Below are 72,089 nucleotides of genomic sequence, written 5' to 3' on the forward strand. Positions count from 1 at the left end.
CCATGTGCAGTGCACTTTGGAGCTGTAACACAAATCAAGGGAGAAGCCTACATTCGACTTCAGTTGGGAGCACAGAGCAGGCAGCCCTTTCTATGAAAAATAATTGTAGCTGGGCATCTTCTAGCAAAGTTGAATGCACACATAATTTCTCAAAAGGCAACCAACTCCACAAGGTGGTATGGCAGCAACTACATCACCAGAAACTTGACTAGGTGAGAGTTTAGTTGACACAGAAGCAGATGACTGGGAGCATAGGTCTGTTTCCTTGACAGGTAATTAGGGATAGATATCTGCCAGTGCGATGGAGAAGGAGGAGATGAAGTAGTCAAAGTACGATAAATAATAGTGGTAGATTACAAAGATGGTGATGATGACATTGACCAGGAATTACTTGAGAATGTGCCCAGGCTGACAGAAAGACATGTCTGTAAAGTAGGGGAAAAAGGGCAACTTGAGGCTTTCTCTGATTGCTGGTTATCTTGCTTTTCCAAAATAAGCATGTGATGTTGCTTTATGTGCTAATAGACAGTTGTAGTTCCAAGCTTATGTGAGTCTAGAAATTTTGTGGCTTATTTTCTTCCTGCAGAGCCTGTTGGAAATGTACAAAAAACCTTCCATACCACAGACATCCTCACATATTACTCACCTCCTATGTGATAAAAGCTTTCATGTGCTCTTTAGCCTCTTCCACCAACAGCATGCTGAAAATCACCTGCTCCATACCCAACTGCAAAATAAGCAGAGGATCTTTAAGCAGCACAATGCCTCTGCTATGTATTGCCAAGGCCAACACCATCCCCTGATGACATGAACTCGTCTGCACCCCTATCTGGTTCCCAGGTCTTGTGAAACACAGAATCATCATCGTCATCATGATCCATCATCTGACTGACCATTACTTCTGTGTGGAAAATATCCAGAACTCCTCTTTCCCCCTCCTTCCCCACCTGATTGCCACTGAAGAATGTTCCTGACTTAGAGTATCACTACCACTGTTAGTGCCCCTATCACCATGGCTCACAGAGGCAGCAACACAGCTAAATGATTGTCTCTTTTGGCCACATTTGAGTACACATGCTTACTGTTCTTTTCTTCCAATACATCAACTGGAAAAAGTTGTTCTGGCTAAGTATCTTCCTCAGCCCCCTGGGTACTGTGGATTAGGGTACTAGAGGTCAATACAGATACAGGTGTTATTGATGGAATTGAAATTAAAGCCATGGAGAAGGTAAACTGAGCAGAAGACTGACTTAAACTAAAGGTGTTGCTATCAGAGGTAACATCATCCTGCTTTAACTGAGCAGAGTGACACATATTCCATTACACCTTTTACTTCATCCCCATTAATATGTTTGCCAGAAGCCAATTGTGACTAGTGTTGAGCCACCCCCGTAGTGTTCGAGTTCGGTTCGGTTCGTCGAACACCCGTGTGTTCGCCGAACTGTTCGTCGAACTGTTCGTCGAACACCTTCGAACACCGTTAAAACCAATGGCAGGCAAACAAAAACACATAGAAACACATAGAAAACACCTTCAAAGGTGTCCAAAAGCTGACAAACTGCTCTGAAGACACAACTAACACATGGAAAAGTGACAAGTACATATAGTCATGCGAAAAGAAAAGAGGTGGAGGAGTAAAAGGAGGGGGAGACACAGATATAGGCATGTCATGCCCTTCTAAAATCCAAAAAGTTAGAAGCCGACACGTTCAGTCCGCTCCTGCCCGTGCCACCTCCGTGTCGCCGGGTTTGTGCCAGAGCCGCGGTGAACCCTGACGGCCAGCCCCCCTCTCCCAATACTGGTGCCTGTCCGCTGGTGGGTCGAGCGAGCCCCCCTGTGGTGGAGGCAGCTCTAAGCTTTTTAATTTAAATTGTCTCTCTAATTTGAATGAATACACTTTAAATCCATTTACAAGGATCTATTGGAGGGCAAGTCTCATGCCAGCAGCCGCGTAATTCCAGCTCCAGTAGCGTCCACTAAAGCTGCTGCAGTTAAAAAGCTTTTATAAGGATCGAGCTCGGCTGTCCACCGCAAGGCATCCTACTGCCAGTCCCAGCCCCTATGCCTTGGGGTGCCTCCTGATCCTCTTCACTGAGTATCCCGTGGTCCCGAAGCATTTCCTTTGAAAAAATTAAGTGTCAAAACTACAGGTGGTGTAGCTTGCTTAACAGCCGGGATAATCCGCTGACTAGCAGACACTGCTACTAGGCACAAAGTATTTCCTGGGCTAGATGCAGTTAAAAATTTGTAATTAGATACTCTCGTTGGATGCTGAGAAAGCATTCCATAGAGTCTCCTGGCACGCCATATATGATTCTCTTAAAAAGCTTGGGGTAGGGGTCTAGGGGACCCTTTTATAGCCAAAATCACGGCCCTGTATCGCAATACGTCACCTAGGCTGAAGATAAATGGAACTGTATTACCCTGAGGGCTCGGTTGCTACAGAGGTATTGCACCTCACCCAGAGGTGTGATATCTCACTCTCAGGTAAGGATGGAGTGTGGATCAGGACCCGACACCTGCATGCATTACACCACATTGCCGTGGGGCAGGGCGACCAATATGCCCCTGAGATGGGCACGACAGTCCCTGTCCCTGGCTGGAGTGGGGGGAGGGAACACTGAGGAAGGGGAACCCTGTAGTGCAGGAGCAGAGAGGAAGCAGTTCCTGGGTGCATTGAGAAGGGAGTATAAAAGGTGGGCACCATCTTAGTTCAGTGCAGAGAAGTCTGAGCAGAAGTGGCAGGGAGCAGGGGCTCTGCATGAGCTCTGCTCCGGAGGCGGGCCTAGTAACAGAGGCCCAGGCCTGGAAGAGGGAGAAGGAAGGAAGAGGAGCGGAGAAGGCTCCAGGAACGAGGAATGAAGGGATCCCAGGGGTGAGGACGGGCGAGTCGCCACCGCACGCCCGAATCCACCTGCGTGGAGGGGTCAGGCCAAAGGGGGAGACCGGTCCCCGAAACTAGTGGAGGCAGGAAACGACCCTCAGCTAGAAACCGGAGGCTGTGACATTTTATGTGGCGCAGCCCCTCGCTACACCCGCTAGGAAGGCACCACATAGGGTCAGGGAAACTGGCGCCAAGTTTACCAAGAGGAGGCCCGAGGCAGCCGGACAGAAGGGTTGGTAAGAAAGGCCAGACAAAGGACACACAAAGGGGGTCCTGTGAAGCGCTCCAAAGTTATCTGGGAGTTGTCTGAGCCCCTCACCTGGTGAGCACAGTACGACGTGGGCAGCCGTTACCTGCAGACGTGGTCTGGATAATAAGAACTGTGAGTAAAGGCCCTGGACTGCATCACTGACTCCGTGTCGTTACAGCTGCTGCCCTGCACCATCACCCCCATCCTCCGCATACACTGCCCTGAGGCTATACTCCTCCCGTGGGGAGTTATGCTACGCTCTGCTGCACCCACAACACCAGCCTCAGCGGTCTGCCCTGGAGCGGCGGTTCACTCTGACCTCAATCCACGGGTGGCGTAGTCGGACATTTAAACATCAAAATCACATAAATAGTTCCGCCACTGGTTTGACCGCCCTGAGCCACGGAACCGGGTCGCCGCCACGGAGACTACAACCACCAGCATCCACCAAAAATGGTCCGGCTCCGGGTGTCCCAAGGCCCAGGGGGCGCGTCAGAACATTTTCATCACCTTTCACAATCACCAATGGGACAAGGCAGGGATGTTCTCTGTCCCCTCTCTTATACATCCTAGTGATGGAGCACCTGCTCTCATCAATTCGCCATAACCCCAATATTAGGTGGATTGAGGTGGGAAGCACCGAGTACAAGTGCTCTCTATTTGCTGATGATGTCCTAGTATATATCACTCAATCACATATATCCATCCATGCTGTTATGGCTGAAATAGATCACTTTGTTACATGGTCAAATTTTAAAATCAATGCAGCGAAGTTTGAGGCCCTCGATGTCTCCCTCCCCAAATCCATATAGGATTCCATCCAGTCCAACTTTCCCTTTGCCTGGCCCTCACAGGGTATCAAATACTTAGGAATTCCTATTCATAGAGACCTCTCCCATCTATGTTATCTTAATTTTGGGCCCTTTATTGAACAACTCCATACAGACCACGGTTGGCAAGTTTGAACTGTAAGATTCACTACGTGAACCACTGGTGTTTTGTGGAAAAGCACATGTACACTGTGTTCCAAATTATTATGCAAAAAGTGTTTAGGAGTGATAAGGGAAGAATTTGTTTGTTTGTCAGTTAAACTCATTGATGGTGATGTGTGTCAGGGCTCTTTATATCACTGTAAGCAATTGCAGACACCTGTGCTAATTAGTTTGGCAGGTGTGTCCAATGAAAGGCAAGACTACTTAAGAAGGCTGTCTCACATTATTAAGCAGCCTACATTTTCTGCCAAAATGGGAAAGAAAAAGGATGTGTCGGATGCTGAGAAGCAACAAATTGTGGAGTGATTAGGTCAAGGCATGACTACAATCAACATTGTGCGATGATCAGGATGAAGTGTCTTGGCAATCAAGAAGTATGTAGCTGATTCACAGTACACACGTGTGCGTGCTGATAAGGACAAATTGAGGACTCTTTCCTACAAGCAATTACGTCAGGTTAAAAGAGCAGCGGCGAAAAGCCTTGTCATAGCAGCAGACAAGTTTTTGAAGCTGCTGGTGCCTCCAACGTCCCCCGAACAACAAGATGCAGGGTCCTTCAGAGGTTTGCAGCTGTGCATACGCCATCCTGTCGACCTCCTCTATCCACTTCACACAAGCAGAAACGGCTCCAGTGGGCCAAACATTACATGAAGACTGATTTCAAAACTGGATACTTTTTTGAATTAACAATTAACAACAATAACACTTCACATTACAAATAGTTTACAAAGTCTCAACAAGGCAAAAACAGCAGAATAACGAAAACCAAACTAGAATTGAGAGCAGTCATTGCGGCGCTTAGTCTTTACGCCACTATCCGGGGAATGTCTTTTTCCGGATACCTGAAGTTTGGTTGGTGGGAACTGCCTCAACTCACTTTGTGTATCGTCCCTGGGCGTGGCTTCAGGGCACTCTGTCAGTGGGCCTGGTTTTCGGCCATGCCTTCAGTCCTGTGGTCAACTTGTCCATAAATTTAATAACTATATATATCCAGGATTACTTAAAAGTTCTTACAAGAAGTCTCTGTAGGCTCTCATATTTAACGGTTGCAACTATATAACATACACCATTATATTATTTACACTTTAGTCCCTATAACGGGCAGGGAGCTGCCCTGTGGCACTACGGGTTGATCTACGCAGTACAGTTGTTGCCAATGATCTACCCTGGTCTCTAGTGTCTACCATTGGTGTGGTGGGTTCAGTGTGGACTACACTACAGTTAGTCTGATGTAACACAGGTACGCTTGGTAGTCTTCTACGAACTCTTTGACTCACCATGGGTATGACAGATTCGCCTCTAGCAGGGGGTAGATTCACTTGTTCCACTGCTGATGAAGCATCTGTTTCTGGTCTCTCTGTTGTTTTAGAGTCGCTGCAGCTTCCGGTGAGGCTACTTGGGGAATGGTCCGGACAGGTACCACGATTGCTTGGTTCACCTGCGTCCAAGACCGGGGAAATTCTCCAAGGATGGCTTGAACCATTTCTTCCACCTTTTCTGTGTGCTGGGGACTGTTTTGATCTTCCTCTTTGTGTCTTAATTGATCAGGGCATATCTTCATGTGGTCTCTTGAGACTGCCGTTGAAGTTTCTCCTCCATCTTTACTGATGAGACATACCTTGGTGTTGTTGAAATTTGAAGGTAAGATCGTGTATGGCTCAACCTCCCACTAATCTAATTTGTGAACTCATCTTTTCCTTTTGAGTACCTGTTCTACAGGTGACAAGGGAACTGCAGGTGCATGCTGGTTATAAGTTTTCTCCTGCCTCTGTCTTGCCTGGGACAAACTTCTCTCCACACATTCTTGCACCTTGCGGTATAGTTGCTGCCGTTCTGTATCTCAGTCTGCATCTGGTGATGTCATCTCAGGTGTTAATACTCCCATGTCTAGGTCAATGGGTAGCTTGCAAGTCTTGCTCTCATCAGGTAGGCGGGTGTACAGTTGGTGGAGTTCACCAGGATATGGTTATATAGGTGTACCAAATCCGGTAACTTCTCTGGCCACAGGCTATGTTCTTCAAGGGGCAACGTCTTCAACAGGTCTATTACCACCTGATTCATCTTCTCGCACAACTCGTTGGCCTGTGGATGATACGGCGTCGTCCTTATTTTCTTGCAGCCGTACAAGTTACAGAATTTCTGAAAAACTTCTGCTTCAAAGGCTGGGCCTTGGTCGGTAAGCACTCATTCAGGGTAACCATGCGGGCGACAAAAGTGTTGTTGAAATGCTTTGGCTGCCGTCGTAGCCGTCTGATCCTTCACTGGCACTACTACCAGGAACCAGGAGTAGTGGTCTACTATGGTGAGAGCGTAGACATAGCCTGACCGACTTGGGGCTAGCTTCACGTGGTCCAAGGCTACCAGTTCAAGTGGTTGTTTGGTGATTATGGGCTGCAGGGGAGCCCTCTGGCTATCACGGTCTTTCCGTCTCAGGTTGCATGGACCACATTCTCGACACCATCTCGCGATCACTTTCCTCATGCCAGCCCAGTAGAATTGCTCACATAGCAGGGCTTCCAACTTCTTCCACCCGACGTGTCCTGCTCCATCGTGGTACGCTTCTAAGACCATTGGCACATCCCGCCTCGGGACTACCACCTGCCAGACCAGTTTGTGTGTCCGGGAGTTGATGCTTCTTCGACACAGCTTTCCCTCGTAAATGAACAGCTTACCCTTCTCCTTCCACAACTATTGGGTCTCCTGTGGAGCATCGGGACCAGGGTGCGAGTCAGCTTGTGTCAACAACTCCTTTACTAGGTGGACACCTGGGTCGCTATCCTGCATCTCTGCCCATCCATGGTGGGGCAATGGGTTAAACGTGGCCTCCCTGTTGGCGGAGCGCGTGTTCCTCACACAGTGGGAGCACTGGGTCAGCCCGTGACGATGGAAAGCGGGTATCTCTATCTCCTCGAACTCTTCTGGGTCTTCTCCCCCATCTGGCAAGTTGGGCATCCTGGACAGCGCATCAGCATTAGTGTTTTTATGCCCCGCCCGATACTTGATGGTAAGAGAGTTAAGCCATCCATCGTTGTTCTAGGGCACCAAGCTTTGCAGTCTCCAGGTGCGTCAACTGGTTGTTATCCGTGAAAACTGTAAATTTGAAGGAGGTGAGGTAGTGTTTGAAGCAGTCTGTTACAGCCCAGACTATGGCTAAAAACTCCAACTTAAAGGAACTATAGTTGTCGGGGTTCCTTTTTGTAGGACGGAGCTTCCTGCTGGCGTAGGCAATCACTCTCTCTCTCTGCCCTGCTGTACCTGGGACAGCACCACTCCCAATCCCACGTTGCTGGCATCCGTATAGAGTACAAAGGGTTGGCCATAGTCGGGGTAGGCCAGGACTTCGTCTCCCGTAAGAGCCACTTTCAGTCGAGTGAAGGATTCTTCTTCTGTTTTACTCCACTTGAACGGAGGATTCGGGTTCTTGGCCTACTTGGACTGGCCCACTAGGAGGTCCTGCATGGGTGCCGCTATCTTGGTGAAACCCTTGATGAATCTCCTGTAGTAACCTACCAACCCGAGGAACTGCAGCACTTCCTTGATAGTGGAGGGTCTTGGCCAGTCCTTGATCACGGTGACTTTGTCAGGGTCTGGTGCTACACCTTCGGCGCTTACCACATGACCTAGCTACTGCACTTTGGGCTTCAACAGGTGGCACTTGGACGGCTTTAATTTCATGCCATAACCAGATAGGGCTTCGAACACCTCAGCCAGTTGCTCCAGATGGTCTTCATATGTCTTTGAGTAGACGATTACGTCATCTAGGTACAGCAGGACGGTTTCGAAGTTTTTGTGCCCCAGGCAACACTCCATTAACCGCTGGAAGGTTCCTGGGGTGTTGCAGAGCCCGAATGGAATGCAGTTGAACTCACAGAGGCTCATTGGTGCTGTAAACGCGGTCTTTTCTCTGCCTGCCTCTGCCACGGGAACCTGCCAATACCCACTGGTGAGATCCAAAGTGGAGAAATAGTTAGCGGATCTTAGTGCAGCTAATGATTCCTCAATTCTGGGTAAAGCGTAGGCGTCCTTATGTGTAATGCGGTTAATCTGCCTGTAATCAACACACATCCTCATTGTACCATCTTTCTTTCTAACGAGGACTAATAGAGCTGCCCAGGGGCTATAACTATCTCTGATCACCCCTGCCACCTTCATCTCCCGTAACATTCCCTTGGCACATTGGTAGTGAGCTGGGGGTACACGCCGGTACCTCTCTTTAATGGGCGGATGATCTCCTGTGGGGATATGATGTTGGACCCCTTTTACCTGCCCAAAGTCTAGTGGGTGTTTGCTAAGGAATTGCTCATATTCTTGGACCACCCAGTACACTCCTTGCTTTTTGTGCAAAGGGTGGAGTCAGTGACCAACTGTAACTTCTGACACCAATACTCCATCTGCCCCTTGGAGCCATTATCCTCCACATGTTTGGACAGAGGAAGGGTTCCACTGCCTTTATTGTGTTGTTACTGACAGTGAACAGCTTAGCAAGGGTAGCATACCGGGGTAAATGGACCTCTTTCTCCCCACAATTCAGGATGCGTATCGGTACTATCCCCTTGCGGACATCGACTACATCCCTGGCTGTCAAGATGGTGGGCTTACTATCAGAGTACACGGGTTCTGCCAGGGCCTGATAATCTTGACCCCTGAGACCTATTGCTGCCCGACACCATATTAACATTTCACTCCTAGGGGGCATTGCAATGGGCAATGGATCACTCATTCTGACACTGCCAATTTCTCCTCCAGACAGCTCTACCTGTTGTCTTTGCATCAGGGCTCTGATCTCCTTCTGCAGAACTCGCTGCTGACTGGAACTGGCAGTCTCTGCGACTTTTTGCAACAAATCAATAATTTCCCCAAGACAATTCTCTATCACATTGGAGCCTATAGTTATCATAGGATGACTTTCTCGGAGATCAATATCAACAATAATCATTCTTTGCAATAGCAATTCTACTTGGCCAACCTTTATGGTCACCTCTTTATACCCCACCTGAGGCAAGGGCTGACCATTGCTGGCAAAGATGTTAATATGTTCATCTGGACTGCGGGTAATGTCGAATCAGTCCAGTATCGTTTGAAAAGGATATATGGCATCGTTGTCACCTGGGAACCAGTGTCCAGCAATGTGTTCATTGGGATGCCATCAAGCACGACAGGAAGGACTGGTCGTCCTCCCATGTACTTGTCTCGCCAACTTTGTGGGAGTGGTTATCTTACTCCTGGGGGTTGGCCCTCTGCCCCACGGGTTGCTCTTTTAAATTGCAGAATCTTGCAAGGTGCTCCGCCTTTTGACAGATGGGTTGTCCATCCTGGTGGAAGCGATTGCTGTTCCTCCCGCTGGTTGGTGGAATTCTTTTCTGCCGTCGCCACGGGACGTCATCTGGACTGGAAGCCATCTGGATTCTTTCTTTTGGGGACACTTGCATGGCCTGCACAGTTTTGGTTAGTGTAGCCACACTTTTGGTCAGCTCCTGGACCTGAAGGCGTAGGTCTGCAGAGGGGTCATTATCTAGGGTCTGCACGTCAGCCTTCACAGGTGCTGGGGAAAAGGACGCCACCTCCTTGTGGTATGTGATAGCTGGGCGCCGGAGAGGTGCAGTGCCACTTGGGGTTGATTCTCGCAGCAACCGGACGGCCCGGTCTTTAAATTGCCAGATCAGGGTTTTGCAGAGCCATAATGCGCAGCTGTGTCCGGTGAGCGCTAGATAGGAGCCCCTCAATAAACTGTTCAGTTAGCAATCTGTCTTCGTCTCGCACACTGTCAGGGTCTACCTGTTTAATGGCCCACAGTGCCTCCTGCAGGTTTAGAGCATAGTCCCGTACACTGTCCTGCACCCTTTGTTTGCACCCATAGAACTTCATTTTAATCTCTGCTGCTGTGCGGGTGTCAAAGGTATCCTTTAACCGGGCCAGTATTTCCTTATCAGTGCTTTTGTCCCTGCCCGGCCAGGACTTCACCTCTCTTTGGGCTGCACCGATTAGCTGGCCTATGAGGATGCTGACTTTTTGCTCCTCACACAGGGGGTACACTTGAAACAAACTGCGCAGTCTCTCCCCAAATTCACTCAGGGTGTGCGACTCCCCTGAGTGCTGGGGCAATTACACCGCCCCTGGTATATATGGCATTGATAACGGCATTACAGTGGCGGCGGCCGCGCCCGTGACTGAATCCTCTCCCAGGTTGGGCATCTTCCTCCCCCCTAGTGAACCTCAGCCAGGTCCTTGGTTTCTGCTGACGTACCAGTATGCTGCACTGCAGGCAAGAGGGATCTCTTACCCGGCAGTTCCGGTTGGGGGCCTCCTGTTTCCCCTCGGCTGATGGCAAATGACGTGATGATACAGTTCAGAAAAGTCTATGGCACACAGTACCCGGTTATGTTTATGCTGTTCGTGACGCCAAGTTGACGTGCCCCCTGGGCCGTGGGGTACTTGGTAGCCGGGCCGGTCGATGCTGGGGGATGTCACGGTGGCAGTGATCCGGTCCGTGACCCAGGGTGGTCAATAAAAGGGGAAAAGTAAAAGGGGAATAAAGTTTTTATAGAGATAATGTTCGTGACGCCACCTGTGGTATGCGGCTATATGGGACCGCTGCTGCGGTGCAGTTCCTCTGGAGCTGATGGTGATGCAGCAGAGTTGGTTCATCTCTCCACAGGCAGAGCTTAGCACTGGGGCAGGATATAGTGATACTATGAGGTAGATGTTGCTGGTGCGGTGTAGTGCAGGTGATGGCGCAGATAATGACCAGTCCACAACTTAATGGAGGTTTCCTCTTGTCTTTACTTGCAGTTTGTTAAGCAGACCGGGGAATGGGCACTAGGTGGTAGTAGAGGTCCGGGCGGCCTGGGAGCAAGTTGGGGATCCACCTCGCCAGGTGAAGTTGTAGGCCTTCCCTCTGCGCTAATCTCTTTGGCCCTGCTGCTTGTAGCTATGCTGCGGCCCTCATCCCTGAGTAAAACGTCTGTTCCTCACCCATATGGCAGGCAGCTCGGGCCTTCCTTATGTGTCCTTCCCACGTGGCAGTGCTGGGCCCTATGGTGCTGCTGTGTCGCCGGGCGTCTGATGGGGCCAGGAGACCTGCAGTCTCCTGCCCTCTGGTTTCTGATGCTGGGCCTTCAGTGCCCAACAACCTCGGACTCCGGTGTCCGGTTCTTCTGTGCTTCTCTCCTCTGGGGTGAGCTTGCACACAGCTCCCTTCCTCAGGTCCTTCCTCGTCGCTGTCCTGTATTCAGCTCCTCTCAACTACTCTTACCTACTCTTACTAACCCCGCCTCCAGATTGCAGTTGCTAAGGGGAGGAGCTCCCCTTTCTGGTCTGGAGCCAGGAAAGTGTTGTTTGCTGGTAAACCTGATTAGGGGACCCCTCCTTGCTTCCAGGCATGGAATCACCCCTTGTGAGGGAGGCAATGCCACTGTGGCAACTGGACCCCTGGGGTGCCACAAGTCCTGTATAGTACTATAAATCAATGGGCAAGCAGGAGATGTGTGGCTGGCATAGCTATCTAAGCTGCATGGTATAAAAATATGAGGGGGCAGGCAAGAACATCTCTGCTAGTGTAGGGTCAGCACTGTCAGTTCCAGCGCAACCCTGCAATGTAAATGACATAATAAGAAAAGAGTAGATGCAATTTATGGGCCATTAGCACTGGCAACAACAAAACAGTGCATGAAGCAATGGACAGTTAGACAGGCTGACATTAGGGTTGATCTGGGTGAATGAAATAGGGTGCTGATCCATGCTTGATTCATTTTAACAAATGTTAAGTTTTCCATGCTTGCTTGGATAACCTGGTCTACTTACGTGTGACCAAGCCACCACCTTGCTGAGTCGCTTCTCTGATAGTACACTAGAGGCTGGACAGACTCTATGACCATAGCAAACTGGCCAAGTTCTTTCCACAGTTCCAATCTACTGAGACAGAAGTCCAAGGGATTAGGTATCTGTCAAACAAAATTCAGAGTTGGGTTATGACTGAAAGTGGTTATTTTGCCAGTGCATCTCTGATTGCTGACATATTTTTGTTTGGTGCAGAAGCAGATTAAGTATGTGGGTTATCATGTCAAATATACAGTAGTTGTTGCAACTGCCTTGGCTACTTGTTCTAGCTCTAGCATTGTTACAGATGACGGGAGGCTTGGCTCTGAGTGGAGCAAAGAAGGGTCACCTGGTCAGTTGTGTGGTAGGCAGGCATCTGCTATGTCAAAAGTTGCTGAGCAAAGAAATCAGCTTATATTGGTGATTTGACAATGTATAGTCCCTTTCAGAAACTGTACAAAGTTTCCCCATTTGGCTTTTATAGCAAAGCTCTAAATGTAGGGCTACCAAGAGTCATCCCCTTGCTTAAATCTTTGTTATGCCTGTCATGCCACAAGCATTCCAGCATACAGATTGTCATACTTGCCAGCATGACTGAAGGCCCAATTGGTTCACTTTCAGCACACCTTTGGTCGTTATTTTTTACTGATTGTTTGCCTTGTCGTCTGTTTGTGGCTGTGTTAACTCAATGTCCCTTTCCATATCCACCTGCTGCTGCTCCTCCTCTTTTTCTTCTTCTTCCTTTTCTTCCTCCTGTTCCACATCTTTCTGCATGTAAAAAGGACCTTGAGGGTACTCAACAACCACAGATCGTCGATGAACATGCTCAAGATTTCGTACTTTCTCCATTCCCTGTTGAATTCTGGTGAGTTTTTATTCCAAGATAAATATGAGGGTAGTGATATATTTGATGACACAGTAATCTCTACTGACATGTACTGTAGCCTCTTCGAACGGCTGCAGTACAGTATGCAACACGCATCCCTTATCAGTTGCCACTACCGAATTTCAAAGAAACCCAGATGCTCCAATGTGACTCTTGAATGCTATAGCCCATCACTGCAAAAGCAACCAGAATGTTCCAGGCATTGTCACTCAAAAAATGCCTAGCTCACAGTTGAAGGGGAGCAATCCAGTGTAAGATTTAGTGCTTGATGCACAACAGTAAATAATGTGCTTTGTTTCTTTTGCCGCTAGTGCTCTCAAGCTGTAAAACTGCTTGGCAGCACATTACATTGCATGAATGAACGAAAAAAATGAAGGCAGTTCATGGAGTCAACGCTGTGCCTGTTGCTATTGGATAGAGTCATGTCTGTTCAGGATGCAGATGAGATGCACAAGGAGACAGAAGCAGTTGTAGCTCCCAGCCTTGGAGGCATCGTCACCTTTCCCAGTACTGGTGGTGCAATGCTGCCAATTTGAACATTCATCTAGTGAGCCTTGAAACTCATGTATTGTCCCTGCCCACGGTTGCTGCCCCATGTGCAGTGCACTTTGGAGCTGTAACACAAATCAAGGGAGAAGCCTACATTCGACTTCAGTTGGGAGCACAGAGCAGGCAGCCCTTTCTATGAAAAATAATTGTAGCTGGGCATCTTCTAGCAAAGTTGAATGCACACATAATTTCTCAAAAGGCAACCAACTCCACAAGGTGGTATGGCAGCAACTACATCACCAGAAACTTGACTAGGTGAGAGTTTAGTTGACACAGAAGCAGATGACTGGGAGCATAGGTCTGTTTCCTTGACAGGTAATTAGGGATAGATATCTGCCAGTGCGATGGAGAAGGAGGAGATGAAGTAGTCAAAGTACGATAAATAATAGTGGTAGATTACAAAGATGGTGATGATGACATTGACCAGGAATTACTTGAGAATGTGCCCAGGCTGACAGAAAGACATGTCTGTAAAGTAGGGGAAAAAGGGCAACTTGAGGCTTTCTCTGATTGCTGGTTATCTTGCTTTTCCAAAATAAGCATGTGATGTTGCTTTATGTGCTAATAGACAGTTGTAGTTCCAAGCTTATGTGAGTCTAGAAATTTTGTGGCTTATTTTCTTCCTGCAGAGCCTGTTGGAAATGTACAAAAAACCTTCCATACCACAGACATCCTCACATATTACTCACCTCCTATGTGATAAAAGCTTTCATGTGCTCTTTAGCCTCTTCCACCAACAGCATGCTGAAAATCACCTGCTCCATACCCAACTGCAAAATAAGCAGAGGATCTTTAAGCAGCACAATGCCTCTGCTATGTATTGCCAAGGCCAACACCATCCCCTGATGACATGAACTCGTCTGCACCCCTATCTGGTTCCCAGGTCTTGTGAAACACAGAATCATCATCGTCATCATGATCCATCATCTGACTGACCATTACTTCTGTGTGGAAAATATCCAGAACTCCTCTTTCCCCCTCCTTCCCCACCTGATTGCCACTGAAGAATGTTCCTGACTTAGAGTATCACTACCACTGTTAGTGCCCCTATCACCATGGCTCACAGAGGCAGCAACACAGCTAAATGATTGTCTCTTTTGGCCACATTTGAGTACACATGCTTACTGTTCTTTTCTTCCAATACATCAACTGGAAAAAGTTGTTCTGGCTAAGTATCTTCCTCAGCCCCCTGGGTACTGTGGATTAGGGTACTAGAGGTCAATACAGATACAGGTGTTATTGATGGAATTGAAATTAAAGCCATGGAGAAGGTAAACTGAGCAGAAGACTGACTTAAACTAAAGGTGTTGCTATCAGAGGTAACATCATCCTGCTTTAACTGAGCAGAGTGACACATATTCCATTACACCTTTTACTTCATCCCCATTAATATGTTTGCCAGAAGCCAATTGTGACTAGTGTTGAGCCACCCCCGTAGTGTTCGAGATCGGTTCGGTTCGTCGAACACCCGTGTGTTCGCCGAACTGTTCGTCGAACTGTTCGTCGAACACCTTCGAACACCGTTAAAACCAATGGCAGGCAAACAAAAACACATAGAAACACATAGAAAACACCTTCAAAGGTGTCCAAAAGCTGACAAACTGCTCTGAAGACACAATTAACACATGGAAAAGTGACAAGTACATATAGTCATGCGAAAAGAAAAGAGGTGGAGGAGTAAAAGGAGGGGGAGACACAGATATAGGCATGTCATGCCCTTCTAAAATCCAAAAAGTTAGAAGCCGACACGTTCAGTCCGCTCCTGCCCGTGCCACCTCCGTGTCGCCGGGTTTGTGCCAGAGCCGCGGTGAACCCTGACGGCCAGCCCCCCTCTCCCAATACTGGTGCCTGTCCGCTGGTGGGTCGAGCGAGCCCCCCTGTGGTGGAGGCAGCTCTAAGCTTTTTAATTTAAATTGTCTCTCTAATTTGAATGAATACACTTTAAATCCATTTACAAGGATCTATTGGAGGGCAAGTCTCATGCCAGCAGCCGCGTAATTCCAGCTCCAGTAGCGTCCACTAAAGCTGCTGCAGTTAAAAAGCTTTTATAAGGATCGAGCTCGGCTGTCCACCGCAAGGCATCCTACTGCCAGTCCCAGCCCCTATGCCTTGGGGTGCCTCCTGATCCTCTTCACTGAGTATCCCGTGGTCCCGAAGCATTTCCTTTGAAAAAATTAAGTGTCAAAACTACAGGTGGTGTAGCTTGCTTAACAGCCGGGATAATCCGCTGACTAGCAGACACTGCTACTAGGCACAAAGTATTTCCTGGGCTAGATGCAGTTAAAAATTTGTAATTAGATACTCTCGTTGGATGCTGAGAAAGCATTCCATAGAGTCTCCTGGCACGCCATATATGATTCTCTTAAAAAGCTTGGGGTAGGGGTCTAGGGGACCCTTTTATAGCCAAAATCACGGCCCTGTATCGCAATACGTCACCTAGGCTGAAGATAAATGGAACTGTATTACCCTGAGGGCTCGGTTGCTACAGAGGTATTGCACCTCACCCAGAGGTGTGATATCTCACTCTCAGGTAAGGATGGAGTGTGGATCAGGACCCGACACCTGCATGCATTACACCACATTGCCGTGGGGCAGGGCGACCAATATGCCCCTGAGATGGGCACGACAGTCCCTGTCCCTGGCTGGAGTGGGGGGAGGGAACACTGAGGAAGGGGAACCCTGTAGTGCAGGAGCAGAGAGGAAGCAGTTCCTGGGTGCATTGAGAAGGGAGTATAAAAGGTGGGCACCATCTTAGTTCAGTGCAGAGAAGTCTGAGCAGAAGTGGCAGGGAGCAGGGGCTCTGCATGAGCTCTGCTCCGGAGGCGGGCCTAGTAACAGAGGCCCAGGCCTGGAAGAGGGAGAAGGAAGGAAGAGGAGCGGAGAAGGCTCCAGGAACGAGGAATGAAGGGATCCCAGGGGTGAGGACGGGCGAGTCGCCACCGCACGCCCGAATCCACCTGCGTGGAGGGGTCAGGCCAAAGGGGGAGACCGGTCCCCGAAACTAGTGGAGGCAGGAAACGACCCTCAGCTAGAAACCGGAGGCTGTGACATTTTATGTGGCGCAGCCCCTCGCTACACCCGCTAGGAAGGCACCACATAGGGTCAGGGAAACTGGCGCCAAGTTTACCAAGAGGAGGCCCGAGGCAGCCGGACAGAAGGGTTGGTAAGAAAGGCCAGACAAAGGACACACAAAGGGGGTCCTGTGAAGCGCTCCAAAGTTATCTGGGAGTTGTCTGAGCCCCTCACCTGGTGAGCACAGTACGACGTGGGCAGCCGTTACCTGCAGACGTGGTCTGGATAATAAGAACTGTGAGTAAAGGCCCTGGACTGCATCACTGACTCCGTGTCGTTACAGCTGCTGCCCTGCACCATCACCCCCATCCTCCGCATACACTGCCCTGAGGCTATACTCCTCCCGTGGGGAGTTATGCTACGCTCTGCTGCACCCACAACACCAGCCTCAGCGGTCTGCCCTGGAGCGGCGGTTCACTCTGACCTCAATCCACGGGTGGCGTAGTCGGACATTTAAACATCAAAACCACATAAATAGTTCCGCCACTGGTTTGACCGCCCTGAGCCACGGAACCGGGTCGCCGCCACGGAGACTACAACCACCAGCATCCACCAAAAAGGGTCCGGCTCCGGGTGTCCCAAGGCCCAGGGGGCGCGTCAGAACATTTTCATCACCTTTCACAATCACCAATGGGACAAGGCAGGGATGTTCTCTGTCCCCTCTCTTATACATCCTAGTGATGGAGCACCTGCTCTCATCAATTCGCCATAACCCCAATATTAGGTGGATTGAGGTGGGAGGCACCGAGTACAAGTGCTCTCTATTTGCTGATGATGTCCTAGTATATATCACTCAATCACATATATCCATCCATGCTGTTATGGCTGAAATAGATCACTTTGTTACATGGTCAAATTTTAAAATCAATGCAGCGAAGTTTGAGGCCCTCGATGTCTCCCTCCCCAAATCCATATAGGAGTCCATCCAGTCCAACTTTCCCTTTGCCTGGCCCTCACAGGGTATCAAATACTTAGGAATTCCTATTCATAGAGACCTCTCCCATCTATGTTATCTTAATTTTGGGCCCTTTATTGAACAACTCCATACAGACCACGGTTGGCAAGTTTGAACTGTAAGATTCACTACGTGAACCACTGGTGTTTTGTGGAAAAGCACATGTACACTGTGTTCCAAATTATTATGCAAAAAGTGTTTAGGAGTGATAAGGGAAGAATTTGTTTGTTTGTCAGTTAAACTCATTGATGGTGATGTGTGTCAGGGCTCTTTATATCACTGTAAGCAATTGCAGACACCTGTGCTAATTAGTTTGGCAGGTGTGTCCAATGAAAGGCAAGACTACTTAAGAAGGCTGTCTCACATTATTAAGCAGCCTACATTTTCTGCCAAAATGGGAAAGAAAAAGGATGTGTCGGATGCTGAGAAGCAACAAATTGTGGAGTGATTAGGTCAAGGCATGACTACAATCAACATTGTGCGATGATCAGGATGAAGTGTCTTGGCAATCAAGAAGTATGTAGCTGATTCACAGTACACACGTGTGCGTGCTGATAAGGACAAATTGAGGACTCTTTCCTACAAGCAATTACGTCAGGTTAAAAGAGCAGCGGCGAAAAGCCTTGTCATAGCAGCAGACAAGTTTTTGAAGCTGCTGGTGCCTCCAACGTCCCCCGAACAACAAGATGCAGGGTCCTTCAGAGGTTTGCAGCTGTGCATACGCCATCCTGTCGACCTCCTCTATCCACTTCACACAAGCAGAAACGGCTCCAGTGGGCCAAACATTACATGAAGACTGATTTCAAAACTGTTTTGTTCACGGATGAGTGCCGTGCAATGCTCGATGGTCCAGATGGATGGAGTGGAGGATTGCTGGTTGATGGACACCCCACGCAAACACGGCTATAGCGCCAACAAGGAGGAGGTGGAGTAATGTTTTGGGCTGGAATCATGGGGAGAGAGATTGTCGGCCCCTTTAGGATCCCTGAAGGCGCTAAAGATGAACTCCATAATGTATGTGGATTTTCTCAAACAGCACTTCCTGCCATGGTTCAAGAAGAAGAACCGTGTATTTCACAGCAAGATCATTTTTTTGCATGATAATGCACCATCTCATGCTGCACATAAAACATCTGCATCTCTGGCTGATATGGGCATAAAAGGGGACAAACTTATGGTGTGACCCCCATGCTCCCCTGACCTCTACCCCATTCAGAACCTCTGGAGCATCATCAAAAGGAGTGTCTATGATGGCGGGAGGCAGTTCACATCTAAGCAACAGCTCTGGGAGGGTATTCTGTCCTCATGCAAAACAAATGAAGCAGAAACCATCCAAAACCTGACAAATTCAATGGACGAGAGAGTTCAGAAGCTCCTTTCGAACAAGGGGTCCTATGTGAAAATGTAACATCACCTAGAATAAAGTTTTGAGTTGAAAACTGTTTGATTTCAGTTTCTAATAACCTGCTAATGCTTATAATTTCAAAAATGACCATTTTTTTGGTCTTTATTAAAATGAAAAGGTTGATCGAAAAGTTTGGCGGATCTAAGAGTGTGGCAACCCAGTAGTCATGATTACTTCGAATTCTGACAATATGAGGGTCATGTTGCAGGTAGTGCAGCAAGAAGGCACTTATGTGTCTTGCGCATCTCGGAGCCCCAAAATTATTTTCCGGGCTAGATGCAGCTAAAAATTATTATTAATATTAAATATGGTGGAGCTTAGTATAGATGGCCTAATAGTATCAGTGCTGCACACTGCTACAAAGCCCAAATTATTTTCCAGCCAAGATGCAGATAAACATGATTAGTAATTTGAAAGCTTAAAACGGTTGGTAGGGTGATTTTAACCAATCATCAAGCTTTTACTCTCCCCAGGATGACACAGGGGTAGAAAAGTCGTTTCGGATCCATGATTTGTTCATCTTTATGAACGTGAGTCTGTCTACATTATCAGTGGAGAGCCGCGTGCGCTTATCTGTCAGCACACCACCAGCAGCGCTGAACACACGTTCAGACAGAACGCTGGCTGCGGGGCATGACAAGATCTTCAAGGCGTAAGTGGCTAGCTCTGGCCATTTATCCAGATTGGAAGCCCAAAAAGAGCAAGGGTCCAATGACACAGTCATGGCTTCAATGTTTACTTGGAGATACTCCTGTACCATCGTCTCTAGGCGTTGACTATGTGTCAGACTTCTTGTCTCCTGTGGCCTTGCAAAGGATGGGCTAAAAAAGTGGTGAAATGATTGCGCAAAATTGATGTTACCAGCAGATACTGTGGTTCTGTTATGGTTTGAGTGCTGAACACTTGACGGTCCCACGGTTGGCAAGTTGGAACTGTGAGATTCACTACGTGCACCACTGGTGTTTTTTGGAAAAGCACATGTAAGATTCTGCAACAGTCTCTGCTGATACTCCTGCATGCGTGCATCCCTTTCTATGGCAGGAATAATTTCTGCAAATTTACTTTTGTACCGGGGATCTAACAGTGTGGCAACCCAGTAGTCAGGATTATTTCTAATTCTCACAATTCGAGGGTCATGTTGCAGGTAGTGCAGCAAGAAGGCACTCATGTGTGTTGCGCATCCAGGAGCACCAAGTCCCTGTTGTGTTGGTGGCGAGGTAACAATCATGCTTCCTTCCTCTGTCCTCTCCCCCCAACCTCGCACAACAGAAATGTGATCAAGGTCTCCCTCATCTGATGAGTCTTCCATCAGTTTGTCCTCCACTTCTTCCTGGGCTCCTGCACCTTCCTCACTAGTTTGGCTGCTACCATGCGCCCTGGTAAAACCATCTCCCCCACCCTCACATGCCTGCCGCCTTGGTGCTGCCGACCGTCTGGACCTTGCAGATGTTAGCCCTTCCGCATACAACTCCTCCTCCTCTACTTCCTCCACCTCCTCTTGTGCCACCACCTGACTCCGAATTCTGTTTAACATGTGCTCCAGCATGTAAATCACCGGAATAGTCATGCTGATAATGGCATCGTCAGCACTAAACATCTTCGTCGCCATTTCAAAACTGTGCAGAAGGGTGCATAGGTCCCTGATCTGAGACCACTCCTCCAGCGTGATTTGCCCCACCTCTGGATCTCGTTGGCCCAGGCTATACGTCAGAACGTATTGCACCAGGGCTTGTCGGTGCTGCCACAGTCGCTGCAACATGTGCAGAGTTGAATTCCACCGGGTAGGCACATCGCATTTTAGCCGGTGAAGTGGCAGGCCCAACGACTTCTGTAGAGATGTAAGTCGCTGAGCTGCGGGATGCGAACGGCGGAAGTGAGCACACAGCGACCGTGCCCTCTGCAGAAGGCCATCTAGTCTGGGATAGTGGGCTAAAAATTGCTGGACAACCAGGTTCAACACGTGAGCCATACAAGGCACGTGTGTGACATTGCCCCGGCGAAGGGCCGCACCCAGGTTTGCAGCATTGTCGCACACGGCCTTCCCTGGTTTCAGGTCCAGTGGAGACAACCATTCATGAAATTGGTTCTCCAGAGCTGACCACAACTCCTCAGCTGTGTGACTCACATTTCCCAGACATTTCAAAGTAAAAACCGCCTGATGACGTTGAGCCCTACTGCCAGCATAGTAAGGAGGTGTGCAGGATCCCTTCTGCGCAGTTAGAAAGCTTGTGGCATGACCAGACAGGCTTTGGGTGCAGGTGGAAGACCGAGAGGAGGTTGAGGAGGCAGAAGCAGTGGAGGAACTTTGACATAAAGAGGATTGACGCACAACTCGTGGGGACGGCAAGACTTAGACAGCAGCCCCTTGTCCTGCTGCCACCATAGTTACCCAGTGCCCAGTCAGTGACATGTAACGCCCCTGTCCATGCCTACTCGTCCAAGTGTCTGTGGTGAAATGCACCCTGTCACACACAGAGTTTCTCAAAGAAGCGGTGATGTTGTGTGCAACATGCTGGTGGAGCGCAGGCACACCTTTCTTTGAGAAGTAGTGCCGACTGGGCATCTGGTACTGGGGCACTGCGACGGACATAAGGTCTCGAAAATCATCTGTGTCCACCAGGCGGAAAGGCAGCATTTCTGTAGCCAAGAGCTTGCAGATGGTGAAATTCAACCTCTTAGCTTTCTCATGGCTAGGAGGAAATGGTCTTTTACTTGTCCACATCTGAGGGACCGAGGGCTGGCTATTGTGCTTAGACGGGGTTGATAAGGGTGTCCCCGGCAAACTGCCGGTCTGTGAGGAAGATGCAGGCGGACATGTTAGGTTGCCTTGATCCAAAGGTGGTGCTATCGATGTCGGACAGCGCTCAACACCAGCTGGTGTTACCACCTCCAAAGAAAATGATGACCTGCCAATCACGCTGGCTGTTGCGGGTAAAGAGGTGGCAGGTCTGCGCCCCAAAACAGGTGTGACTGCTGTCCCCCCAGTCACAGAGGATGAAGAGGCCGCGGATGCACAAGATATGGCAGACGGTGGTTGGCCCGGCCGGCTAGGCCGCATTGTAGCACACTGAGCTTCCCACTGCAACTTATGCTTCATGTCCATGTGCCGGTTCATGCATGAAGTACTCAAACTATGTATTTTTTGGCCTCTACTTAGCTTTTGCTGACAAATGTTACAGATAACACGAGTTGGGTCATCTTTATCGATCTGAAAAAATGCCCAGGCTAAGCAAGGCTTAGCACCCATGCGACCTGAAGAGCCACCACGACTTGTGGTGAGAGGCAGAGTTGTGTTTGAGGATGCAGTTGTTGACGTGCTTCCAGTACTACGTCTCTGTCCAGGAAGGCGCAACCTGACCTCGTCGTCACTAGCATCTTCCTCCACCTCCTCTGCTGACCTCATCTCTTGGCTGACTGTGGGTTGACAGTAAGTGGGATCTCCAACCTCATCATCATCACCCTGTGCGTTATCACACCCGTCGTCCTCAGAGCCAACCTGTTCCTGCCCTGACAAAAAACTAAAGTTGTCGCTCCAATCAGGTATTTGAGTCTCATCATCATCTTCCTCATTGTCTCCACCAACAGGAGTTACAGTTTGGGAATGAGGGTCTACATTATGGTCAGAACCTTCTGCGTCTGGTCCTGGATCCGACTCATAAAGATTCTGGGCATCAGTGCAGATCATTTCCTCGTCTGGATTCACAGAAGCGCTGGAGTCGACCTCTGATTCCCAGGCTATAGTATGAGTAAACAGCTCTGCAGACTCAACCATCTGTTCTACCTCATACTCAGACGGGCAGCTGGAGATTTGGGAGCTGTGAGGAAGCAAGTGCGATTGGGGTGACACCTTTGAGGACTGGAGTATTTGTGATGTTGAAGTTGATGTGGAGGAGAGCCCACTTAAAGGAGCACTTGATATCCGTTGAAGCACCTGCTGTTTTTGTGCCTCACCTGGAATTTGTAGCGATTGGCGTGGCCGTAAGAAAGGGATCTTATCACATTGTCCGCTAAAAGAAGTAGACATTTTAGTTTGGCTGGAAGATGGTCTTTCTTCTGCAGATGTTACTGTTGCTTTAACACCTACCCCACGGACACAACCTTTTTTCCCCTTCCCAACACGCCTATTCCCCTTTCCACCAGCAGCAGGCCTTTTTCCACTCATTTTGGTGGTTAACTAATTCACAACTCTGGAGTTGTTTGCACAAAAAAACAATGGATGGGAACCGAGCAGAGCTGAGTGGCCAAACTGTGGTATTAGGCCAAAACTATTGGCTGGGTTAGATGCAGAAAAAAATTATATTCAATTTGCAACGTGATGGAGGTCAGTATAGATGGACTAATACAACAAGTCCCACACACAGCTAGAAGCCCAATATTTTTTCAGAGCTAGATGCAGAAAAAAATTATATTCAATTTGCAACCTGATGGAGGTCAGTATAGATGGAGTAATAGAACAAGTCCCACACACAGCTAGAAGCCCAAATATTTTTTCAGAGCTAGATGCAGATAAAAATTATTTTTAATTTGCAACCTGATGGAGGTCAGTATAGATGGACTAATAGAGAAAGTCCCACACACTGCTAGAAGGCCAAATATTTTTTCAGAGCTAGATGCAGAAAAAAATTATATTCAGTTTTCAACCTGATGGAGGTCTGTATAGATGCATTAATAGAACAAGTCCCACACACAGCTAGAAGCCCAATATTTTTTCAGAGGTAGATGCAGAAAAAAATATATTCAGTTTGCAACCTGATGGAGGTCAGTATAGATCGACTAATACAACAAGTCCAACACACAGCTAGAAGCCCAATATTTTTTCAGAGCTAGATGCAGAAAAAAATTATATTCAATTTTCAACCTGATGGAGGTCAGTATAGATGGAGTAATAGAACAAGTCCCACACACAGCTAGAAGCCCAAATATTTTTTCAGAGGTAAATGCAGATAAAAATTATTTTTAATTTGCAACCTGATGGAGGTCAGTATAGATGGACTAATAGAGAAAGTCTCACACACTGCTAGAAGGCCAAATATTTTTTTAGAGCTAGATGCAGAAAAAAATTATATTCAGATTGCAACCTGATGGAGGTCTGTATAGATGGATTAATAGAACAAGTCCCACACACAGCTAGAAGCCCAATATTTTTTCAGAGGTAGATGCAGAAAAAAATATATTCAGTTTGCAACCTGATGGAGGTCAGTATAGATGGAGTAATACAACAAGTCCCACACACAGCTAGAAGCCCAATATTTTTTCAGAGCTAGATGCAGAAAAACATTATATTCAGTTTGCAACCTGATGGAGGTCTGTATAGATGGATTAATAGAACAAGTCCCACACACAGCTAGAAGCCCAATATTTTTTCAGAGGTAGATGCAGAAAAAAATATATTCAGTTTGCAACCTGATGGAGGTCAGTATAGATGGACTAATACAACAAGTCCCACACACAGCTAGAAGCCCAATATTTTTTCAGAGCTAGATGCAGAAAAAAATTATATTCAATTTGCAACTTGATGGAGGTCAGTATAGATGGAGTAATAGAACAAGTTCCACACACAGCTAGAAGCCCAAATATTTTTTCAGAGCTAGATGCAGATAAAAATTATTTTTAATTTGCAACCTGATGGAGGTCAGTATTGATGGACTAATAGAGAAAGTCCCACACACTGCTAGAAGGCCAAATATTTTTTCAGAGCTAGATGCAGAAAAAAATTATATTCAGTTTGCAACCTGATGGAGGTCTGTATAGATGGATTAATAGAACAAGTCCCACACACAGCTAGAAGCCCAATATTTTTTCAGAGGTAGATGCAGAAAAAAATATATTCAGTTTGCAACCTGATGGAGGTCAGTATAGATGGACCAATACAACAAGTCCCACACACAGCTAGAAGCCCAATATTTTTTCAGAGCTAGATGCAGAAAAAATTATATTCAATTTGCAACCTGATGGAGGTCAGTATAGATGGAGTAATAGAACAAGTCCCACACACAGCTAGAAGCCCAAATATTTTTTCAGAGGTAGATGCAGAAAAAAATTACATTCAGTTTGCAACCTGATGGAGGTCTGTATAGATGGATTAATAGAACAAGTCCCACACACAGCTACAAGCCCAATATTTTTTCAGAGGTAGATGCAGAAAAAAATATATTTAGTTTGCAACCTGATGGAGGTCAGTATAGATGGACTAATAGAGAAAGTCCCACACACTGCTAGAAGGCCAAATATTTTTTCAGAGCTAGATGCAGAAAAAAATTATATTCAATTTGAAACCTGATGGAGGTCAGTATAGATGGACTAATAGAATGATGCTATGCCCAAAAGATTTTACTTCACTAGGTGCAGTAAAAAAATTGGTATTCTATACACAGGTGGTATATCTTGCAACACAGATAGGCTACTCTACTGACTAACACACTCTGCAATAGGCCAAAAAGGATTAGCTTTGCTAGATTCAGCCAAATGCTGTGAAAAAAACTTGCACAGCACTGGCACAGACCTGCCTGGCAAAAACTGATAGGAACTGATGTAACCTAGTCCTGAAAAGGACTCCAATTACAATTATTCTTTACTCCCACAACCTATCTATTTAAGAGCACAGACCTGCCTGATAAAAGTCGTAGGAAATGCTGTAACCTAGTCCTTAAAAGGACTGCAATCACAACTATTCCCTACTCCCAAGCTATCTGTAGATTTGTGCGAAAATTGGCTTGAAATTAACAAGGAATAGCGCACACAGCAACAGCGGTGCCGTCTAATACGCATCTGCAGCAGTGAGAAAATGGTGGCGACGGGGAAAATGGCTTGGTCTTATAGGGCAAGGACATGTGACATACACTGTCAATGACACATGCCCTTGCTTGTGTGAAAAAAAGCACTTCGCTCCGTGTGTGCGCTGCTGATAGGCTGACAGATTGCACCTCCCCACTGTAAATGCGGGAAAGAGAAAAAAAAATGGAGATCTTCATTATTCCTGCAGAGATCCATCCCCTGCCCCTCCCCCCACCCCGCTGTACACTCAAACTGCGTATTAACATTAATTTTCATCATTACTGAGAAAAAATCCAGTTATGATTTTGGTGCACGAACAGTTATCGAACATAACCTCGAACAGCCGAATTTTTCTCAAATCGTTCGTGTTCGCCGAACGGCTCGAACACCGCCCCAAACAGCTCGAATTTGAGATTGGCGAACAGTTCGAGTAGAACAACGCTCATCTCTAATTGTGACCTGCACTTGGTACTGCTACTGCTGGGATGTTTGGTGCCAGTAGCGCCAGTGGTGCTGGTGCTAGCATATGCTGCACTTTTTTTCTCTCACACTACCACATCAGTTGGAAGTCCACTTTGTCATTTGCTATACATTTTACACAAGTGTAACATTTACAAAAAATGTAAGGACACCTATCCAACCCTGAAAAAATATGGAATCAAACAGTAATGCTAGCTAGCGTACACATAACGACCAAAAAGGCTAATTCTACAACAGCCCGTCTGTAGTATTGGTGTGACTATTACGTGTCTCCAATTTGTCAACTTAAACCGGTGTTGCAAAAAGCAGACCTGGACAGTTAATTGTCTCAATTTTGTGCAATTTCTACAAATTCAAAAGTTTTTTTAAACGTGTGCTTTGTGAGGTACACATGTGTATTACAATTTCTGGAATGTTGGTGAATTTTCTTTTCTTTTATAAAGGAAAAAAATCCTTTTCAAATGGAAAAAGATGTTGGTTATAGCTTGTCCTTCTCACCAGCCGGGAAGCACACTTTCTCAGACAAACTTATTTCTGTATTTTTTTTCAGTAGGAAGATTAGGTCTGAAGAAACTTATACTGCCCTCCTTTGCAAGGCATCAAAAATGCTAAAAAGTTAATGTTATTAGGGTGCTGTACTACAGTATATCATGGATCTATTAATTCACAGTCACACAGACTCTGCATTTCCTGCACCTCCCTGTCACATGATTCTGTGTATTATTATTCACAGACTAAGACTGATGCTGATATTTTCTATGTTCGTCAAAGCAATGGCAGAATTGCATTTTTTCAACATTTTTTTCCCATTTTCAGTACATTATGTGTTAAAACTGATGGTTTCATTAAAAATTACAACTAGTTCTGAAAAATGCAAGCCCTGATACAGTTGTTTTGGTGAAAAAAAGAATAAAACAAATGATGACAGGGAGGGAAACATGCAAGCATAAAAACGAAATTTAGCTGTAAAGGGGAGGGGCTAACTAAAGTTGGGAAACCCAACTTCTTTATATTTAGAAAACAATATAGAGCAATCGAAAAGTTATTCTATTAAGCTTCTTGTTTGATTTTTTTCTAAATAGCACTAGTGATCTGTTTGAGTGTTCACTCAAAGTTATAATTAAAACAATTATTACTTTATCATAGGAAGTAGGAACGGTTAAAAAGAAACTGACAGCTGATACATGCTGCCTGATCCATGGGCAGCATGTATCAGACACTGGCTGTATGATCTCAACCAGGTGTGTTTGACTCTGAAATACTGTGGCACTTCAGAGAAATATATACATTAAAAGCCGGGGACCGAGCTGCACGGGAGACTTGTCTGACAAGCGGATCCCCAGCTGCCTCTCCTCACCCACTGCCCTTGAGTGACAGCTCTTTCCCTATACATGTATGCAAGGAGCTACCTGTCAATCCATGATAATGGGGTGGGGCAAGCTGATGGGGAACTGCCTTTCCAACTTGTCTTAAGAGCGGCTTGGTCCCCAGTGTCTTTTAAAGCATTTTTTTCTCTGAAATGCCGATTCAGAGTTAAACATACCTGGCTGAGATAATACAGCCAGCGTCTGATACAGGCTGCTCATGAATCGGGCAGCATGCATCGCTGGTAGGTTCTTTTTAAAGGATTATTGCTATTATTATCATTTTTACTATTATTAATATTGTGATTTATCATCAAATAATTGCATTTTGAGCAAAATACTGTATTGAAGAAAGCTTTACGTCTCACAACTAAGGTTCATCACGCTGCCTGGCCACAGATACGAGGTTTTCAATTGCCTATTAAAGGAGTTAGAAGATAGCAAACATTTATGTTTTGTAGACAATCTACATGGAATCTTACCTTGTTTAACAGAAATTTATTGTTGGCTAAATACCATTTCCACTTTGATGATCTAAACCTGAATAGACAGCTTTTTTTGTTTTTATGTTGCATAAGCTGAATATGATTGGTTCCTTCCATAATAACACTTGAATGCTGATCTATAAATCTGTCACGGAGTCACACTAGATGATAGGCTTGTTTTACCAATTCCCTGGACTCAACTAGACAGAATTTCGATTACCATGGAGAAGGTTGGTCGTTATTAGGACACAGATTCTTAAGAACAGATTGTGCTTCTAAGTTCATGTCCTGTTCTTGTTTTCATATATTTCATATATATCAATACAATGATATACCCTGTTGGTAACTTACTACTGATCAATGTACAGCAATTCAAATCTTGTTCTTAGTGCTAATCCTCCTTTACCTTTCACTTCACTATGCTTATGCAAAGAGAAAACTGTAGCCCTTAAAGACTTTTTATACTATTAATCTAATTTAGAGATGTTTTAAGATTAATGGTTTCATATATCTGTTATTTATCCCCTTTTTACCATTTCTTTCTGCACTAAATGATGATATAATTCACTCTATATCATTCATTAAATAGTGTTACAATGTTGCCTTGATACCTTACTGAAAATAAACTTATTTCCTCCCGGAAGCCATTGGTTTTCAGTTAAAGGGGCGGGAACAGAGCGGCTACAGTCACTACTCACTATACTGTGAGAGGCGGCTTTAAGCACGACCCCAAGCACTTTGATTGACAGTCCGCTGTTTAAAGAGGTGCAGCGTAGTCAATAAAAGTGGAGGGGCATTCTTACAGTATAGTGAGCGGAGCTGTGATTTTGCGACTGTAGCTGCTCTTTACATGTGACAGGTTCCCTTAAAGAACTTTACCGCTCAGAAAGTTTTTTCCAGGCATCGCAGGATGATTGTGTAATATTTTGCAGATTCATGTTTTATATTTGCAGTTTCTATGAAAGTTGTGATTTAGCATCAAAGATTCTAGTCTTTCCTGACTAGTGTGCAGATAATACAGGTGGATCTCACTAAATTAGAATATCATCAAAAAATTAATTTATTTTAGTTCTTCAATACAAAAAAGTGAGACTCATATATTATATAGAGTCATTACAAACAGAGTAATCTATTTCAAGTGTTTATTTCTGTTAATGTTGATGATTATGGCTTACAGCCAGTGAAAACACAAAAGTCATTGTATTGAAGAACTAAAATAAATTAACTTTTTGATGATATTCTAATTTAGTGAGATACACCTGTAGTTTAACTAGTTAAATAATCCTATTGCCATTTTATTCCATAGATGTTCTGTTGTTTTAGGTTGGATAATTTAACTGTTTGCCTTTTTAAATGATAAAGCCCTAAATGATATTGCCTTGAAGTGATAATAATCCCTGTGATGACAAATGTTCTTTGGATTTGGAAGTCGGATATTAGATTTGTAAAGATTATCATTATGAAAATAAAATTAGAAATTACTCTATCATTTACAGTATCAAAGTATTTTCCACTTTCTGATTTCAGAAATAAGAACTATTACGTTTCACTAAGGTACTCTTCAACTTAAAATATTTAACTAGGAATAATTTCATGTAGGATAGAAAATGAAAGCCTTTAGTAATACATACATATAACAACAGAATGGCAATGTTAATCTACTATTACTACTATACCTTTATAGTTCTGTTGTACTGATAGATTGGAAGGCGTTACTACTAGTGTTGAGCCACCCCCGTAGTGTTCGAGTTCGGTTCGGTTCGTCGAACACCCGTGTGTTCGCCGAACTGTTCGTCGAACTGTTCGTCGAACACCTTCGAACACCGTTAAAACCAATGGCAGGCAAACAAAAACACATAGAAACACATAGAAAACACCTTCAAAGGTGTCCAAAAGCTGACAAACTGCTCAGAAGACATAACTAACACATGGAAAAGTGACAAGTACATATAGTCATGCGAAAATAAAAGAGGTGGAGGAGTAAAAGGAGGGGGAGACACAGATATAGGCATGTCATACCCTTCTAAAATCCAAAAAGTGAGAAGCCGACACGGCCAGTCCGCTCCTGCCCGTGCCACCTCCGTGTCGCCGGGTTTGTGCCAGAGCCGCGGTGAACCCTGACGGCCAGCCCCCCTCTCCCAATACTGGTGCCTGTCCGCTGGTGGGTCGAGCGAGCCCCCCTGTGGTGGAGGCAGCTCTAAGCTTTTTAATTTAAATTGTCTCTCTAATTTGAATGAATACACTTTAAATCCATTTACAAGGATCTATTGGAGGGCAAGTCTCATGCCAGCAGCCGCGGTAATTCCAGCTCCAGTAGCGTCCACTAAAGCTGCTGCAGTTAAAAAGCTTTTATAAGGATCGAGCTCGGCTGTCCACCGCAAGGCATCCTACTGCCAGTCCCAGCCCCTATGCCTTGGGGTGCCTCCTGATGCTCTTCACTAAGTATCCCATGGTCCCGAAGCATTTCCTTTGAAAAAATTAAGTGTTTAAACTACAGGTGGTGTAGCTTGCTTAACAGCCGGGATAATCCGCTGACTAGCAGACACTGCTACTAGGCACAAAGCATTTCCTGGGCTAGATGCAGTTAAAAATTTGTAATTAGATACTCTCGTTGGATGCTGAGAAAGCATTCCATAGAGTCTCCTGGCACGCCATATATGATTCTCTTAAAAAGCTTGGGGTAGGGGTCTAGGGGACCCATTTATAGCCAAAATCACGGCCCTGTATCGCAATACGTCACCTAGGCTGAAGATAAATGGAACTGTAGCACCCTGAGGGCTCGGTTGCTACAGACGTATTGCACCTCACCCAGAGGTGTGATATCTCACTCTCAGGTAAGGATGGAGTGTGGATCATGACCCGACACCTGCATGCATTACACCACATTGCCGTGGGGCAGGGCGACCAATATGCCCCTGAGATGTGCACGACAGTCCCTGTCCCTGGCTGGAATGGGGGGAGGGAACACTGAGGAAGGGGAACCCTGTAGTGCAGGAGCAGGGAGGAAGCAGTTCCTGGGTGCATTGAGAAGGAAGTATAAAAGGTGGGCACCATCTTAGTTCAGTGCAGAGAAGTCTGAGCAGAAGTGGCAGGGAGCAGGGGCTCTGCATGAGCTCTGCTCCGGAGGCGGGCCTACTAACAGAGGCCCAGGCCTGGAAGAGGGAGAAGGAAGGAAGAGGAGCAGAGAAGGCTCCAGGAACGAGGAATGAAGGGATCCCAGGGGTGCGGACGGGCGAGTCGCCACCGCACGCCCGAATCCACCTGCGTGGAGGGGTCAGGCCAAAGGGGGAGACCGGTCCCCGAACTAGTGGAGGCAGGAAACGACCCTCAGCTAGAAACCGGAGGCTCTGACATTTTATGTGGCGCAGCCCCTCACTACACCCGCTAGGAAGGCACCACATAGGGTCAGGGAAACTGGCGCCAAGTTTACCAAGAGGAGGCCCGAGGCAGCCAGACAGAAGTGTTGGTAAGAAACGCCAGACAAAGGACACACAAAGGGGGTCCTGTGAAGTGCTCCAAAGTTATCTGGGAGTTGTCTGAGCCCCTCACCTGGTGAGCACAGTACGACGTGGGCAGCCGTTACCTGCAGACGTGGTCTGGATAATAAGAACTGTGAGTAAAGGCCCTGGACTGCATCACTGACTCCGTGTCGTTACTGCTGCTGCTCTGCACCATCACCCCCATCCTCCGCATACACTGCCCTGAGGCTATACTCCTCCCGTGGGGAGTTATGCTACGCTCTGCTGCACCCACAACACCAGCCTCAGCGGTCTGCCCTGTAGCGGCGGTTCACTCTGACCGCAATCCACGGGTGGCGTAGTCGGACATTTAAACATCAAAACCACATAAATAGTTCCGCCACTGGTTTGACCGCCCTGAGCCACGGAACCGGGTCGCCGCCACGAAGACTACAACCACCAGCATCCACCAAAAAGGGTCCGGCTCCGGGTGTCCCAAGGCGCAGGGGGTGCGTCAGAACATTTTCATCACCTTTCACAATCACCAATGGGACAAGGCAGGGATGTCCTCTGTCCCCTCTCTTATACATCCTAGTGACGGAGCACCTGCTCTCATCAATTCGCCATAACCCCAATATTAGGTGGATTGAGGTGGGAGGCACCGAGTACAAGTGCTCTCTATTTGCTGATGATGTCCTAGTATATATCACTCAATCACATATATCCATCCCTGCTGTTATGGCTGAAATAGATCACTTTGTTACATGGTAAAATTTTAAAATCAATGCAGCGAAGTCTGAGGCCCTCGATGTCTCCCTCCCCAAATCCATATAGGATTCCATCCAGTCCAACTTTCCCTTTGCCTGGCCCTCACAGGGTATCAAATACTTAGGAATTCCTATTCATAGAGACCTCTCCCATCTATGTTATCTTAATTTTGGGCCCTTTATTGAACAATTCCATACAGACCACGGTTGGCAAGTTAGAACTGTAAGATTCACTACGTGAACCACTGGTGTTTTGTGGAAAAGCACATGTACACTGCGTTCCAAATTATTATGCAAAAAGTGTTTAGGAGTGATAAGGGAAGAATTTGTTTGTTTGTCAGTTAAACTCATTGATGGTGATGTGTGTCAGGGCTCTTTATATCACTGTAAGCAATTGCAGACACCTGTGCTAATTAGTTTGGCAGGTGTGTCCAATGAAAGGCAAGACTACTTAAGAAGGCTCTCTCACATTATTAAGCAGCCTACATTTTCTGCCAAAATGGGAAAGAAAAAAGATGTGTCGGCTGCTGAGAAGCAACAAATTGTGGAGTGTTTAGGTCAAGGCATGACTACAATCAACATTGTGCGATGATCAGGATGAAGTGTCTTGGCAATCAAGAAGTATGTAGCTGATTCACAGTACACACGTGTGCGTGCTGATAAGGGCAAATTGAGGACTCTTTCCTACAGGCAATTACGTCAGGTTAAAAGAGCAGCGGCAAGAAAGCCTTGTCATAGCAGCAGACAAGTTTTTGAAGCTGCTGGTGCCTCCAACGTCCCCCGAACAACAAGATGCAGGGTCCTTCAGAGGTTTGCAGCTGTGCATACGCCATCCTGTCGACCTCCTCTATCCACTTCACACAAGCAGAAACGGCTCCAGTGGGCCAAACATTACATGAAGACTGATTTCAAAACTGTTTTGTTCACGGATGAGTGCCGTGCAGCGCTTGATGGTCCAGATGGATGGAGTGGAGGATGGCTGGTTGATGGACACCCCACGCAAACACGGCTACAGCGCCAACAAGGAGGAGGTGGAGTAATGTTTTGGGCTGGAATCATGGGGAGAGAGATTGTCGGCCCCTTTAGGATCCCTGAAGGCGCTAAAGATGAACTCCATAATGTATGTGGATTTTCTCAAACAGCACTTCCTGCCATGGTTCAAGAGGAAGAACCATGTATTTCACAGCAAGATCATTTTTCTGCATGATAATGCACCATCTCATGCTGCACATAAAACATCTGCATCTCTGGCTGATATGGGCATAAAAGGGGACAAACTTATGGTGTGACCCCCATGCTCCCCTGACCTCTACCCCATTCAGAACCTTTGGAGCATCATTAAAAGGAGTGTCTATGATGGCGGGAGGCAGTTCACATCTAAGCAACAGCTCTGGGAGGGTATTCTGTCCTCATGCAAAACAATTGAAGCAGAAACCATCCAAAACCTGACAAATTCAATGGACGAGAGAGTTCAGAAGCTCCTTTCGAACAAGGGGTCCTATGTGAAAATGTAACATCACCTACAATAAAGTTTTGAGTTGAAAACTGTTTGATTTCAGTTTCTAACAACCTGCTAATGCTTATAATTTCAAAAATGACCATTTTTTTGGTCTTTATTAAAATGAAAAGGTTGATCGAAAAGTTTGGGGGATCTAAGAGTGTGGCAACCCAGTAGTCATGATTACTTCGAATTCTGACAATATGAGGGTCATGCTGCAGGTAGTGCAGCAAGAAGGCACTTATGTGTCTTGCGCATCTCAGAGCCCCAAAATTATTTTCCGGGCTAGATGCAGCTAAAAATTATTTTTAATTTTAAATCTGGTGGAGCTTATTATAGATGGCCTAATAGGATCAGTGCTGCACACTGCTACAAAGCCCAAATTATTTTCCAGTCAAGATACAGATAAACATGATTAGTAATTTGAAAGCTTAAAACGGTTGGTAGGGTGATTTTAACCAATCATCAAGCTTTTACTCTCCCCAGGATGACACAGGGGTAGAAAAGTCGTTTCGGATCCATGATTTGTTCATCTTTATGAACGTGAGTCTGTCTACATTATCAGTGGAGAGCCGCGTTCAGACAGAACGCTGGCTGCGGGGCATGACAAGATCTCCAAGGCGTAAGTGGCTAGCTCCGGCCATTTATCCAGATTGGAAGCCCAAAAAGAGCAAGGGTCCAGTGACACAGTCGTGGCTTCAATGTTTACTTGGAGATACTCCTGTACCATCGTCTCTAGGCGTTGACTATGTGTCAGACTTCTTGTCTCCTGTGGCCTTGCAAAGGATGGGCTAAAAAAGTGGTGAAATGATTCCGCAAAATTGATGTTACCAGCAGATACTGTGGTTCTGTTACGGTTTGAGTGCTGAACACTTGACGGTCCCACGGTTGGCAAGTTGGAACTGTGAGATTCACTACGTGCACCACTGGTATTTTGTGGAAAAGCACATGTAAGATTCTGCAACAGTCTCTGCTGATACTCCTGCATGCGTGCATCCCTTTCTATGGCAGGAATAATTTCTGCAAATTTACTTTTGTACCGGGGATCTAACAGTGTGGCAACCCAGTAGTCAGGATTATTTCTAATTCTCACAATTCGAGGGTCATGTTGCAGGTAGTGCAGCAAGAAGGCACTCATGTGTGTTGCGCATCCAGGAGCACCAAGTCCCTGTTGTGTTGGTGGCGAGGTAACAATCATGCTTTCTTCCTCTGTCCTCTCCCCCCAACCTCGCACAACAGAAATGTGATCAAGGTCTCCCTCATCTGATGAGTCTTCCATCAGTTCGTCCTCCACTTCTTCCTGGGCTCCTGCACCTTCCTCACTAGTTTGGCTGCTACCATGCGCCCTGGTAAAACCATCTCCCCCACCCTCACATGCCTGCCGCCTTGGTGCTGCCGACCGTCTGGACCTTGCAGATGTTAGCCCTTCCGCATACAACTCCTCCTCCTCTACTTCCTCCACCTCCTCTTGTGCCACCACCTGACTCCGAATTCTGTTTAACATGTGCTCCAGCAAGTAAATCACCGGAATAGTCATGCTGATAATGGCATCGTCAGCACTAAACATCTTCGTCGCCATTTCAAAACTGTGCAGAAGGGTGCATAGGTCCCTGATCTGAGACCACTCCTCCAGCGTGATTTGCCCCACCTCTGGATCTCGTTGGCCCAGGCTATACGTCAGAACGTATTGCACCAGGGCTTGTCGGTGCTGCCACAGTCGCTGCAACATGTGCAGAGTTGAATTCCACCGGGTAGGCACATCGCATTTTAGCCGGTGAAGTGGCAGGCCCAACGACTTCTGTAGAGATGTAAGTCGCTGAGCTGCGGGATGCGAACGGCGGAAGTGAGCACACAGCGACCGTGCCCTCTGCAGAAGGCCATCTAGTCTGGGATAGTGGGCTAAAAATTGCTGGACAACCAGGTTCAACACGTGAGCCATACAAGGCACGTGTGTGACATTGCCCCGGCGAAGGGCCGCACCCAGGTTTGCAGCATTGTCGCACACGGCCTTCCCTGGTTTCAGGTCCAGTGGAGACAACCATTCATGAAATTGGTTCTCCAGAGCTGACCACAACTCCTCAGCTGTGTGACTCACATTTCCCAGACATTTCAAAGTAAAAACCGCCTGATAACGTTGAGCCCTACTGCCAGCATAGTAAGGAGGTGTGCAGGATCCCTTCTGCGCAGTTAGAAAGCTTGTGGCATGACCAGACAGGCTTTGGGTGCAAGTGGAAGACCGAGAGGAGGTTGAGGAGGCAGAAGCAGTGGAGGAACTTTGACATAAAGAGGATTGACGCACAACTCGTGGGGACGGCAAGACTTGGACAGCAGCCCCTTGTCCTGCTGTCACCATAGTTACCCAGTGCCCAGTCAGCGACATGTAACGCCCCTGTCCATGCCTACTCGTCCAAGTGTCTGTGGTGAAATGCACCCTGTCACACACAGAGTTTCTCAAAGAAGCGGTGATGTTGTGTGCGACATGCTGGTGGAGCGCAGGCACACCTTTCTTTGAGAAGTAGTGCCGACTGGGCATCTGGTACTGGGGCACTGCGACGGACATAAGGTCTCGAAAATCCTCTGTGTCCACCAGGCGGAAAGGCAGCATTTCTGTAGCCAAGAGCTTGCAGATGGTGAAATTCAACCTCTTAGCTTTCTCATGGCTAGGAGGAAATGGTCTTTTACTTGTCCACATCTGAGGGACCGAGGGCTGGCTATTGTGCTTAGACGGGGTTGATAAGGGTGTCCCCGGCAAACTGCCGGTCTGTGAGGAAGATGCAGGCGGACATGTTAGGTTGCCTTGATCCAAAGGTGGTGCTATCGATGTCGGACAGCGCTCAACACCAGCTGGTGTTACCACCTCCAAAGAAAATGATGACCTGCCAATCACGCTGGCTGTTGCGGGTAAAGAGGTGGCAGGTCTGCGCCCCAAAACAGGTGTGACTGCTGTCCCCCCAGTCACAGAGGATGAAGAGGCCGCGGATGCACAAGATATGGCAGACGGTGGTTGGCCCGGCCGGCTAGGCCGCATTGTAGCACACTGAGCTTCCCACTGCAACTTATGCTTCATGTCCATGTGCCGGTTCATGCATGAAGTACTCAAACTATGTATTTTTTGGCCTCTACTTAGCTTTTGCTGACAAATGTTACAGATAACACGAGTTGGGTCATCTTTATCGATCTGAAAAAATGCCCAGGCTAAGCAAGGCTTAGCACCCATGCGACCTGAAGAGCCACCACGACTTGTGGTGAGAGGCAGAGTTGTGTTTGAGGATGCAGTTGTTGACGTGCTTCCAGTACTACGTCTCTGTCCAGGAAGGCGCAACCTGACCTCGTCGTCACTAGCATCTTCCTCCACCTCCTCTGCTGACCTCATCTCTTGGCTGACTGTGGGTTGACAGTAAGTGGGATCTCCAACCTCATCATCATCACCCTGTGTGTTATCACACCCGTCGTCCTCAGAGCCAACCTGTTCCTGCCCTGACAAAAAACTAAAGTTGTCGCTCCAATCAGGTATTTGAGTCTTATCATCGTCTTCCTCATTGTCTCCACCAACAGGAGTTACAGTTTGGGAATGAGGGTCTACATTATGGTCAGAACCTTCTGCGTCTGGTCCTGGATCCGACTCATAAAGATTCTGGGCATCAGTGCAGATCATTTCCTCGTCTGGATTCACAGAAGCGCTGGAGTCGACCTCTGATTCCCAGGCTATAGTATGAGTAAACAGCTCTGCAGACTCAACCATCTGTTCTACCTCATACTCAGACGGGCAGCTGGAGATTTGGGAGCTGTGAGGAAGCAAGTGCGATTTGGGTGACACCTTTCAGGACTGGAGTATTTGTGATGTTGAAGTTGATGTGGAGGAGAGCCCACTTAAAGGAGCACTTGATATCCGTTGAAGCACCTGCTGTTTTTGTGCCTCATCTGGAATTTGTAGCGATTGGCGTGGCCGTAAGAAAGGGATCTTATCACATTGTCCGCTAAAAGAAGTAGACATTTTAGTTTGGCTGGAAGATGGTCTTTCTTCTGCAGATGTTACTGTTGCTTTAACACCTACCCCACGGACACAACCTTTTTTCCCCTTCCCAACACGCCTATTCCCCTTTCCACCAGCAGCAGGCCTTTTTCCACTCATTTTTGTGGTTAACTAATTCACAACTCTGGAGTTGTTTGCACAAAAAAACAATGGATGGTAACCGAGCAGAGCTGAGTGGCCAAACTGTGGTATTAGGCCAAAACTATTGGCTGGGTTAGATGCAGAAAAAAATTATATTCAATTTGCAACCTGATGGAGGTCAGTAAAGATGGACTAATACAACAAGTCCCGCACACAGCTAGAAGCCCAATATTTTTTCAGAGGTAGATGCAGAAAAAAATATATTCAGTTTGCAACCTGATGGAGGTCTGTATAGATGGATTAATAGAACAAGTCCCACACACAGCTAGAAGCCCAATATTTTTTCACAGGTAGATGCAGAAAAAAAATATATTCAGTTTGCAACCTGATGGAGGTCAGTATAGATGGACTAATACAACAAGTCCCACACACAGCTAGAAGCCCAATATTTTTTCAGAGGTAGATGCAGAAAAAATATATTCAGTTTGCAACCTGATGGAGGTCAGTATAGATGGACTAATACAACAAGTCCCACACACAGCTAGAAGCCCAAATATTTTTTCAGAGGTACTGTAGATGCAGATAAAAATTATTTTTAATTTGCAACCTGATGGAGGTCAGTATAGATGGACTAATAGAGAAAGTCCGACACACTGCTAGAAGGTCAAATATTTTTTCAGAGGTACTGTAGATGCAGATAAAAATTATTTTTCATTTGCAACCTGATGGAGGTCAGTATAGATGGACTAATAGAGAAAGTCCGACACACTACTAGAAGGCCAAATATTTTTTCAGAGCTAGATGCAGAAAAAAATTATATTCAGTTTGCAACCTGATGGAGGTCAGTATAGATGGACTAATACAACAAGTCCCACACACAGCTAGAAGCCCAATATTTTTTCAGAGGTAGATGCAGAAAAAAATATATTCAGTTTGCAACCTGATGGAGGTCAGTATAGATGGACTAATACAACAAGTCCCACACACAGCTAGAAGCCCAAATATTTTTTCAGAGGTACTGTAGATGCAGATAAAAATTATTTTGAATTTGCAACCTGATGGAGGTCAGTATAGATGGACTAATAGAGAAAGTCCGACACACTGCTAGAAGGCCAAATATTTTTTCAGAGGTACTGTAGATGCAGATAAAAATTATTTTTAATTTGCAACCTGATGGAGGTTGTAACATACCTGGCGGCGTCCTTGCATGGTGGTCCATGTCCCACTGTGCAAGAGGGCGCACTTGATCTCCTGTCCAGAATGTCTCTCTGGCTTCCCTCCATGCTGTCTGTTTGTGTCTGTTTCTGCTGCTTAAGGGCGGCGCCCGATCACTTCCTGCCTTTTGTACCTGCTGTGGGTCACACCCCTTGTGCGTCCTCAGCCTATTGCTGTCTGTCACTTGGTATATAGCTCAGCAGCTCCCTTCTATCCCTGCCTGAGCATAGTGTTTCCTTCAGTGTGTGCTTGCACTCTGAAGGTGCCAGGTCCCGTCTCTTGTCTCCTGCTTTTTGTATCAGTTCCCGTGTCTGAACTGAGTCCTGTATGTCTCCTGCTTTGCGGTATCAGCTCCCGTGTCTGAACTGTGTCCTGTATGTCTCCTGCTTTGCGGTATCAGCTCCTGTGTCTGAACTGAGTCCTTTCTGTGTTCTCTTGTCTGTCCTGTCTGAACTCGCTCCTAGCCTGTTCCTCTCGCCTTCTAGTGGCCGATTTCCTAGACCCGCTCCTGTGTCTGGTCTGTCCTGTCTGAACACGCTCCTTGCCTGTTCGTTCCGCCTTCTAGTGGCCGATTTCCTAGACCCGCTCCTGCGTCTGGTCTGTCCTGTCTGAACACGCTCCTTGCCTGTTCGTTCCGCCTCTCTGGGGGCCGTATTCCCAGACCCGCTCCTGTATCCCTCTGCAGTGTCGGTCTCCTCCGTTCACTCAGTTCCAGTCTGAACTCTCTCCTGTCCTTTACCTGTTTTTGCCTCTATGTCCGTTCCCTTCCTTTTTCTGCAGAGTCTGAACTCGTACCTAACTCCTGCTTGTTGTCTCTGCAAGTACTGTGTGAGTATCTGGCTCTGTCTTTCCCTTCCTGTCTGTTCCGTGTGAACAGAGCCCTGTCCTCCCTGCTCAGCCTTGTCTGCACTCTAGCTGTGCTTGCCTGTAACCCTCTGCCTGTATTGTTCCTGAGTCCCGGTGTGTACTGGGTCCTATCCCGCCTGTGTTCCTACCTGCTAGTGCCTCCCTGTCTGCACTCTAGCTGTGCTTGCCTTTACCCCCCTGCCTGCATACCCGCCTGCCTGCATACCAGTCGTGCCTGCCTATACCCACCAGTCTGTGTGCCAGCCTACCAGCCTGTTCCTGTATTCCCCTGTGTGGGTCAACAGGCGTGTCCGGGGTCTGTCCTGGAGTAGCACCTGGTCCCTCTGCTCGGTTCCTCCTTGGTGCACTGGCGTCGTATGCCGTCGTGCGACCCTGGTCGGATCGGGTGAATACTTAGTCACGCCCCTCCAGGCATTCACTCTCCGGCACGGTCCAGTGGAATCACTACCAATCACACGCACACGCCGCTTAGCCCGGGCGTGTGCATAACAGCATGCTCAGGCCATGGTTCCCGTTGAGCCCCACGGCCTTCGCTCTTTGAGAAGTTTTTCCAGCGAATACATGCATTAAAATAAATAAATAAATTTTTTTTCCCCCTTTAGCTGAGTTCCAGGCGAATTACGCACCCGTCCAGATGGATCTATCAGCCCTCGTTCCTGCGGATCCGCCACGTTACTATGGGGATCCAAGACAGTGTCGTGCATTTGTGGAGCAATGCATGCTACACTTTAAGGCCTACCCTCTCTATTTTCCTTCCGATTGGGCTAAAGTGGCCTTTATGATTGACTACCTAGCGGGTGATGCCTTGAAATGGGTCACCCCCCTATGGGAAGCATGGGATCCTGTCATCCTTGACCTGCAGGCCTTCCTGGTGGCCTTTCGTATGGTCTTCGAGGACCCTAACTCTGAAGCCCCTGCTGAAGCTTCACTTCCCAATATCCCGGAGCAGCCCCGACGGGTAATGTGTGTGGGTAGCGCAATAGTCCTCCAGCCCAATGAGACTACTGCCCACCCAGAATCCTCACAGGGTGACTACACTTTCCGGAATACTTCTCTCAACCTCAAGAGGCAGTCCAGACGTGCTAGACTTAGAGGCAAGCCGTCACGCCAGGGTCTGTCCTCCCTGAGACCTCCTGACCCCAACCTTGAAGTCCCTACTGAAGCTTCACTTCCCAATATCCCGGAGAAACCCCAATGGGTAATGTGCGTGGGTAGTGCACCAGTTCTCCTGGCCGAAGAGACTTCTGCCCATCCAGACTCCACACAGGAGAACTTCCTGCACCCGGCATCAGATGCTTCTTTCTCTTTAACCGGTGTGCATGTCCAAGGATGCTCCAAAGCTGTGGTTACCTCAGAGTCTGTGCACCTCTACTACCTGGCGGAGGATCCCCTGTTGCCTCCTGAACCCTCCGGGATACCACTCGATGACAAATGGAGAGAGACTTCTCTACACCCGGTACTCAATACCTTGTCCGCTTCGTCCTGTGAGCCTGACAATGGGTACCCCAAAGTGGTAGTTACCTCCGAGTCTCTACACCCCTCCGACCAGGCGGAGGATCTCCAGTTGTCTCCTGAACCCTTCGGGGTGCTACCTGGTAGCGAAAGGACAGAGACTTTCCTATACTCTGTACCTGATACCTCGCTCGCTTCGTCCAGTGAGTCCAACCTAGTGTACTCCGAAGCAGAGGTTACTCCTGAGTCTCTACACCCCTCCGACCAGGCGGAGGACCTCCAGTTGTGTTCAGAATCCTTCGGGGTGCCACCTGGTGGTGAATGGACAGAGACTTTCCTATATCCTGTACCTGATACCTCGCTCGCTTCGTCCAGTGAGTCCGACCTAGTGTACTCCGAAGCAGAGGTTACCCGTGAGTCTCTACACCCCTCTGACCAGGCGGAGAACCGCCAGCTGTCTCCAGAACCCTTCGGGGTGCCACCTGGTGGTGAATGGACAGAGACTTTCCTATACTCGGTACCCGATACCTCGCCTGCTTCCTCCAGTGAGTCCGACCTAGTGTACGCTGAAGCAGTTGTTTTCTCTGAGCCTCTGCACTCTTCTGACCCGGCGGAGGACCTCCAGTTGTTTCCTGAATCCTCCGGGATACCACCAGATAACAAAGAGACAGTGACTTTTCCTCATTATGTACCTGATAACCCGTCTATTTCTTCCTGTGAGCTTGACAAGATGTACCTCGAAGGAGAGATTACCCTTAAGTCTCTGTTCCCCTCCAACCCAGTGAACGACTGGTCCTCGAATTCCCTGCAGAAGATTCTGGCAGGCCTGAAGAAGAGGGGGCGTAAGGGGGGAGGTACTGTAACATACCTGGCGGCGTCCTTGCATGGTGGTCCATCTCCCACTGTGCAAGAGGGCGCACTTGATCTCCTGTCCAGAATGTCTCTCTGGCTTCCCTCCATGCTGTCTGTTTGTGTCTGTTTCTGCTGCTTAAGGGCGGCGCCCGATCACTTCCTGCCTTTTGTACCTGCTGTGGGTCACACCCCTTGTGCGTCCTCAGCCTATTGCTGTCTGTCACTTGGTATATAGCTCAGCAGCTCCCTTCTATCCCTGCCTGAGCATAGTGTTTCCTTCAGTGTGTGCTTGCACTCTGAAGGTGCCAGGTCCCGTCTCTTGTCTCCTGCTTTTTGTATCAGTTCCCGTGTCTGAACTGAGTCCTGTATGTCTCCTGCTTTGCGGTATCAGCTCCCGTGTCTGAACTGTGTCCTGTATGTCTCCTGCTTTGCGGTATCAGCTCCCGTGTCTGAACTGAGTCCTGTATGTCTCCTGCTTTGCGGTATCAGCTCCTGTGTCTGAACTGAGTCCTTTCTGTGTTCTCTTGTCTGTCCTGTCTGAACTCGCTCCTAGCCTGTTCCTCTCGCCTTCTAGTGGCCGATTTCCTAGACCCGCTCCTGTGTCTGGTCTGTCCTGTCTGAACACGCTCCTTGCCTGTTCGTTCCGCCTTCTAGTGGCCGATTTCCTAGACCCGCTCCTGCGTCTGGTCTGTCCTGTCTGAACACGCTCCTTGCCTGTTCGTTCCGCCTCTCTGGGGGCCGTATTCCCAGACCCGCTCCTGTATCCCTCTGCAGTGTCGGTCTCCTCCGTTCACTCAGTTCCAGTCTGAACTCTCTCCTGTCCTTTACCTGTTTTTGCCTCTATGTCCGTTCCCTTCCTTTTTCTGCAGAGTCTGAACTCGTACCTAACTCCTGCTTGTTGTCTCTGCAAGTACTGTGTGAGTATCTGGCTCTGTCTTTCCCTTCCTGTCTGTTCCGTGTGAACAGAGCCCTGTCCTCCCTGCTCAGCCTTGTCTGCACTCTAGCTGTGCTTGCCTGTAACCCTCTGCCTGTATTGTTCCTGAGTCCCGGTGTGTACTGGGTCCTATCCCGCCTGTGTTCCTACCTGCTAGTGCCTCCCTGTCTGCACTCTAGCTGTGCTTGCCTTTACCCCCCTGCCTGCATACCCGCCTGCCTGCATACCAGTCGTGCCTGCCTATACCCACCAGTCTGTGTGCCAGCCTACCAGCCTGTTCCTGTATTCCCCTGTGTGGGTCAACAGCCGTGTCCAGGGTCTGTCCTGGAGTAGCACCTGGTCCCTCTGCTCGGTTCCTCCTTGGTGCACTGGCGTCGTATGCCGTCGTGCGACCCTGGTCGGATCGGGTGAATACTTAGTCACGCCCCTCCAGGCATTCACTCTCCGGCACGGTCCAGTGGAATCACTACCAATCACACGCACACGCCGCTTAGCCCGGGCGTGTGCATAACAGAGGTCAGTATAGATGGACTAATAGAGAAAGTCCGACACACTACTAGAAGGCCAAATATTTTTTCAGAGCTAGATGCAGAAAAAAATTATATTCAGTTTGCAAACTGATGGAGGTCAGTATAGATGGACTAATACAACAAGTCCCACACACAGCTAGAAGCCCAATATTTTTTCAGAGGTAGATGCAGAAAAAAATATATTCAGTTTGCAACCTGATGGAGGTCAGTATAGATGGACTAATACAACTAGTCCCACACACAGCTAGAAGCCCAATATTTTTTCAGAGGTAGATGCAGAAAAAAATATATTCAGTTTGCAACCTGATGGAGGTCAGTATAGATGGACTAATACAACAAGTCCCACACACAGCTAGAAGTCCAAATATTTTTTCAGAGGTACTGTAGATGCAGATAAAAATTATTTTGAATTTGCAACCTGATGGAGGTCAGTATAGATGGACTAATAGAGAAAGTCCGACACACTGCTAGAAGGCCAAATATTTTTTCAGAGCTAGATGCAGAAAAAAATTAGATTCAGTTTGCAACCTGATGGAGGTCAGTATAGATGGACTAATAGAATGATGCTATGCCCAAAAGATTTTACTTCACTAGGTGCAGTAAAAAAATTGGTATTCTATACACAGGTGGTATATCTTGCAACACAGATAGGCTACTCCACTGACTAACACACTCTGCAATAGGCCAAAAAGGATTAGCTTTGCTAGATTCAGCCAAATGCTGTGAAAAAAACTTGCACAGCACTGGCACAGACCTGCCTGGCAAAAACTCATAGGAACTGATGTAACCTAGTCCTGAAAAGGACTCCAATTACAATTAGTCTTTACTCCCACAACCTATCTATTTAAGAGCACAGACCTGCCTGATAAAAGTCGGAGGAAATGCTGTAACCTAGTCCTTAAAAGGACTGCAATCACAACTATTCCCTACTCCCAAGCTATCTGTATATTTGTGCGAAAATGGCTTGAAATTAACAAGGTATAGCGCACACAGCAACAGCGGTGCCGTCTAACACGCAGCTGCAGCAGTGAGAAAATGGTGGCGACGGGGAAAATGGCTTGGTCTTATAGGGCAAGGACATGTGACATACACTGCCAATGACACATGCCCTTGCTTGTGTGAAAAAAAGCACTTCGCTCCGTGTGTGCGCTGCTGATAGGCTGACAGACTGCACCTCCCCACTGCAAATGCGGGAAAGAGAAAAAAAAATGGAGATCTTCATTGTTCCTGCAGAGATCCATCCCCTGCCCCTCCCCCCACCCCGCTGTACACTCAAACTGCGTATTAACATTAATTTTCATCATTACTGAGAAAAAATCCAGTTATGATTTTGGTGCACCAACAGTTATCGAACATAACCTCGAACAGCCGAATTTTTCTCAAATTGTTCGTGTTCGCCGAACGGCTCGAACACCGCCCAAAACAGCTCGAATTTGAGATTGGCGAACAGTTCGAGTAGAACAACGCTCATCTCTAGTTACTACCATCCCCCTCATGCTCCAGGTAGGGTTACCAATGTGACTTTTTATTTTTTCTGGCAGGTTATTAAAAACTCATAGACAGACAATGTTTTTTACAGATACATTGGAAAACCATAATCAATCATTATGATTTTCAGTGATAAGTGTCTATAACCCATAATCTCGATATGAAGACATCAGCTGTTCACTGTAAAATGATGATAATTATAGTCAAAATAATCTGTATAAATTTCTTCAGCTTAAAAAAAAATCCCAGATGCCTTACATTTTTTTTACGGACAGGGCAAAAAAGTGACCTATTTTTGCTGAACGGTTCGCAACCCTGGCTCCAGTTCCCTGATAAAACTGTTACACCTGTTGCCCTGTGACCCTGATCATTGACTATCAGCCTTTTTGATAGAGGTCTCTAGACTCTTTCTAAACAAATGATATACAGTGACATAAGGATAAGGCATTATGAATTGATGTTATCCTTATGGGAAATAAGCTCAACCACAGGTGTCTAGAAGCAGCTTTCAGACAGTGTGTTGGCTCTGAAGAAGTGTTTAAACATATTCTTAAATGTATGTTTATTAGACTGTTTGTTGTGGTACTGATGTTTTATTTTACAACTGTCTTTCCTTTAACTCCAATAGATCTCATTTAAGATAAGACAATCTTTGAAGTATGTAGACTACAGTAATACTGGTATTTCTGGTATCATAATCACAGTTTGTACTAAACACATGACAACATGCCCTTAAACTGTGCTCAATTCTGGACATAAACCACAGTAGAAAAGTTTCCAAACAATAGAGAAATAGTATGTGCTGCCTAATATTTTCTTTTGCAATTTTATCTAGTGGATTGTTGTGCATGAACTGAAATACAAATCACACAGACCATAATATCTTTTGGTTTTGAAAATAAGGAAATGGCAAAAGAAAACTATGTGTTCCCATATAGATATTCTCTGCCACATACAGACAGCTTGTAGGCAGGTACTAATGGGAACTAAAGGTGCGTTTATACTGGCCACCCAACCCCAGAAGTTACATGACCGCCGATTGACTTCATGCAAGCCTATCGACTCATTCATTAGCCTGCTTACTTAGAAAGGCTGAGCACACTTCCATCACACAGAATGATCATTAATAAGATCTATCTGTACATATAGAATGTCATTGTTTTCGACAGCACGTATTGTTTAAACAGGATGATGTGCTGCTGAGAACGAAGATTTTTAAGTTTGCTGACAAATCATTCCACCCAATGATTTGCTCATTTGGTGGATGATTAACAGCCTGTAATGCACCAAAATCTGTATATACAGCCAACCATAGCATTAAAAGAACATTCCAGATTGAAATATTTTCTAATTTGATGGGTAATAAGTGCTAGATCTTTGGTGGTGGACTCCTGGGGACCACAATAATCATCAGAAAAGGGCTCCAAGCTTCTCAGTTTCCTATAGTTGGAAGGCCGTAGCAAAGAAAAATGATTGTACCAGAGGTCAAACGTGTTTCCTGCCACTCCATTCAATTTCTATGGTGTGACTCTGATGAAAACATTCAAGTGATTTCCTCCCCCAAAGCTCCCCTGAGGACCACAGTATTGGGGATATGTGCAAACACAATGCATGATAAAAGCTGATGGACAGGTCACCTGCCTTTCCACCACCATATATTTTAGATGTGCAGTCTATAAGGAAGGCTGTACTAATAAGTGCTGAAGAAAAACCTGTAATACTTATATATTAGTCAGTGACAAAAAAATATGCCCCCAACAAATGTATTAAAATAAAGTTAAAGTGGCTAAATCCTTTAAGGAGAATCATAAGTGTCCTCTATACTAGACTTACCTTGCAAAAAGTAGATATAAAAGCAAGTGCCCTTTACTTTAGACAACTGAAATTAGGAATAGAATATTACAATATTCAGAATATTATTAACATATTGTTAAAATATATATGTCACCCTTGGTGCTTCTATATTTTAATTGGTATTTACACATCTGCCTTTATATTTTTTACACTAGCCTGAAGATCTTGAGGACTCTGGGAATGATGTTCCTGATGAAAATGAGCATCAAGATTCGCACTCATTTCAATACATGCACGTAAAGCTTGAAGAACATGCTCAACCTGAACTTAGCACCAAGGAACTCATCACGGAGAAAACCAGGAAATACTGTGAAAGTGGCCCAAAAATGGTTGCCAACTTTTTTCTAACACTCTTCCCTGTTCTCCATTGGTTTCCACGTTATAAGATTAAGAAATACCTACCTGGTGACATCACATCTGGCATCATTGTAGGCATTGTCACCATTCCACAGTCAATTGCTTATTCTCTGTTGGCCAACCAAGACCCAATCTACGGATTATACACCAACTTCTTCTGCTGCATTATCTATTTCTTCATGGCAACTTCCCGCCATAACTGTGTTGGAACATATGGAGTGCTGTGTTTGATGGTAGGAGAGTCTGTGAACAAACAACTAAAAGCTGCAGGGTACATTACAGATGGAACTACCTCAACAGTGGTAAACTCAACACTCATCAATGGAACTATATGTGATAAAAGCTGTTATGCCATTACTGTGGCCACATCTTTAACTTTCATTGTCGGAGTCTATCAGGTAAGTAGACATTTGAATAAGAATATAGAAAAAACTCTAAACCAAGGAAGGAATGAGTTGTTCTATAATACTATGATCAATGATCTACTAAAAATAATTATTTAAATGTAAATATTAAGTTCAAGACATATTTTCTTAAATTCATTTTTAGTAATTCAATATTTCATTAAATATTTATGAATTGTATTTTTTTTATTTTCTTTACAGATCCTTTTGGGAATATTTCAATTGGGATTCATCTCCATGTATTTGTCAGAACCCTTGCTGAGTGGTTTTGTTACAGGGTCATCCCTTACTATTCTGACTTCCCAGATGAAGTATCTCCTCGGTTTAAAGATGCCTCGTCGGGACGGGGCAGGGGCATTGGTTATGACTTGGGTTGACATCTTTACAAATATAAAAAGTACCAATATATGTGACTTAGTAACTAGTATTATTGCAATAATCACTATTGTACCTGTCAAAGAAATTAATGATAGATTCAAAAGTAAGATGAAAATCCCATTTCCAGTAGAATTAATTGTCATCATTGTAGGCACACTGGTTTCCCATTACTTTAACTTTAATACTGTATATAAGTCTTCGGTATGTGGCACCATTCCTACTGGGTTCAAAACTCCCAAAGCCCCAAACTGGAGCCTCATTCCAAGCATAGCCGCTGATGCAGTCCCTATTGCAATAATTGGGTTTGCCATGACAGTATCCCTTGCTGAAATATTTGCCAAAAAGCATGGGTACACAATTAGCACCAATCAGGAGATGATAGCTATTGGTATGTGCAATCTGATTCCATCTTTTTTCTCCTGTTTCAGCAGTTGTGCCGCCCTTGCTAAAAGTCTTCTAAGAGAATCTACAGGTGCAAATACACAACTCAATGGCATAATCAGCTCTGCTGTATTGCTGCTTGTACTTCTTGCTATTGCTCCTTTATTTTATTCATTACAAAATTGTATTTTAGGAGTCATCACTATTTGCAGTCTCAGGGGAGCGCTAAGAAAATTTGCAGATACTCCAAAAATGTGGCGGATAAGTAAAATTGACACAGTGGTTTGGTGGGTTAGCATGTTAGCATCTTCTTTAATCTCCACTGAAATTGGGTTACTAGTGGCGGTTTGTTTCTCTATTCTCTGTGTGATCTTTCGGACACAGAGACCAAGGGCCACTTTATTAGGTAAGGTCAGTGGCACAGAGATTTATGAGGACCAGTTCACCTACAAGGAGCTGAACACTATTCCTTACGTTAAAATATTCCGCTTTGATGCCTCTCTATACTATGCCAACAAAGACTATTTCAGAAACTCTCTATACAGCAAGACTGGTATTAACCCACCTTTAGTGGCTGCTCTGCAAAGGAAGGCCAAGAAGGAAGAGGAAGCAGCATCAAGAGTAACAAGTAACAGGTTCATAGCCAGGTTTAATTTGATTAAAACCATACAGAAACCTCAAACAGATTCTAAAATCTCAGTCCCCCAACTTGATATTCACTCACTTTTAATTGATTGTGGTGCCATGCAATTCATAGACACTGTTGGCCTGAGTATTCTCAAAGAGATCCGTAAAGATTATGAGGAGATTGGCATTGAAGTGTTCCTTGTAAACTGCAACCCATCAGTGCGCCGATCCCTTCATGATGGGGGATATTTCGTTAACACAAGTGGTGATGTCGAGTTGCTGACTTTTCATAGTGTACATGATGCTGTAACATTTGCTGAAAGGAAGTTTCGCGAAAAACAGAAAGAAATTCAGTTGAGAGACAATGCTTTCTCTTTTGACCCAGCTCAAGCCATTAGTGATGACCTTAGAAATTAGTGAAGGCTAAAAAAAGATTTATGGACAATTCCCCTCAACATAAAAATGTCATAGATCACTCAGTAACTTATACTCATCAATATTCATATTAGGCTTCAGGTGAACGCCTACAGCTATGATGTGGTTGTTTCATTTTTTAACACAGCTCACATGGACATTATGCCTTGTGCTGTTTCAAATATTCAGCAAGACCATGATCAAAAATATGCATATAGATTTTTTTTCCAGTCACCACCCCTTCAGGATGAGTAGCAGCTGTGAGTTTTCTAAAATATAATATAATACCATGGAACATGTTAACACTGCAGAAATGTTAAATTTCACTTCGGCTTTCTGGGATTACTGTAAAAAAATAGAAAAGTTCTTTCTGAAATAGTGGGACATTAAGAAGCCTCAAGTTTATAAAACATGTAGGTTAACATTTCCAAAATGTTAAGTTTAAAATCTTATTTTTTCTTAAAGTAGGTTTAAGACTTTGTGCTAATTATTTTATCATATATTTTACAGACTGAGGGCTGATTTTGTTTTTAATATAGAGTTCTAGATCCCCTACTCCTCTTCATAGAGGCATACATTTACTCACTTCCTCATTGAAGGTGAGCAGTGCTGATGACATTACAAACCCACATATCTGAAGAGACGCGAGCACGATCATTGGGAATCATACACGTCTTATGTTAATGAACAGGACATGATCACAATACCTGTTAATGTGCGCATTTTTAGCCAGTTGTTTGGGCTCATAACGTCTTTAGTACCGCTCACCTTCAATGTGGAAGTGAATGGTAGTGGACTACCCCTTCAAATAACAACTCACAGCAGTCTATGGGAAGAAATAGATCATCAATGGGGAAAGAAGCAGATTTCTCTTTAAGATATATTACAAAGTTTCTTATATTTGCTTGTACTGTTGATTTATGCAAAGTTTTGTTCAAAGTACAGTTCCTATTTATCTACTACACTTGTATTATAAAAATAAACTGATCAAATAATAAAATAATAAAATATCTTATAAAAAGTACATTGCTTCTGTGCTTTGCTTTATATTTTGAAAGAAATGAGAGTGCAGTATGTGAGTATTTAGTAAAAGGACTAAAACACATACTCACACATACACACACACACACTCACACACCTACACACAAACCAAGTAGCATAACTATAATAGGTATAAGGATTTCTGTGGCGCCCGTGCTGGTCCAGTTGCCACAGAGGTACTGCATCTCAGCCAGAGGTGTGGTACCCCACTCTCAGGTAAGGAGGGAGCACTACCTGGGACCCACACACTCACATCCAACACTACACCACTTCATAAGGAAAGGTCCAGATAGCTCCTAAGGGAGAGCACAGGCCTGGTCCCTGTCGGCGGGGTAGAACTAAGTAGAGGAGGTGAGTGGAGGAAGTAGTTTAGGTGAGCACTGACAGAACAGTATAAAAGAAGGGTAGAAACATCTAGAAGGGTCCATTCTCTTGTTCCAGTGCTTGGAGCAGGAGTTCAGTTCTGTTCAGAGAGTGAGGAGAGAAGACCGGAGCAGTGAGGAGCGCTCCAGAGACTGAAGGGATCCTAGGGGCACGGCGAGTGCGAGATGCCACCCGTGCGCCCGAATTCATGCTGACCGTGGAAGGATCAAGGCTGCAGGAGGGGACCGGCCCCAGACTAGTGAAGTACTTTAAGGCTCAGCTAGCAAACCAGAGGTTGCTATATCTTTAGGTGCCATAGCCAAAATCCACACATAATCGCTGAAAAGGTGGCCATATAGGACCAAGGGGACAGACCAGACGTCGCCCGACAAGGCCCACGGCCACTGGCTCGGGACACTGTATGTGAGGTGCAGGGCAGGAGGGCGAGAGCCAGCGCAGAGAGAGACGACCTGGGAAGGTAAATAAGAAAAGGGTCCCGCTCAAGTGCACTCAAGTTATCTGAGAGTTGGCTGGATCACTTCCCCAGAGGACACATGACGACGTGGGCGGTTATAATCTGGCAGTTGTAACCTGGAGCACCTTAATAACTGTGAGTAAATACTTGAAGACTGCACCCCACTGTGTCCTGGAATAATTGCTACGCCACCGACCCTGCATGACACAGTCAACACCGACAACATCTACCTCATCAATCACCATATATGGCCCTGGAGCCTAGCTCTGCCCGTGGAGAGCTGAACCATCTTTGCTGCGTCACCAACAGCCCCAGCGGTCTCTTTCAGCAGCAGTGGCCACATATAGCCGCATACCACGGGTGGCGTCACAAACTTTATTCCCTTTTTCTTTATTCCCCCAATTGACTTTTCACTTGATTGACTGCCCTGGGCCACGGACCGTGTCACTGCCACTGTGACTACCCCGAAAAGGACCAGCCCGGTTACCGAGTACCCTACGGCCCCAGGGGGCGCGTCATTTCTATCGCACCTGGACCCTGGAGACTATGGGTGCCCAAATGGTCCCTTTTTCTTATATGAAAAGACTATAATTAAAGACAGGTGTTAGTTGGGGGCCTTGTTGGAGATTTTGCATTGAGGTCTACAAGCTTCAAGTTACGCCACTGCACACACATACACACACACGCCACCTGAATGTTTAGATTGTCTTGAAGGGTGTTGCAGTGTCATCCTATTCACTTGCATGGGACAATACTGGAAAACATTGCACATGCATCATAAAAGTGTGGTGCAGGCAAGCACAAAGCCTGCAAGTAGGTGTAAACATGAAGTTAATGTATCTCAAGTGCAAGTTCCTCGTGCTCTTCAACAGCTGAGCAGTGAAAGTGCAGAGAATTAGAAACTTATCAATGTAATATTGCTGACCTATCCTATATACAGTCATGGCCGAAAGTGTTGGCACTCTTGAAATAGAAGTATTTCTCCCAGAAAATTATTGCAATAACACATATTTTGTTATACACATGTTTATTACGTTTGTGTGTATTGAACAACATAAAAAATTGAGAAAAAAAGGGCAAATTGGACATAATTTCACAAAAAGATTATTGGCACTGTCAACTTAATATTTGGTTCCACACCCTTTTTGGAATAAATTACTGCAATCAATCGCTTCTTATAGTCATCAACAAGCTTCTTACACCTCTTAACTGGAATTTTGGACCACTCTTCTTTTGCAAACTGCTCTAGATCTCTCATATTTAGCCGGGAAATTATAGGCCAGTGAGCCATACTTCTATACAAGGAAAGATCTTTGAATAAATTGTTAAACAGCATGTATGTAAGTACTTGGATAAGAATATAGTAATTAACCAGAGCCAGCATGGGTTTGTAACAAACAAGTCATGCCATACTAATCTGATTTCCATCTATGATGGAATCACTGACTAGGTAGATCAGGGAAATGCAGTAAATATAGTATATCTTGAGCTCATCAAAGCATTTGATAAAGTATCTTATACTATCCGTCTTGAAAAAATGACCAAGTATGGGATTGACAAGGCTATGGTTAGGAGGATTCAGTACTGCCAATGACGGCAGGCCACGCGACTGATATGGGGTCCTTGAGCCAGGGGGAAGTATGTCCACCGGTGCAGCTGCACCGGCGCCTGGAGGGTCAGAGGGACCCTTGTGGGACGGCTAAAATTGAGGGCAATCTGGCCTGATTCTCAGAGCCCGAAGCTCCGGGCTCATCATATGTGGCTGGCAGGGAGCTTCACCCTGAAGCTCCGCTGCTGACAAGAGAAAATGGCAGCGGAGCTGGAGGGATCCATCCTGTGCTTCCTGCCCATCGCTTCCTCCTTGACACAGACGCGCACAGCTTGATGACGTCATCATGCAGCATGCGCCTGGGTGAGGGAGAAAATTGCTGGGAACAAGGATACTGCAGAGGAGCGGGCTGAGAGGTAAGTTGGGGCTGGGGAGAGCAATGATGGGGATGGTGGGGATGGGGAGAGCAATGATGGGGATGGTGGCAATGGGGAAAGCAATGATGGGTATGGTGGTGATGGGGAGAGCAATGATGGGGATGGTGGGGATGGGGAAAGCAATGATGGGGCTGGGGAGCGCAATGATGGGGATGCTGGGGATGTAGAGAGCAATGATGGGGCTGGAGAGAGCAATGATGGAAATGTTGGGGCTGGGGAGAGCAATGATGGGGTTAGTGGTGATGGGAGAGCAATTATGGGGATAGTGGGGCTGGGAAGAGCAAAGATGGGGCTCATGGGGCTGGGGAGAGCAATGATAGGGATGGTGGGGCTGTGGAGAGCAATGATGGGGCTGAGGAGAGCAATGATGAGAATGGTGGGGCTGGGGAGAGCAATGATGGGGTTGATGGGGCTGGGGAGAGCAATGATGGGGCTGATGGGGCTGGGGAGAGCAATGATGGGGCTTATGGGGCTGGGGAAAGCAATGATGGGGATGGTGGGGCTGGGGAGAGCAATGATGGGGTTGATTGGGCTGAGGAGAGCAATGATGGGGCTGGAGAGAGCAATAATGGAAATGGTGGGGCTGAGGAGGGATGGTGGGGCTGGGGAGAGCACTGATGGGGCTGGGGAGAGCAATGATGGGGATGGTGTGGCTGGGGAGAGCACTGATGGGGATGGTGGGGATGGGGAGAGCAATGATGGGGAGAGCAATGATGGAGCTGGGGAGAGCAATGATGGGGAGAGCAATGATGGGGATGGGGAGAGCAATGATGGGGATGGTGAGAGCAATGCTGGGGATGGGGAGAGCAATGATGGAGCTGGGAAGAGCAATGATGGGGATTCTGGGGATGTGGAGAGCAATGATGGGGCTGGGGAGAGCAATTATGGAAATGGTGGGGCTGGGGAGAGCAATGATGGGGCTGGGGAGAGCAATGATGGGGCTGGGGAGAGCAATGATGGGGATTCTGGGGATGTGGAGAGCAATGATGAGGCTGGGGAGAGCAATTATGGAAATGGTGGGGCTGGGGAGAGCAATGATGGGGTTGGTGGTGATGGGGAGAGCAATTATAGGGATGGTGGGGCTGGAAAGAGCAATGATGGGGCAGATGGGGCTGAGGAGAGCAATGATGGGTCTGATGGGGCTGGGGAGAGCAATGATGGGGTTGATGGGGCTGGGGAGAGCAATGATGGGGCTGGGGAGAGCAATGATGAGGTTGATTGGGCTGGGGAGAGCAATGATGGGGCTGGAGAGAGCAATAATGGAAATGGTGGGGCTGGGGAAAGCAATGATGGGATGGTGGCAATGGAGAGAGCAATGATAGGGATGGTGGGGCTGGGGAGAGCACTGATGGGGCTGGGGAGAGCAATGATGTGGATGGTGTGGCTGGGGAGAGCAATGATGGGGATGGTGGGGATGAGGAGAGCAATGATGGGGAGAGAAATGATGGAGCTTGGGAGAGCAATGATGGGGAGAGCAATGATGGGGATGGGGAGAGCAATGATGAGGATTGTGAGAGCAATGCTGGGGATGGGGAGAGCAATGATAGGGCTGGGAAGAGCAATGATGGGGATGCTGGGGATGTGGAGAGCAATGATGGGGCTGGGGAGAGCAATGATGGAAATGGTGGGGCTGGGGAGAGCAATGATGGGGTTGGTGGTGATGGGGAGAGAAATTATAGGGATGGTGGGGCTGGGAAGAGCAATGATGGGGCAGATGGGGCTGAGGAGAGCAATGATGAGAACGGTGGGGCTGGGGAGAGCAATGATGGGGTTGATGGGGCTGGGGAGAGCAATGATGGGGCTGATGGGGCTGGGGAGAGCAATGATGGGGATGGTGGGGCTGGGGAGAGCAATGTTGGGGCTGATGGGGCTGGGGAGAGCAATGATGGGGCTGGGGAGAGCAATGATGGGGATGGTTGGGCTGGGGAGAGCAATGATGGGGCTGATGGGGATGGGGAGAGAAATGATAGGGCTGGAGAGAGCAATAATGGAAATGGTGGGGCTGGGGAAAGCAATTATGGGGATGGTGGCAATGGAGAGAGCAATGATAGGGATGGTGGGGCTGGGGAGAGCAATGATGGGAATGGTGGGGCTGGGGAGAGCACTGATGGGGCTGGGGAGAGCAATGATGTGGATGGTGTGGCTGAGGAGAGCAATGATGGGGCTGATGGGGCTGGGGAGAGCAAATATGAGGATGGTGGGGATGGGGAGAGCAATGATTGGGCTGGGGAAAGCAATGATGGGGAGAGCAATGATGGGGCTGGGGACAGCAATGATGGGCATGGTGGGGATGGGGAGAGTAATGATGGGGAGAGCAATGATGGAGCTTGGGAGAGCAATGATGGGGAGAGCAATGATCGGGATGGGGAGAGCAATGATGAGGATGGTGAGAGCAATGCTGGGGATGGTGAGAACAATGATGGGGCTGGGGAGAGCAATGATGGGGATGCTGGGGATGTGGAGAGCAATGATGGGGCTGGGAGAGCATTGATGGAAATGGTGGGGCTGGGGAGAGCATTGATGGGGTTGGTGGTGATGGGGAGAGCAATTATATGGATGGTGGGGCTGGGAAGAGCAATGATGGGGCAGATGGGGCTGAGGAGAGAAATGATGAGAACAGTGGGGCTGGGGAGAGCAATGATGGGGTTGATGGGGCTGGGGAGAGCAATGATGGGGCTGATGGGGCTGGGGAGAGCAATGATGGGGATGGTGGGGCTGGGGAGAGCAATGTTGGGGCTGATTGGGCTGGGGAGAGCAATGATGGGGCTGATGGGGCTGGGGAGAGCAATGATGGGGATGGTGGGGCTGGGGAGAGCAATGATGGGGTTGATGGGGATGGGGAGAGAAATGGTGGGGCTGGAGAGAGCAATAATGGAAATGGTGGGGCTGGGGAAAGCAATTATGGGAATGGTGGCAATGGAGAGAGCAATGATAGGGATGGTGGGGCTGGGGAGAGCAATGATGGGGATGGTGGGGCTGGGGAGAGCACTGATGGGGCTGGGGAGAGCAATGATGGGGATGGTGTGGCTGGGGAGAGCAATGATGGGGCTGATGGGGCTGGGGAGAGCAAATATGGGGATGGTGGGGATGGGGAGAGCAATGATTGGGCTGGGGAAAGCAATGATGGGGAGAGCAATGATGGGGCTGGGGACAGCAATGATGGGGAGAACAATAATGGGGATGGGGAGAGCAATGATGGGGATGGTGATAGCAATGCTGGGGATGGGGAGAGCAATGATGGGGCTGGGGAGAGCAATGCTGGGGCTGGGAAGAGCAATGATGGGGCTGTGTAGAGCAATGCTGGGGTTGGGGAGAGCAATGATGGCGTTGGGGAGAGCAATGATGGGGTTGGGGAGAGCAATGATGGGGATGGGGAGAGAGCAATGATGGGGGTGCTGGGAGAGAGCAGTGATGGGGGTGCTGGAAGAGAGCAATGATGGGGTGCTGGGAGATAGCATTGATAGAGGTGCTGGGAGAGAGCAATGATGGAGGTGCTGGGAGAGAGCAATGAGGGGGTGCTGGGAGAGAGCAATGACGGGGGTGGTGGGAGAGCACAATGATGGGGTGCAGGGAGAGAGCAATGATGGGGTTGCTGGGAGAGAGCAACGATGGGGGTGCTGGGAGAGAGCAATGATGAGGTTGCTGGGAGAGAGCAATGATGGGGGTGATGGGAGAGAGCAATCATGGGGGTGCTGGGAGAGAGCAATGATGGGGGTGCTGTGAGAGAGTAAAGATGGGAGTGCAGGGAGAGAGCAATTATGGGGGTATTGGGAGAGAGCAATTATGGAGGTTTCACTTTGCTTGTACTGTAAAGCCTTGTATATTTTCCGTGTGCACATAGCCTTACAGTTAATTGGGGAGAATCACAGAGACTGAATAATTTATATCATTGGCTGGTGGAGATTATAGTTAATGGGGGGCACAGTGCTGCTTATCACTTTATATTTTGATTACTAAGTGGCTAATAGTATATTAATGGTGGGGTACATATCTGTAGTCAGGGGCACAGTGTGGGGGAGACACATATACTGTATATATACAATATATGTGACCTAGTTATTTTTAGGGCTGCACTGATCATCTTGACAAGACGAGTCGTGGCTGGGAGATGTCGACATAAAGGTCTGACCAGGCGGAGAAGAAGTGTGGCGCCCCTGCTGCGCATGAGTGCCACAGATCCTAGAGGGGTGCATGAATGGATTCCTCCACAAGAGGCCCCCACAGCACACACACACCTCCACCTTCCACCTCAGACCACCAGAGGGAGCCCGTTAGGGATATAAATAGGGAAGGTAGAGTTAGGCAGTCTAGTCTGTTGAGAGAGTTCCTGCAGTAGTTAAGCCTGAGAGAGGTCAGCCTGCAGTGGAGCACAGTCCAGACTCGGCTGCAGCTTGGTTGCAGCTCAGCTAGGAGCGTGCCGAAGCTCAGAGAGTGGCAGAAGAAGCGGCCCGCTAGCTGCCAGTGTGTATAGCCTAGTGAGGGCACCGAGTAGGCCGAAGGCTAGAGGAGTGAGTAGCATCGGGGGCAGAGGAGCTGTACAAGCTCACCCCAGAAAGCATATACCGGACACCGGGTCCGCGTCTACAGGGTAGTATACCCCCCTGTAGAGACAACCGGAGACCCCTGGAAGACTTCAGGTCCCAGGATCACCCAAGAGCTGATACGTACCAGAGCCAGGAGTCACGGAGACCCCGCAAGCTGGGAGCGCGTACTCCAAGAGAAGGCCCTACCACAAAGTCAGCTGGTGCAGGACAGAGACAAAGTTAGGCCTAGCTCCAGGCAGGTCAGAAACTTACTACACAAAGGCAAGAAACAGGAGGCCCTATACCCGCTCACTGGGGAGGATCTGGATATGCACCCTTCACCCTACAGTGCTCCGGATTGTGCCTTGAATAACATCAGTAAAAGGTACTGAAGTGACTATCGTGTCTGTCCCTGTTCTTGCTCTGACCCGGCTGGGTCCCATCTGTCCTGCATCCTTTCTTCCCCGCTGCCCTGAGGCCTAGCTCCACCTGTGGGGAGCTATACCACGCAAGCTGCCTTAACATCGGCCTCAGTGGGCTGCCGCAGCGCTGGTGATTCTCACCAGACACCACAGGTGGCGTCACGAACTTATAACCATAATTATCCACCCCTTTCTTTTAAATAGAGACCCAGGGTACGGGCCCGGGAGCCGACTACCGCGACATCCCCCAAAATCAGGCAACAAGGCCCGGGCACCGAGTCATCCCCATCCCCTGGGCTCGACATTCTCTTTCCTGGCGTCACAAACAGGATTCCGTGCCCGCGGCAACGACGGAGTGTTATGCCCGTTGCCACCGAGTACTGTGCGCCTTTAATCAAAAACTGTGTATTTGACTGTGGCGAAGATTGCCACCATTGTTGGGCCGCCGAGCGGGAAGAAGGGCGTAACCGCGGGAAACTGAGAGGCATACCTGCAAAAGCGCGCGAAGCCCCGGACACGCCCCACACCTCGACGTTAAACCAGGAAGCGCCAGGTCCTGGAAGAAGCGTTGCTGAACGTTCTGACGTAGGATGCAAGCGACGCAAGGTCCTGAAGAAGACCGTCACCTGCGGAGCTGTGGCCTACCGGAAGAAAAATAAAGAAGGTAGGCCACGGTTCGCTAGGGGGGGCGTCAGAATGTCCGAAGAGCAGCACAACGCCGGAATACCGGTTAACGGCCCTAATGTTCAACCCGAGCTCGACGCCGAGCAGGCCAAAGCAGCCGCTCCACCAGCAGGGCCTGTAACCCCTGTCATACCCATGGCCCTACCGTACATCCCTGGAGCGAAGTGGCTCCCCCAGTACAGTGGCAAACCAGATACCCTGTCTGGATTTAAGCGGAAAATATGCGGTATACTGGACATGTACTCTTGGCAGGTCATCATTTTCTTTGGAGGTGGTAACACCAGCTGGTGTTGAGCGCTGTCCGACATCGATAGCACCACCTTTGGATCAAGGCAACCTAACATGTCCGCCTGCATCTTCCTCACAGACTGGCAGTTTGCCGGGGACACCCTTATCAACCCCGTCTAAGCACAATAGCCAGCCCTCGGTCCCTCAGATGTGGACAAGTAAAAGACCATTTCCTCCTAGCCATGAGAAAGCTAAGAGGTTGAATTTCACCATCTGCAATCTCTTGGCTACAGAAATGCTGCCTTTCCGCCTGGTGGACACAGAGGATTTTCGATACCTTATGTCCGTCGCAGTGCCCCAGTACCAGATGCCCAGTCGGCACTACTTCTCAAAGAAAGGTGTGCCTGCGCTCCACCAGCATGTCGCACACAACATCACCGCTTCTTTGAGAAACTCTGTGTGTGACAGGGTGCATTTCACCACAGACACTTGGACGAGTAGGCATGGACAGGGGCGTTACATGTCGCTGACTGGGCACTGGGTAACTATGGTGACAGCAGGACAAGGGGCTGCTGTCCAAGTCTTGCCGTCCCCACGAGTGGTGCGTCAATCCTCTTTATGTCAAAGTTCCTCCACTGCTTCTGCCTCCTCAACCTCCTCTCGGTCTTCCACCTGCACCCAAAGCCTGTCTGGTCATGCCACAAGCTTTCTAACTGCGCAGAAGGGATCCTGCACACCTCCTTACTATGCTGGCAGTAGGGCTCAACGTCATCAGGCGGTTTTTACATTGAAATGTCTGGGAAATGTGAGTCACACAGCTGAGGAGTTGTGGTCAGCTCTGGAGAACCGATTTCATGAATGGTTGTCTCCACTGGACCTGAAACCAGGGAAGGCCGTGTGCGACAATGCTGCAAACCTGGGTGCGGCCCTTCGCCAGGGCAATGTCACACACGTGCCTTGTATGGCTCACGTGTTGAACCTGGTTGTCCAGCAATTTTTAGCCCACTATCCCAGACTAGATGGCCTTCTGCAGAGGGCACGGTCGCTGTGTGCTCACTTCCGCCGTTCGCATCCCGCAGCTCAGCGACTTACATCTCTACAGAAGTCGTTGGGCCTGCCACTTCACCGGCTAAAATGCGATGTGCCTACCCGGTAGAATTCAACTCTGCACATGTTGCAGCGACTATGGTAGCACCGACAAGCCCTGGTGCAATACGTTCTGACGTATAGCTTGGGCCAACGAGATCCAGAGGTGGGGCAAATCACGCTGGAGGAGTGGTCTCAGATCAGGGACCTATGCACCCTTCTGCACAGTTTTGAAATGGCGACGAAGATGTTTAGTGCTGACGATGCCATTATCAGCATGACTATTCCGGTGATTTACATGCTGGAGCACATGTTAAACAGAATTCGGAGTCAGGTGGTGGCACAAGAGGAGGTGGAGGAAGTAGAGGAGGAGGAGTTGTATGCGGAAGGGCTAACATCTGCAAGGTCCAGACGGTCGGCAGCACCAAGGCGGCAGGCATGTGAGGGTGGGGAGATGGTTTTACCAGGGCGCATGGTAGCAGCCAAACTAGTGAGGAAGGTGTAGGAGCCCAGGAAGAAGTGGAGGACGAACTGATGGAAGACTCATCAGATGAGGGAGACCTTGATCACATTTCTGTTGTGCGAGGTTGGGGGGAGAGGACAGAGGAAGGAAGCATGATTGTTACCTCGCCACCAACACAACAGGGACTTGGTGCTCCTGGATGCGCAACACACATGAGTGCCTTCTTGCTGCACTACCTGCAACATGACCCTCGAATTGTGAGAATTAGAAATAATCCTGACTACTGGGTTGCCACACTGTTAGATCCCCGGTACAAAAGTAAATTTGCAGAAATTATTCCTGCCATAGAAAGGGATGCACGCATGCAGGAGTATCAGCAGAGACTGTTGCAGAATCTTACATGTGCTTTTCCACAAAACACCAGTGGTGCACGTAGTGAATCTCACAGTTCCAACTTGCCAACAGTGGGACCGTCAAGTGTTCAGCACTCAAACCGTAACAGAACCACAGTATCTGCTGGTAACATCAATTTTGCGGAATCATTTCACCACTTTTTTAGCCCATCCTTTGCAAGGCCACAGGAGACAAGAAGTCTGACACATAGTCAACGCCTAGAGACGATGGTACAGGAGTATCTCCAAGTAAACATTGAAGCCATGACTGTGTCACTGGACCCTTGTTCTTTTTGGGCTTCCAATCTGGATAAATGGCCGGAGCTAGCCACTTACGCCTTGGAGATCTTGTCATGCCCCGCAGCCAGCGTTCTGTCTGAACGTGTGTTCAGCGCTGCTGATGGTGTGCTGACAGATAAGCGCACGCGGATCTCCACTGATAATGTAGACAGACTCACGTTCATAAAGATGAACAAATCATGGATCCGAAACGACTTTTCTACCCCTGTGTCATCCTGGGGAGAGTAAAAGCTTGATGATTGGTTAAAATCACCCTACCAACCGTTTTAAGCTTTCAAATTACTAATCATGTTTATCTGTATCTTGGCTGGAAAATAATTTGGGCTTTGTAGCAGTGTGCAGCACTGATTCTATTAGGCCATCTATAATAAGCTCCACCAGATTTAAAGTTACTAATCATGTTTATCTGTATCTTGACTGGAAAATAATTTGGGCTTTGTAGCAGTGTGCAGCACTGATCCTATTAGGCCATCTATACTAAAGCTTCACCAGATTTAAAATTAATAATAATTTTTAGCTGCATCTAGCCCGGAAAATAATTTTGGGGCTCCGAGATGCGCAAGACACATAAGTGCCTTCTTGCTGCACTACCTGCAGCATGACCCTCATATTGTCAGAATTCGAAGTAATCATGACTACTGGGCTGCCACACTCTTAGATCCCCCAAACTTTTCGATCAACCTTTTCATTTTAATAAAGACCAAAAAAATGGTCATTTTTGAAATTATAAGCATTAGCAGGTTGTTAGAAACTGAAATCAAACAGTTTTCAACTCAAAACTTTATTCTAGGTGATGTTACATTTTCACATAGGACCCCTTGTTCGAAAGGAGCTTCTGAACTCTCTCGTCCATTGAATTTGTCAGGTTTTGGATGGTTTCTGCTTCAATTGTTTTGCATGAGGACAGAATACCCTCCCAGAGCTGTTGCTTAGATGTGAACTGCCTCCCGCCATCATAGACACTCCTTTTAATGATGCTCCAAAGGTTCTGAATGGGGTAGAGGTCAGGGGAGCATGGGGGTCACACCATAAGTTTGTCGCCTTTTATGCCCATATCAGCCAGAGATGCAGATGTTTTATGTGCAGCATGAGATGGTGCATTATCATGCAAAAAAATGATCTTGCTGTGAAATACACGGTTCTTCTTCTTGAACCATGGCAGGAAGTGCTGTTTGAGAAAATCCACATACATTATGGAGTTCATCTTTAGCGCCTTCAGGGATCCTAAAGGGGCCGACAATCTCTCTCCCCATGATTCCAGCCCAAAACATTACTCCACCTCCTCCTTGTTGGCGCTGTAGCCGTGTTTGCGTGGGGTGTCCATCAACCAGCCATCCTCCACTCCATCCATCTGGACCATCGAGCTCTGCACGACACTCATCCGTGAACAAAACAGTTTTGAAATCAGTCTTCATGTAATGTTTGGCCCACTGGAGCAGTTTCTGCTTGTGTGAAGTGGATAGAGGAGGTCGACAGGATGGCGTATGCACAGCTGCATCTTGTTGTTCGGGGGACGTTGGAGGCACCAGCAGCTTCAAAAACTTGTCTGCTGCTATGACAAGGCTTTTTTGCCGCTGCTCTTTCAACCTGACGTAATTGCCTGTAGGAAAGAGTCCTCAATTTGCCCTTATCAGCACGCACACGTGTGTACTGTGAATCAGCTACATACTTCTTGATTGCCAAGACACTTCATCCTGATCATCGCACAATGTTGATTGTAGTCATGCCTTGACCTAAACACTCCACAATTTGTTGCTTCTCAGCAGCCGACACATCCTTTTTCTTTCCCATTTTGGCAGAAAATGTAGGCTGCTTAATAATGTGAGACAGCCTTCTTAAGTAGTCTTGCCTTTCATTGGACACACCTGCCAAACTAATTAGCACAGGTGTCTGCAATTGCTTACAGTGATATAAAGAGCCCTGACACACATCACCATCAATGAGTTTAACTGACAAACAAACAAATTCTTCCCTTATCACTCCTAAACACTTTTTGCATAATAATTTGGAACACAGTGTACATGTGCTTTTCCACAAAACACCAGTGGTTCACGTAGTGAATCTTACAGTTCTAACTTGCCAACCGTGGTCTGTATGGAGTTGTTCAATAAAGGGCCCAAAATTAAGATAACATAGATGGGAGAGGTCTCTATGAATAGGAATTCCTAAGTATTTGATACCCTGTGAGGGCCAGGCAAAGGGAAAGTTGGACTGGATGGAATCCTATATGGATTTGGGGAGGGAGACATCGAGGGCCTCAGACTTCGCTGCATTGATTTTAAAATTTGACCATGTAACAAAGTGATCTATTTCAGCCATAACAGCATGGATGGATATATGTGATTGAGTGATATATACTAGGACATCATCAGCAAATAGAGAGCACTTGTACTCGGTGCCTCCCACCTCAATCCACCTAATATTGGGGTTATGGCGAATTGATGAGAGCAGGTGCTCCGTCACTAGGATGTATAAGAGAGGGGACAGAGAACATCCCTGCCTTGTCCCATTGGTGATTGTGAAAGGTGATGAAAATGTTCTGACGCGCCCCCTGGGCCTTGGGACATCCGGAGCCGGACCCTTTTTGGTGGATGCTGGTGGTTGTAGTCTCCGTGGCGGCGACCCGGTTCCGTGGCTCAGGGCAGTCAAACCAGTGGCGGAACTATTTATGTGGTTTTGATGTTTAAATGTCCGACTACGCCACCCGTGGATTGCGGTCAGAGTGAACCGCCGCTCCAGGACAGACCGCTGAGGCTGGTGTTGTGGGTGCAGCAGAGTGTAGCATAACTCCCCACGGGAGGAGTATAGCCTCAGGGCAGTGTATGCGGAGGATGGGGGTGATGGTGCAGGGCAGCAGCAGTAACGACACGGAGTCAGTGATGCAGTCCAGGGCCTTTACTCACAGTTCTTATTATCCAGACCACGTCTGCAGGTAACGGCTGCCCACGTCATACTGTGCTCACCAGGTGAGGGGCTCAGACAACTCCCAGATAACTTTGGAGCGCTTCACAGGACCCCCTTTGTGTGTCCTTTGTCTGGCCTTTCTTACCAACCCTTCTGTCCGGCTGCCTCGGGCCTCCTCTTGGTAAACTTGGCGCCAGTTTCCCTGACCCTATGTGGTGCCTTCCTAGTGGGTGTAGCGAGGGGCTGCGCCACATAAAATGTCACAGCCTCCTGTTTCTAGCTGAGGGTCGTTTCCTGCCTCCACTAGTTTCGGGGACCGGTCTCCTCCTTTGGCCTGACCCCTCCACGCAGGTGGATTCGGGCGTGCGGTGGCGACTCGCCCGTCCGCACCCCTGGGATCCCTTCGTTCCTCGTTCCTGGAGCCTTCTCCGCTCCTCTTCCTTCCTTCTCCCTCTTTCAGGCCTGGGCCTCTGTTACTAGGCCCGCCTCCGGAGCAGAGCTCATGCAGAGCCCCTGCTCCCTGCCACTTCTGCTCAGACTTCTCTGCACTGAACTAAGATGGTGCACACCTTTTATACTCCCTTCTCAATGCACCCAGGAACTGCTTCCTCCCTGCTCCTGCACTACAGGGTTCCCCTTCCTCAGTGTTCCCTCCCCCCACTCCAGCCAGGGACAGGTACTGTCGTGCCCATCTCAGGGGCATATTGGTCGCCCTGCCCCACGGCAATGTGGTGTAATGCATGCAGGTGTCGGGTCCTGATCCACACTACATCCTTACCTGAGAGTGAGATATCGCACCTCTGGGTGAGGTGCAATACCTCTGTAGCAACCGAGCCCTCAGGGTGCTACAGTTCCATTTATCTTCAGCCTAGGTGACGTATTGCGATACAGTGCCGTGATTTTGGCTATAAAAGGGTCCCCTAGACCCCTACCCCAAGCTTTTTAAGAGAATCATATATGGCGTGCCAGGAGACTCTATGGAATGCTTTCTCAGCATCCAACGAGAGTATCTAATTACAAATTTTTAACTGCATCTAGTCCAGGAAATACTTTGTGCCTAGTAGCAGTGTCTGCTAGTCAGCGGATTATCCCGGCTGTTAAGCAAGCTACACCACCTGTAGTTTGGACACTTAATTTTTTCAAAGGAAATGCTTCGGGACCACGGGATACTCAGTGAAGAGCATCAGGAGGCACCCCAAGGCATAGGGGCTGGGATTGGCAGTAGGATGCCTTGCAGTGGACAGCCGAGCTCGATCCTTAAAAAAGCTTTTTAACTGCAGCAGCTTTAGTGGACGCTACTGGAGCTGGAATTACGCGGCTGCTGGCATGAGACTTGCCCTCCAATAGATCCTTGTAAATGGATTTAAAGTGAATTCATTCAAATTAGAGAGACAATTTAAATTAAAAAGCTTAGAGCTGCCTCCACCACAGGGGGGCTCGCTCGACCCACCAGCGGACAGGCACCAGTATTGGGAGAGGGGGGCTGGCCGTCAGGGTTCACCGCGGCTCTGGCACAAACCCGGCGACGCGGAGGTGGCACGGGCAGGAGCGGACTGAACGTGTCGGCTTCTCACTTTTTGGATTTTAGAAGGGCATGACATGCCTATATCTGTGTCTCCCCCTCCTTTTACTCCTCCACCTCTTTTCTTTTCGCATGACTATATGTACTTGTCACTTTTCCATGTGTTAGTTGTGTCTTCTGAGCAGTTTGTCAGCTTTTGGACACCTTTGAAGGTGTTTTCTATGTGTTTCTATGTGTTTTTGTTTGCCTGCCATTGGTTTTAACGGTGTTCGAAGGTGTTCGACGAACAGTTCGACGAACAGTTCGGCGAACACACGGGTGTTCGACGAACCGAACCGAACTCGAACACTATGTGGGTGGCTCCACACTAATTAAAACTAGTGATGGGAAAGCACTAAAATGCTCGGGTACTCATTACTTGGTGTAAGCAAATCATAATGCTCGGGTGCTCGACCTGAGTAATGAGTATCATGGAAGTCAATGGGAAACGCGAGCATTTTTCCGGGCGCCTCCCCCAGAGGTCTGGAGGGAGTCTAAAAATTGGTCGAATCGATGGAAACAGTGCTGAAATGGCATGGGAACAGCATGGGGAAGAACCCTGGAAGCAAATCTGAATCCCATGTTGCTGCTGTGAACAATGTTGTTAGAGTATTAAGCCACTTTTATGGACTCACAATAAAACAAAATACAAAAGCTAAGCTAAAATGGATTTTCCTGGAAAAAATGTTAAGAAACAGTATTTGCAGGATAATCACTAAACAAGAGAAAAAAATGCTCCTCCACACCTTTGGCTATGTTCACATGTAGTGTTTTGCTGTGTTTTTGCACTTTCGCATTGTTTTCAACTGTGAAAAATACATTCACCAGCAAATGTAATTTTAACATTTTAATACCTTATCTGGCTATGTTGTGTGTGAGACATGATCAGACGCATCCTGTTTCATTTAAGAAGGAGGGATTCTGAAAGTCCCATTTTTTTTCAGGGCCATCAGGCGGCCCTCACTATTTGTAGAGGGTCATCAGACGGCCCTTACTATTGTTAGAGGGCCATCAGTCAGCCGTCACTCTTGTTAGAATGCCAGCAGGCAACCTTCAATATTGTCAGAGGGCCATCCGGCAGCCCTCACTCAAATTTTACAGGTCCAGCAGCTGTCCCTCTCGCAGCAGTTTTAGAGGACCGGCAGTCAGCCTTCACTAAGCATTTTTGGAGGGCGAGCAGCCAGCTATCGTTTGCATAGCTGTATATTGCTACTACAATATAATGTATCAATCTGAGGTGGTCAAATTTTCTTTTTCGTGTATATTATGTACAGTTTGAAATTGGAGGGCGAGAAGGCAACCCTCACATTTTATAGAGTGCCAGCAGGTGGCCTCCACTATTTTTAGAAGGCCAGCAGGCATCTTGTGGACAGTTAAGACCAAGGTAGAGTTTTTTGTTAAGCACATCATTCAACTGTTTACTGTAAATGGAATGAGGCCTGCAAATAAAAGAACACACAACTTACAGTCAAATATGGCGGAGGTTCAAAGATATTTAGGGGTTGTTTTGCTGCCTCTGGCACTGGGTGCCTTGACTGCATGCAAGGCATCATGAAATGTAAAGATTTCCAAAGGATTTTGGGTCGCAATGCAGTGCCCAGTGTTAGAAAATGGGATTTGCATCCTAGATTATGGGCCTTACAGCAGCACAATGTGTTGGTATATGCAACAGTTGTGGACTTCTTTGTTTGTGTGAAGGAGGACTTTATGCTGATCTGACAGTAGATGGCGATGTTGTGTAAAGTTTCCTTGTTTACTGTATTGTAAAAGAAAAAAAGTCTCTCTTGTTTTTTCAGTTTTTGTTCTTACTTCCTGGGGCAGTACTGAGTGACTGTGCATTTTTTCCTTTACCTCATGTTCTGAGAAGTAAAAGCTTGTTATCCCATGTAATCTGCTCTATGAAGTTTTCTACTGAAACTGTGGGTATCCAGAAGCTGTGCAACAGGTTATGGGCCCAGGCACTGAGGACCCCAGACACCCAGGACACCGGAACTCTCAGCAAGACCCTGGTGAATGCAGAAGAATTCTTAGTACAATTCTCTCCAAACAAGTAAGACAAGTTAAATATGACAAGAAGCACAGAGCTAAAACTCACAGTAGCTAAGCTGAATAATGAGAATTATCAGTTATGTAAGTTCAAAGTAGAAATGGTATTGTCTAAAGATGATTTATGGGAAGTAATCACTACAGATAGACCTGATGAGGATAATCAGACATGGGATAAGAAAAATAGGCAAGCAAGAGCTACCATCAGCCTATTAGTGGGTGATGCACAATTAATCCACAAAGGGAATGAGGATACAGCAAAGGCAATGTGGGATGCACTAAGAAAGCTACATGAAAGAGCCAGCTTAAATCACAACTTATTTCTGCTAAGAAAGCTTTACAGTATGAGACTAAGTGCAGACAATGGCATGCAGAAGCATATATTCTCTATTATGGAAGTGTTATCACAGCTGAGATCAACTGGTGAAGATATTAAGTAAAGCCATGTAGCAGCAATATTATTGTGCAATTTACCGGATTCATATACTGCTTTGATAAATGCACTAGAGACAATACCAGAAACAGACATTACATTAGAGTTTGTTAAGACCAGACTCATAGATGAATATCAAAGAAGGAAAGAACAAACAAATGATTCTTCTACTGAAAAAGATAATGGAAATGCTCTTAAAGCTACAGAATCAAAAAGACCTTATAATAAAGAGACAAGATAATGTTTCAGATGTAAGAAAAAAGGACATTTAAAGAAAGACTGTACTATATGGAAAACAGAACAACAGAAATTACATCATAAAGAGAATACACAGAAGGTGAAAAACACAATTTCTGATTCATGTGAAAATAATTGGAATGGCACATTTAAAGTGACTGATAAGAAATCATCGTAGGGTTGGTTTATTGACTCAGGAGCAACAAGTCACATGACAAGTAATAAAAATGTATTTACTGAACTTAATTTAAATAAGAAGGAAGCCATTTATCTTGCAAATGGAAGCAAAATAACTGCAGAAGGTGTTGGACAAGGAATGCTAAACTGTTCTAACAAGTTTGGACATGATTCAAAAATACTTGTACAGGATGTGTTATATGTTCCAGGATTAGAAGGAGGATTGTTATCTGTAAAACGTCTAACAGCTAAAGGACTTACTGTAAAATTCAAAGATGATGAGTGTACAATCCTAGCAGGAAGCAAGGTAATAACCTATGTCAAGGCAGATGAACAATTATATCATCTAGTCCACATTAAAGGAACAGATGAAGTTGTGTACACATGATCACAAGAATTGAATTCACGTGTGGCATAGACGTCTAGGACACAGACATCTGGAATGGAAGTACAATGGAGCTACAAAGGAAAGAATTGACAAAGGATCTATTGATATCTGATTGCTCAATTACCATAAGATGTGAATTTTGTATAAAATCAAAAGCCACAAGAATATCTATTCCTAAAGAAAGTGAAACGAAAAGCAGAAGACCACTTGATTTGGTGCATACTGACGTACAGTACAGACCAAAAGTTTGGACACATCTTCGCATTTTAAGATTTTTCTGTATTTTCATGACTATGAAAATTGTACATTCACATTGAAGGCATCAAAACTATGAATTAACACATGTGGAATTATATACTTAACAAAAAAGTGTGAAACAACTGAAAATATGTCTTATATTCTAGGTTCTTCAAAGTAGCCACCTTTTGCTTTGATGACTGCTTTGCACACTCTTGGCATTCTCTTGATGAGCTTCAAGAGGTAGTCACCGGAAATGGTCTTCCAACAATCTTGAAGGAGTTCCCAGAGATGCTTAGCACTTGTTGGCCCTTTTGCCTTCACTCTGCGGTCCAGCTCACCCCAAACCATCTCGATTGGGTTCAAGTCTGGTGACTGTGGAGGCCAGGTCATCTGGCGTAGCACCCCATCACCCTCCTTCTTGGTCAAATAGCCCTTACACAGCCTGGAGGTGTGTTTGGGGTCATTGTCCTGTTGAAAAATAAATGATGGTCCAACTAAATGCAAACCGGATGGAATAGCATGCCGCTGCAAGATGCTGTGGTAGCCATGCTGGTTCAGTATGCCTTCAATTTTGAATAAATCCCCAACAGTGTCACCAGCAAAGCACCCCCCACACCATCACACCTCCTCCTCCATGCTTCACGGTGGGAACCAGGCATGTAGAGTCCATCCGCTCACCTTTCCTGCGTCGCAGAAAGACACGGTGGTTGGAACCAAAGATCTCAAATTTGGACTCATCAGACCAAAGCACAAATTTCCACTGGTCTAATGTCCATTCCTTGTGTTCTTTAGCCCAAACAAGTCTCTTCTGCTTGTTGCCTGTCCTTAGTAGTGGTTTCCTAGCAGCTATTTTACCATGAAGGCCTGCTGCACAAAGTCTCCTCTTAACAGTTGTTGAAGAGATGTGCCTGCTGCTAGAACTCTGTGTGGCATTGACCTGGTCTCTAATCTGAGCTGCTGTTTACCTGCGATTTCTGAGGCTGGTGACTTGGATAAACTTATCCTCAGAAGCAGAGTTAACTCTTGGTCTTCCTTTCCTGGGGCGGTCCTCATGTGAGCCAGTTTCTTTTTAGCGCTTGACGGTTTTTGCAACTGCACTTGGGGACACTTTCAAAGTTTGCCCAATTTTTCGCACTGACTGACCTTCATTTCTTAAAGTAATGATGGCCACTCGTTTTTCTTTGCTTAGCGGCTTTTTTCTTGCCATAATACAAATTCTAACAGTCTATTCAGTAGGACTACCAGCTGTGTATCCACCTGACTTCTGCACAACACAACTGATGGTCTCAACCCCATTTATAAGGCAAGAAATCCCACTTATTAAACCTGACAGGGCACCCCTGTGAAGTGAAAACCATTTCCGGTGGCTACCTCTTGAAGCTCATCAAGAGAATGCCAAGAGTGTGCAAAGCAGTCATCAAAGCAAAAGGTGGCTACTTTGAAGAACCTAGATTAAAAGACATATTTTCAGTTGTTTCACACTTTTTTGTTAAGTATATAATTCCACATGTGTTAATTCATAATTTTGATGCCTTCAGTGTGAATGTACAATTTTCAAAGTCATGAAAATACAGAAAAATCTTTAAATGAGAAGGTGTGTCCAAACTTTTGGTCTGTACTGTATGTGCACCCATGAAAGTGACTACATCAGGAGGCAATAGATATATGGTGACTTTTATAGATGACTATTCCAGATACACAGTCACATACTTGATCAAGAACAAAAGCGAAGTTTTCAATAAACTAGTAAACTACGTGACAAAGTCAAATAACAAGTTTCAGAGGAAGCCAATTGTCATTAGAAGTGATAATGGAGGTTAATTCACAGGACACCAAATAGATAACTACTTAAGAAAAAATGGTATAGAGCATAAAAAGACTGTTCCATACATACCTGAACAAAATGGAGTAGCAGAAAGTAAAATCAGAACTCTGACTGAAATGATAAGGTGTATGCTGACAGATTCCAAAGTATCAGAGAAATATTGGGGTGAAGCAGCAATGACAGTTACGTATCTACAGAACCGACTTTTTTCTAGAAAACTGAAAAAAAAACATATGAACTGTGGCAAGGTATTAAACCAAGTGTAAATCATTTAAGAGTTTTTGGTTGTAAAGTTTTTGTATTCATTCCAACAGAAAAACGTTCAAAACTTCAAAATAGATCCATGGAAGGAATATTTGTTGGATATAGTGAAGATTGCAAAGGATATAGAATCCTAGATCCCAAAACAGACAGAGTTATGGTGAGTAACAGTGTGACATTCATTGAGGATCTAAATGAAGACACTATGATTTCACTGGAAGCAAAAAATTAGAAAAACAGCAATGATATAGCTGAAGGAATATCTGATGAAAAAGAAGTTGAAATTAATAAAAAACAATACTGAAAGTGAAGAGATACAACTACAAACAGACACAGAACTAAGACATTCAATAAGAGAAAACAAAGGAAAACCACCAATACGCCTTTCATGCAAGGCAAAGGGAAGACATATCTCGACTTCCTGAAGAAGAAGCCAATAATTGGATAGAGGCAACAGAAAAAGAAATAAAATCCACGCATGATTCAAAAACATGGACACTAACAGAATTACCAGAAGGAAGAAAAGCTATAGGATGTAAATGGGTTTTTAAAG

At 46.8% G+C, this 72,089-nt stretch overlaps 1 protein-coding gene across 1 annotated transcript; it reads left to right on the plus strand.

Moving 5' to 3' along the window:
* The first annotated feature begins 28,063 nt into the window (after positions 1-28,063).
* On the plus strand, positions 28,064-50,484 carry LOC141165005 (sulfate transporter-like). The gene is made up of 3 exons (XM_073650656.1): positions 28,064-28,141; positions 47,096-47,695; positions 47,903-50,484. Exons 1-3 carry the CDS (start codon positions 28,133-28,135, stop codon positions 49,502-49,504), a joined length of 2,211 nt encoding a protein of 736 aa, XP_073506757.1. The 5' UTR covers positions 28,064-28,132; the 3' UTR covers positions 49,505-50,484.
* Positions 50,485-72,089: the final 21,605 nt, after the last annotated feature.

Source organism: Phyllobates terribilis, unplaced genomic scaffold (assembly GCF_046119375.1).
Source record: "Phyllobates terribilis strain yellow unplaced genomic scaffold, ASM4611937v1 Scaffold_11__3_contigs__length_659146591, whole genome shotgun sequence".
In the NCBI taxonomy this organism is placed as follows: Eukaryota; Metazoa; Chordata; class Amphibia; order Anura; family Dendrobatidae; genus Phyllobates; species Phyllobates terribilis.

What these genes read in the sequence shown, in the direction of transcription:
- LOC141165005 (XM_073650656.1), top strand. An exon ending in TCATTGTCGGAGTCTATCAG is followed by an intron (nt 47,696 to 47,902) that starts GTAAGTAGACAT and finishes TTTTCTTTACAG; the next exon opens with ATCCTTTTGGGAATATTTCA.